Below are 71,315 nucleotides of genomic sequence, written 5' to 3'. Positions count from 1 at the left end.
GAAGTTCTAGAAGCCACCCAGGCTGCAGAATTTCAGCGGTGCATGGTCCCTCTGTTCCGCCAACTTGGTCGCTGTCTCAACAGCTCACATTTTCAGGTACTGCATTCGGACTGCTTTCCCCCCATCTTTGCTGGCTTTGTTACTTTTATCATGTTCTGGTGGGTACATACATCATCATTGTTAATAGTCATTGGTGTTCTTTTCTTTGTTTTGTTTTCTTTTGAAGTTCAACTTGGTTTTTTCAAACATCTTCTCTATCTAGAGTCCTTACTGGATATATTCTTTCTGGGGCATTTTATTAATTTTTTCCATTGGCATAATGAGTCTTGTATAGGGTATTGTTCCGGAGAATTGCGTTTCTAATGACCTCTTTCAATCTGCCACAAGGTTGGTTTTATAACTCAGATGCATAAATGCTCAAAATTTTGATAATAATGGTCTCAAGAATATTGTGGATGTGCGTATGTTGGTCTTTATAGCTGTATAGACATCTTGTTGGACTGGTGAGTCTTCCAATAAATAACTGTCATGGTCTTTCTTTTACTTATGTCATTCATAGTTCTTATCTTGTAGCCTGTGGCATGGATCATAATGATCATGTTATTTAGTGAAAGAAGACGTGGAATGTAAATCCATCAGTGAAATAGGCAAGCATCTTTGCTGATGTTTTTCTTTTTTCCTTTTTTCTTTTTTTTTTTCCATGTTTCTTTTTCAATCTTCAATTTTCATGTTCTTTGTCTTTGTAATTTCAAGTTGATAGGATGGATCATGGAGTCATCTTGCCTGCACAATTCATTAATTGTGAAGTGTGCTTGAGGGAGAGTCAAAGATGTATTAGTCATATAATATTGGTCATTTGACTTTATTAACTTGCTATTGTTACATCATTGCACAGATTTTTTGTTTTTTTTTGGTGATTTCTTGTCCTAATTTTAGAGTGATAAAGTTATAATCGGCTACATAGTCCACATGTCTGCGCTGTGAATTTTTGGGTGATTAACATGATACCATTTAGCTCATAATGCCATTATGTGCCTAGGAAATAACTTTACTAGAAAGTATTGACTCTAATTAATTTGTAGAAGGCCACAACCCAATGGTGGCCTAGTAAATTCCATTTTTTTCCCCCTTAAAATAAATAAAAATGATCACATTTGGGAGATGGCTAGAGTAGCACCAATTGGAGACAAAATGAGAGAAAATAGGTTAAGATGGTTTGGGCATGTGCAAAGAAGACCTTTAGCGTGCCAGTTAGGAAACATGACATAGTCCACATTGATGGTAATACTAGGGGTAGAGGAAGGCCAAAGTTAACGTGGGTAGAGTTAGAAAAGAAAGATATGATAGCATGTGGATTGATGAGGTTATGGCCTTAAATAGAGCAGAATAGAAACATGAGATTCATATAGCTGACCCCAATTGGGAAAAGGCTTGCTGGTGGTGGTTCATTTTTTCTTGGAGATGCTCACAGTCGTTTGTGCACTTGCATAATATTTGCACTTGAATTTACTAACCTAGGCACCATTTCTTGTTGTGATGGGAAAACTTTTGTGGCAAAATTCATGATGTCAAGTGTGAAAATGTAGGTTGGAGTACAAGAGCTTGTAAAGGTTTTCTGCGTATTTAGTTTATTACTCCTAGGGCTCCCTACATTAGGAAGACCATCTATTGGGTTTCTAGCTTCTAATTTGTTAGTCTCTTGCCATGATTTTACGTAAAAGAATATTATACCCTTGTGTTTAATGTCTTAGGATATTATGTCCTTGTGTCTTTAGAAGCATTCATCTATTAATATATTTCAAGTATAATCTGTCTCTTTTATTGGGGATTTAGGATTAGGATTATACTCCCACAGAGTGTGCTAGTCTTGGAATATATGTACCTATGGTTAAATTCTATCCTACTCAACTCAACTCAATAAAAAAAATCTCGAACTTTTTTGGGGATGGCTACTTGCTTATTGAAGGCCGTAACTCGGTTGTATCACATACCATTATATATTTCCTAAATGTTTCAACCATTTTAGTTTTGGTCTTCCTCTTCCCTAGCATCACTCTCAATAAATAATGCATCACATTTTTCATTTGGTACAGTTATTGACTGTTTTGCACATGGCCAAACTATCTTAATTGATTTTCTCTCACTTTATTTTGAATAAGTGCTGCTTCAACCATCTCACAAATCTGTATGCTGCTAGTTATATATATTTTTATTTGTCTTGCCACATATCCATCTCATCAGTCCCAATTCTGCCATCCTCAATGTGCAATATGTTGTTTATTGGCAACCCAATACTCTCTCACAAAGTATGACTTGTTTAATAAATAATTGTTTGATAAAAATTAACCTTTAAAAATTTGAGGTTTACACCGATAAAACTATGCCAGAAACACTCTTCCTTTTAACTGTCTTACTTCAATTCTATAATTAACATCATCTGCAATTTATCCCTCCTTGCGCATAATAATGCCGGTTACAAAAATATTTTCCTTTTGGTATTGCTCGAGTCTCGAGCTTCACCTCATCCCTACTTGTAATTCTATGATGAAATTGTTTCCAAGCTGTACAATTCATAGAAATCTCTGGTGCTTCCTGCTTCCATCTTTTCTTTTACTGATCCATTAAACTCGTGTTTGCAATATGAATAATGATGAGGATATGCAATGTAGACTCTCTGGGCTGACTTTTTGAAGGTTGTCAACTTTATATGTAGTTGATATATACAGTTATAGACATTTAAAAGGTTTTCTATGAATGTGGAAATGATTGGGACTTATTTGATTGATTATAACCTGATCCCTCTGAACACAAGAATTCTATAATGGAACCCATTTTTCTACTGCTCTTTCATGGTTGTTAGAATGGTGCTCTACTTTTCGGTCATTATTCTATTGACAATTTTTCTTTTAAACATGAGAGTGATGGTGTTATGTTTTCGAATTTCGTCCTGTCCTTGTATAGCTGCATGTGCTTGATGGTTTCAAGATGGAGAAGCGCATGCTTTTGGGTTTTTTCCTCAATCATGTTACGACCAAACTTCTGATAGGATAAATGGTTGGACTCGGCCCACGCTGCGTAGATTATGTCAACTTTGCACTCTCTGTGCTCATTGTTTTCAAAACGCGTCTACATAGGTAGGAGGTATCCCCCCTTAATCCCCCCCAAGGTGATGTGGGACATCACAGATCATCGGAGCCAGCATCCTCAGTGGCCTGAACCTCATGGGCTTGTGCACGTTCCTCTTATTTCCGGCTGGGGATTGGCTATACAAGAGCTCACGGTTTTCAAAATGCATCTACACAAGTAGGAGACATCCCTCCCTATAAGTGCCAACAACTTTCCCCCTTGGGTGATGTGGGATGTTTTTAGGCAAAAGTGCACTAAAGCCGCAACTATTGACTTGTTGCAAAACACACCCCTCAACTATCACTTGTTGCAATTATCCCCCTCCAACTTTCATGAGTGCTCACATTACATCCCTAAGATTGATTAAGTTAGATAAAATTACAAAACAGTCCTTCACAGTAAAAAAAAAAAAAAAATTGTCAAAATAAAATAGAATGCAATATTCATTTTTTAACGTAAAACATAAATAGCAATCTGAGCCTCGTTGTTCTGTTGAGGGTAGAGAGAGAGAGAGAAGAGGCGATGTTTGTGGACTGGTGTTGGGGTAGATGTGAAGACGAGAAAGAGGGTAGGTGGGTGTGGGTCTTGAGGTGGCGTGCAGAGGGACTGAGAGGCTTATTGCATACACAACACCTACCCCTACTCATCTTCTATATATCACCATTTCCTTACAAACCCATCTCCTATATATTATATACCACCATTTCAATTCAAACCTATTAATCAGTTTCATGTACATCAGGGTAGGAAATTACCCATAAATATACATAGTTTAATCAGTGCTTTATCAAAGTTTGAGGTGAAGTGTACCCACAGCGATAGTGTGTGTGTGTGTGAATATCAGGTTCTACGTATAAGTTAGATAACCAATCTTACCCTCGATCTCCTCTCTCTCTACCATCAAGAGATCAACCAACAGAAGAACCACTCCCTTTCCTCTTCCTTCTCCTCTTCTCTCTTTACTCTCTCCTTCCTTTCGTCCTCACCCCCCCCCCCCCCTTCCTCTTTCACCTGTTTGTTGAACTGGTGAAGTGTATAAAGTGTTGTAGATCTTTATTTATGTTTAATGTTAAAAATAGAATTTCGCATTCTATTTTATTTTGACATTTAAAAAAAAAAAAAATGTGAAGGACTTTTATGTAATTTTATCTCACTTAATCAATCTCGAGGGTGCAATGTGAGCGCTTTTGAAAGTTGGAGGGGGTTAATTGCAACAACTGATAGTTTAGGGGTGCATTTTGCAACAAGTCAATAGTTGAGGGGTGTTTAGTGCACCTTTGCCATGTTTTTACATCAATTTTTAACATATTATTATGAGAAATGCTTCCACACACACCCCCACCCACACCACACCACAATAAGAACAACACAACAACAACAACAACTGATTTGTTGGCTTATCAACGGGATATGATTATGGGTTAATTTTCATCAAGCAATCCCCATCATCCCTCATCCCCAACCCCCGAAATACATAAATAAAAATGATTTTGCTTGGGAATTTCATATTATTAGCTTTGGAATACTTTTCAGAAAATATATATTATTATCTTTGGAATTTATTCTTTTTGAATTATGGAGTACAACAGTATGCAGTGCATACCAAGGGGATGTTCTAACTAATTCTGAGTAAGACGTGGAGAAGAAAGGTTGTAGATTTCTGGGGGGGCAATATTCGTAATTACACTAAGCATACTTTTACATATGTTAAGAGGGGCGGATTTAAAATAGATGGTGTGAAGCCCTTATTTAATTCTTTTTAAGAGTAAAATAATGTTTAAGGCTGCTTTATTTAATAGTGTTAAGGACCAGTATAGCCGTGGATTTGGCCGCCCCTTCTAATATCTATTATGCATTTACAAAAAAGAAAAGAAAAGTTTTTAATTAACGAAGATGCCTCGTACCTTGGTAAGGCACGTTACTGGAATTACTGGAGTACCACATGTTTGGGCTCATGTCTTTTAAGGAGCTTGAATGAAATCTTCATACTGGAATTACTGGAGTACCACATGTTTGGGCTCATGTCTTTTAAGGAGCTTGAATGAAATCTTCATCCCTATCCCCGCAAACTATCCAAAAGAGGACGTGTGTGGTTCATTAATCTATATATTGATTTTTATTCTGCTAATGTTTTTTAAATCTTGATTTTTGCTGCATTCACATCTTTGTATCCTTATTCCTAGCCCACTTTCAGTTTTGGTCTACTGAAAATTTCTTATAAAGATGTTCGGCCTACTGAAAATTTCAAGTATTATTATTATTTTATTGGAGTGTTTCCCCACCCTCTTTAGAGCAGGATTAATCCCTTGAGATTCTCCCATACCATCTGTATCGGGTAAGCCTAAGGTAAGGTTAATTTTTTTATAGATTGAACATGAGACCTCTGAGATAAACCCAAATCTTTATGCCAACTTGACTACCCCAGGGAGATAGATTATGTTTTAGTTTTGGTGAAATTTTGATTTTTGTGAGAAAAGTTATATTTGAAGCATTATTTGTCAAATCATTTCAGCTATCTGGTTTGATTTTTTGTTATACAGGAAGGATTTTCCTAGGCATTTCCTGATCGTGTTTTATGGTTTATTCCTGGATCCTTAGTAATAGATTTTCATTGGTTTTCACTATGTTTGTTATCTGAAGTTCGAATATATGAGTTATTCAGATTCTACGTATATGGGGCATATGTTTATGTTCTGGCAAGTTGTGTGGCTTTTGCAAATTAAGTCAATCATCTATAATTCATAAACATAAGATAAAGAAATTTATACGGTTCTATACATATATATATATAGATATATATTATTCTATTGCCTTCCTTCTGATGTGAATGTATGAGTAATCAAGATTCAAAGCTATGAATAATCAAGATTTCCTTGAAGATTTGTTTACAATATGAATGGCTGAAGTCAGCAATTACTATAATACGAACAGGCGTTGACTATTGGGATGCTCTTGTGACTCATACATACACCTTCTTTAGCAAACACACATGATTGTTTATAAACAATATATAATTAGTTTATGTATCTAGATGCAGTAGACTCATGGTGTGCTAATCCATGAATTGAATCAAATGGACCCTTTTGGCTAAGATGTACCACACATGGCGTCTATTTCAAGTGGTTTTACTTGCATCTCCATTACGGGATGTGTGGAGATGAAATCTCAGTGGTGAGCTTAGGTTATGGATCACAGGACCAGGCCTGGATAACAAATTTTTGAAAAAAATAAATAAAAGGGAAAGGAAAAAAGGAAAAACGTTTTGGACTTTGGGGAGAAAAGATCATCTGTTTGGTATCTCTGGAACCTTGGAAATTCCTTGGGTGTTCAGTTGATAATAAATGAATGAATACGAAGATGTTGAAATGTATTATGTTAATTTATTCTGTGTGTGTACTGCAATCTAGTTTCATAATCAGCTTCATGAAGTGACATTTTTATATAACATTTGCTTTTACCATGTCAAGGTTAACAGCTTGTTGTCCTGTTTGTGCTCCTTTATTTGGGAAATTGCCAAGGGTTTGACAAGCTATTCAATTACTGTCTGTCTTTTTTTTTTTAGTTGGGTAGCCCTTTGAGGGGTAAAGATATGTTCAGGCAAGTTATTGAGATTTTTGATTTTTTGATTTTTTGGTGTAATAACAAATATATTTTGGATTCCCATTAATCTTCTTTTTCGAAGAACTGATTCCGTGTTCTCTTTCAGGTTTTAAGACCCTAGTTGTGTTTTACTTTCTTTAACATGTGCATGCTGATTTTTAGAAGGAATCACCTTTTGTGCATAAACCATTATCTGTGTAGATCAGAACAATCACATGATAGGGACACAAGTTTTACGTTATTTGACAAGCTGTACATGCATAGAGGAGAGGGAGTTCAAATCAATCATCAACAATGAAATAGGGTCATAAGAAAATCACACTTTACCTTTAAACTCTGACCATGAAACCCTAGTTCATAATAACGCTATCAAACTGCTCTATTTGATTACTGTAGACACTAAGTTGGGTTGAATATGAAAACAGACCCCCATTACAATTTGGGACGGAGCAGCCCAAAAATTACTGCAAAACCGACTTACAGAAACTGGGTACAACCGAACAATAGATCCCTGAAGCACACAGAATTCAAGCCATGTAACAGTTTCACCTGAAAATTCAAAAAGAAGTTTATTATTACTATCTGTACTTACAATCTATCAGCTCAGTGCTTACTTCTATGCTCCATTATTCTCTTAATAATTTACTATCTATATTTATTGGGTTCAAAAGTTTCAGTTTCTTGATGTGATGTCAAGGACTCAATGCTACTATTTCTGTCCATCAACATAGTGGCAGGTGTCCTTGCACAAGGCATGTCTAGATAATTTTCACTAGAGATTGAAGATTTTGTATTACTTTTTACCGTCTATGACCTCAGGAACCAATTGTCTAGTTGGAAAAAGGGAGTTACCTGCATGGTTTTGGAGGCTGGTAAATTAATTTATGCTTCCAGATTCTTCTCCCTTAAATTAACTGGTTTTTAGTCTTCGACTCAGCCTCAACTGGATTAGTTTTTTGTAGGACCTAACTCTGCTTGATATCATCCTCATATCTCACAAGTTTGTTATGACAAACATCCCTCCAGATATTTATCTTGTCGCTCGCCTTTTCTGCCCCTGCCCTCACGTGTCTTGTAAATTTTCTTAAGTCAATTGCGAGAGCCGGAATTATGAACACGTATTCAATCAGGTAAACAATTTGGTTGCACCTCAAGCACCATCAACATTGCTATCCATGCCATTAGCAAGATTCCTTTAGGAAAGGCCAAAAACGATATGGGTGGGAGGAGTTGTGATAAAGACATAGCAAACATATTAGGGCCAAAATAGAGGGGTTTGGGGTAATTGAATCATGGTTAGTTGTGGATAGAAGTTTCTACTATCTTTACATTAACTGGAAGAGTTGAGTAAACATTGTGTCAAATATATATCCAAATCAAAGCGTTGCAAATTTTGTATTCTACTATGTTTATCCTGAATAGGGTTTAAGGGTTCCTTGTTCTCCCTAATGTGTTTGGTTATGTCTGGCAGGTAGCTGAGCGTGCCTTGTTTCTGTGGAACAACGATCATATAAGGAATCTGATCACACAGAATTGTCAAGTGATACTGCCAATAATTTTTCCTGCTTTGGAGAGAAACACACGAAGTCACTGGAACCAAGCTGTTCAAAGCCTCACACTTAATGTGAGGAAGATATTTTCAGATGCTGACCAAGAACTCTTTGATGAGTGCCTAGTCAGATTCCAAGAAGATGAAATTAAAGAGAAGGAGACTCAGGAAAAGCGGGAATTAATATGGAAGCGTTTGGAAGATGTTGCCGCCTCCAAGGCTGTAAGCAATGAGGCTGTGCTTGTTTCTAGGTTTGGCTCTTCTGTTGCCATAGCTACCAACACAAACCAATGAATAACTGCAGGTAGTGGTGATCAGCAGGACATGCAAACTATAGAAATTACCATTGGCAGCTATGAACATATCCATAGGGAGTTCAGGGATTGGTTAGCCTCACTTTGCGAAGGTTTACTGCATATTAGTTCGCTAGCTGATTTTGACTAGTGAAGGTGGGGATTTGTGGATATCGAGGTGGCTTTTTTTTTTTTTTTCTCTCTCCCTTTTGCTGGGGTTGATGGCTCATTCGTTTTTAATCTTGTTAGCCATGGGGGCTAAATTGTGTGTATCATATGGAATCTGGTTTATAGAAGTAGTTTCTCTTTGGATTTCTTGCCTGATTATATTTATTTTGTGTAATGAAGCAAAGAAACTGTTTCCTTGTGCTTTAGTCCTGGCACTTGCTTTCTTTTCATTTTTCATCGCTTCTCGGAAGTTTATATGGCAAATTGTATTAGATCTCACTTGAACACCTTATTTGTAGCCAGTCATGTCTGGCGATACCTGAAGAAGTTTGTAAGGGCCGAAAGAAGAGCAAGGAGAAATTTGCTAGTGTCTTCCACTGCTAGTCTCACTAGTAAGAGTTTTTACCTGGAAACTTCTGCACTATAGGGAAGCCATTATTTTCTTGTGGATAACTTTTGTGGTGGTGGGCTGGGTATTGTTTTAGAAAGGCCTATCCTATTTCCAGATTACAATAGAACAAGGAAGCAGAAGAAACATTATTTGTGGCGATATGATATGATCCACCTTTCCACCATTTACTGCCAGGGCACCGTGTCCATGGTCGATACTGTAATTGTGAATCTTGATTATAATAAAAAATGCTATTTAAAGGGGCTTTATGTCTTTGATGCAGTGAATAAAGTTCAAATGTGGGTTTCATCCACTAGGTCGCAAATATAGAAATTCTTACTTGAAAGAAAGCGAAAATGTTAGTTTAATGACTTCTCATTCATTTTCTTAGGTGTCAAATGCTTTTGAATTTCATTAACTACTGTAAAGTATTGTTAACAAAATGTAGTGCTTGACATTGTCACGCGCATTAGACTCGGAGAATCATTGAATTGATCTTAAAATTAAGGAAGAGAAAATTACGGTCTGGCTTGGTTTAATCTTTTAAATATAATTGTTTTTTTTTTTGAGAATTGAAAATCAAATGAGATTTTCGGTTAAAAAAAAAAAAAAAAAAAAACACGTTTGCAAATAACTGTTTAAGTAGACTTGTTTTCTCGAATAATATGATTTGTTTAATTCACAACCCAGTGTCATATATATACATTAGAGGGATGATATATAATCAGTTATATCAATTGCTCAAAATAAATAAATAAATAGGAAGATAGACACAAATCTTAATTATAGTTTAAAATTTTAAATAAAAAGTAGTAAAAGTTTTGTTAGCAAATGATTCCAAAAGGAAGTGCTGGAAGGTGCTAGTGCTTACTCCAAGCCTTGATCATAGTGGGAACCTGGCAACGTTAAGGATGATTGGTGCAGAATATGATTAATAAGTGTATATTTTGACAGGTACTACTGTGCCAAAATGCTACATTTTAGTAATTCTACTCCAATAGTACATTTTACGCAAAATGCTATTTTTTAATACAACCACTATTCTTTTTCAACTACTATTCTCACCATTCATATTTGTATCAATAATATTAATATTAGGCACATTCCAAGTCAAATTGTAGACATTAGAAGGAAACTAAAATTAAACCTAATTAAAAAGAAGTACAAATCTAAAATATCTAGTCAAAAAAGGACCAAAGAAAACAAATTTTTTATAATTATTTTACCACTATTTGTGAATTAATTTTTTTATATAATTTTTTTTTTCGGAAATTTAAATATATTATATATAATATATATGTATATTATATATATATATATATACACATATAGAGATGCGAGTGGGTGATGACTGGTGAGAAACGGCACCATTTTGGGAAATGAAAGACTTGCCAAAAAAATTTGGCAGCTGCCATATATGAAAAAAAATTTGAGAATCTCAAATTTTGAGAGCTCAAATAAGAGTCCATTGGAGAAGTAACTCTCATATTTTGAGTTTGAGAGGGCCAAATGAGAGAGCATTGGAGTTGAGGAGGGTTATTTTGGTAAGTTGAATGGTTAGTTAATAAATTCTTTCAAATTCTTTTATTTTTTCCTGAATTTCTTTAATTATAATATTTCTTATCAAATCCCTTCAAATCCAATTCCTTTTTTAAATCACATTGTTCGAAATAAGTCAAATCCTTTTTGAAATCCAATTCATGGGATTCCAAACACAGTGTTAATTATTTATTTATTTATTTAGTTTTGTGTAAATCTCATTTTCATATGTTCCAAACACGGTCTAGTAGCCTCAAACCAGAGAGAGTTCTTATATTTAAATATTTAATGCCAAGCATTTCTTTTTATTTATTTGTTTATTTTATTTTTTATTTAATTTGTTTATTTTTGCTTTATTTTCCCCCTGCTCTCTCTCTACGCCCGCCGAGCACAGCTTTCTCTCTCTAAGCTTGATTAATTCAGGGTTTCGGATCAATTGGCAATCCAATTCCAGTGTTTCATTGTCCTTTGTAGCTTCTTCTCAGATCTTCAATCAAATCATCAGTGTAAGTCCTGTCTGTCTCTCTCTCTCTCTCGCAATTTTTTTCACGTCTCACTCTGTATATTCAGTTAAAGATCAAAAGCATTCGATTTTCAAAGTTCAGTTCTCGAAAACAGTTGCGATTAGAATTCGATGTAGACGGTCTCAAACAGCGACGATGTCATGTTGGTGCTAGGTATGAGCTTCTAGCTAGGTTTTTTCTTTTTGTATAATTAATTACATATGGTTTGCTTTGAGAACGTACGTATTTCAAGGTGGACACTTTGATTGTTGTTGTCCAAAGGGTTCGTATTTAGGGTTTCGTGATATGATTAAACAGATACTGGGTAAGCTTCCTCGGAAGCCATCGTCAAAGTCTTCGCACAATGGCAGTGCTCCTTCGTCTATGTATTCTTCAAATTCGAATTCCAATTCCGTAGGAGTTGGGCTAAACAACAGCTCGAAAAGTAATGCTGTTCCTGGGAAACCTTCGAATTCTGGTTCTGGTGTGTCTCGCTCTAGCAATGGGACTCATGCCCCAGTATCAAGTACGGTTAAGTCGGATCAAGGGAAGAAGTCAGGTCCCATGGCTGTACAAGTGGACTCGGTGATGAATTCTGTCACATTTGAAGCTTTGCCAAGTTTCCGGGATGTTCCCAGCTCCGAAAAGCACAGCCTTTTTATTAGAAAGTTGAATATGTGTTGGGCTGTTTTTGATTTTAGTGACCCCTCAAAGAATCTCAAAGAGAAGGAAATAAAGAGGCAGACATTGCTTGAACTTGTTGATTATGTTTCTTCTGCAACTTCTAAATTTAATGAGATCACAATGGAGGAAATTACGAAAATGATAGCTGCCAATTTATTCAGAACCTTACCATCCTCAAATCATAACAACAAATTACCAGATATATATGACCCAGAAGAGGAGGAACCAATGATGGAACCAGCATGGCCCCATCTTCAGATTGTGTATGAATTTCTTCTTAGATTTGTGGCCTCATCGGAGACAGATGCTAAGCTGGCTAAAAGATACATTGACCATTCTTTTTTATTGAGATTGCTTGACCTCTTTGATTCAGAGGACCAACGAGAGAGGGAGTACTTGAAGACAATTCTACACCGCATTTATGGAAAGTTCATGGTGCATCGGCCTTTTATCAGGAAAGCTATCAACAATATTTTCTATCATTTCATATACGAGACCGAGAAGCATAATGGGATAGCAGAGTTACTCGAGATCTTGGGCAGCATAATTAATGGGTTTGCCTTGCCTTTGAAGGAAGAACACAAGTTTTTCCTTGTCCGCGCCTTGATTCCTCTTCACAAGCCCAAGTGTGCGTCAGTGTACCATCAGCAACTTTCATATTGCATAACTCAATTTGTGGAAAAAGACTTCAAGCTGGCTGACACGGTAATCCGAGGTCTTCTGAAGTACTGGCCTATGACTAACAGTTCAAAGGAAGTTATGTTCCTTGGTGAGTTGGAGGAAGTTCTAGAAACCACCCAGGCTGCAGAATTTCAGCGCTGTATGGTCCCTCTGTTCCGCCAGATTGGACGCTGCCTCAACAGCTCACATTTTCAGGTACTGCTTTCTCCACATCTTTGCTGGTTTTGTTATTTTTATCATCTTGTGGTGGGTACTTAATACATCATAATTGTTAATGAGAACAAACATCCTTTTCTACCAACTGGTTCTAGAATTTTGAACTATTGCGGGATAACCTTGTCCTAGACTAGGTTAATGATAGTTTAGTTAGATGAATGGACCTTATATGCCATGTGATGTGGTCTATAAAGAAGGTTGAAGAGCAAGTAATGAAATTTGAAGTGGTGGGGAGTGGATGCATGGAGATTAAAGTGGGTATTCAGTTTTTCTTTTGTATTGACAACTGTTCAAGGTGTGGAGTTTGTGCTGAAGATAAACTGATGTGGAGATGATCATTTGAGGAGAGCAGGCAGGCAAAAGGGCCTCTCTTATCCTGTCAAAAAAACTTTTTTAGGTTATTTTTGTTTCCTTTTCTAATTTCCTCTGTGATTTCCATGAATTGGGCTTTTTGTTTTTGTTAGTTGTTTTTCACTATGTTCCAAATAGGTAATGAGTTTGACATATTTGGGATGAGAATTATAATTATTTATTTATTTTTTTGTTGTTGACATGAATGAGTTCTGTGAAACTCATAAGCATGATGATTGAAGAAGAGACTCTTAGATGGGAGCAATGATTCGTAAGCACGGCGAATGAGAAAAATAAACTATCTTAAGAGGGAGCACTGATACAAGATGAAGCTAATATGTTACTTTCATTAAGTTAAACATTATGATTGTTCAATAAATGGAGTAAAGCTTTGTTGAATTGCTTTAGATGTTAGTTGTTTGACAAAATTTGATGTCAATAAATGTTGAGTAGTGGAAGGAGAAAATATCCTTATGGCTTGTAGAAGTGTAGGCTATTAAGTAAGAAATTTCTTTTGAGCACATGATGATGCATAATTTCGGATGCAAGAGATGATAATAGAAAAATGAGAAATGGCAGCATATTGCTAGAAACAGAGCGTTTCAACTTCCAAATTGGACTCTGAAGAAGTCATTCTTGGACTTGATCCAGGTATACCCAATATAAGATGGTTAAGGATGTATCGGTCATATGCTTCGGTTAGATGATAATCTATTGCATCAATTTGGATATTCTATATCAAAATTGTTATAGACCCCCAAAGTTTATCATGTTTAAATAGATATGGATTTCTCTTTAGAATTTAAACGGAGTTTTTTTTGTTATTTTAGTAGAAGATTATTGGAAAGGAGCTAAACCGGATTGTATCAAAACATGCCCAAATTTAATATTGTTGACATATGTTGGCCGGTCTTTTTTTATCCTCTCTTTTTACTTTTTAAAATTCTTACCAGATGAACATGGTTGCATTGAATATGAACAATGTTCTGCTAGCTCTTGGCCTCATTCATAGAACTATCCAGAAACCAACCATCTTTTTTACTCTTTAGGCTCTGTCAAATATATTTCAGGGGGCTTTGTTTTTTTGGATACGGGAATAGAACAAAGCAGATTTGGCCTGGCCGCCAGAATTTGACGTGCGATTTTAGCAGATATGAACAGCATTTTTCCTTTTCTATATAGTCTTTCCACTTAACATTTTTTTGATCAATGCTACAGCTGTTTGGTTCTGATATGTCAAAGAACTAGCCCTACCTTCAAAAATTTAAAGTTACTAAATGACTACAGAGTACATGATGCGGAAGTTTTGTCTCTATTGGTTTAAAACTAACTTACCCTTCAGTTGCACTGCAGGTTCAAGAGACTTTCGGTTGGAGCTGCAAAATGTATTTTATTGAAAGATTAAGTTACCACTCATACACAACAAAAAGAAAATGAAAATTAGTAAAAAATTATATCTATTTAGAAGCACTTTTTGTTTATTTATTATAAATCAAGCGTACAGAATTCCATTGGTCTAATTCGGGATCTTTTGATAGATTTTGACTCTATCTATCCTACAAACATATCAAGATAAATAATATCGAATGGGTCTTTAGTTTTATTTGTGACCCTCAAGGAGCCGTATGAGGTGAAAATCTCATGTCCTGTTCTGTAATAATTGATGGGAACAGTGATGTCATCACTGACTATGAGTATCAAACAGTTCAAGTACAGTTGATATAGTTGAAGCGTAGTCAAAGTATGGTTTTTGGGGATGGAATTTGTGGCATCAACCTACAGGGTTTGTCACTTTTCTAATTCTTCCCTAGAAGAGTGAAAGATTACCTTTCGATTTACCAGAAGCAGAAGAATTAGTAGCAGGTTATCGAACTGAAGTCAAGAGAATGGTATGGCCTTAGGAGAAAGTAATGTAATTATTGCAGTGTGCTGCATATGCTTTACGAGAACTTGGATGTAATTTTACTTGCAGAGAAGACAAGAAGCTGCGATGGAAGTTATATACATGCAAGAATGTTATTTCACCATCATATGTTATTGGCTTTTGGTGACAATCTAGAATACAATTATTGAATATATCCACTATAGGTCTTGTTTGATAATTATCTTCCTATATTTTTTGTTATAAAGACAACTAAAGAAGTTTATGGCTACTGGCTGCTCATAAGCTGGAAAAGCCATGCAAATTTCCTTAAAATCCACCTGCAAATACACTTTGACTTTACTAATTCCAAATTCTTTTGAGGTTTAAATTGTTTAATCACTGCCATCATAATCTATTATTTTCTATGAACAATTCCCTATCAGGACCTCTTTTTTCCATGAAGTATTTGATACTTGACTCGCATGTATATATGCAAAAATTGAATTTCCTGCTAAATGTTTCAAAATAGGGCTCCGTTTGTTTCGAAGTAAAATATTTTTTTCAAAGAAGATGTTTGGGAAGGTGTAAGTAGAGGTTGAGGCCAAGTCCACCGGGTGGGGCGTGTTAAATAACTTGCTGAAAATTGATGGGTAAGTTATTTTTGTTAAGTTTTAATTTTTTTTTTCTTCGTAAATATTTTACGACAACAAAACACCAGAAAATAAAAAAATATTTTTTGAAAAATATTTTACATCTAAACAAAAAGAGCCTAGATTTTGATTGCTGCTTGTACGTGTGATCTATTCATGCTTGCTTCTCTGCTCCGTTATTCTCTTAATAGTTGACTGTCTACATTCATTGGGGTCAGATAGTTTCTTGACATAATGCCGAGTCTATCGTTTCATTCTATTAATGTAATATTCTATTATCATTTTTCAATAGAGATTGAAGATTTTGTTATTACTTTTTTACCATCCAAGACCATAGGCACCAATTTTCAAGTTGGGAAACGAGAGTTATTTGCATAGTTTTGGAGGATATTACATTAATTTTTAATTCCAGATTCTTTTCCCTTAAATTAAGTGGATTTTTTAGTCTTCACTTAGCATCAAATGAATTATTACCCGGAAGGACTTTGCTCTGCTTGATATCGTACTCATATCTCACGAGTTTGTTATGACAATCCTTTCTTTGCATTTCTCCAGAAATTCATCCCGATGTTCACATTTTTTTGCTCACTTGTGTCTTGGAATTCTCACAAGTCAACTATGAGAGCTGGAACTGTGATGTACATATTCAATCAAGCATACAATTAGCAGCACCTCAAACAACCTTAACACTGTTATCCGTTCCTTTAGCAAGATTCCTTTCAGGGTGGATGTGTTGCAAGGAGAAAAGGCCAAAAATAGCATGGATGGGAGTTGTGATAAGGACATAACAAACATTTAAGGGCCCAAATAGAGGGGTTTGGATGTAATTGGATCATAGTTAGCTGTACCTATCCAAAAAAAAAATTGGATCAAAGTTAGCTGTGAATCAATATTTCTACTCTCTTTGCCTTGATTCATTGGAAGATTTGAGTAAACACCGTGTCATATAAATAAAAATCAACGCATTGTAAATTTTGTATATTACTACGTTTATCCTGAATAGGAATTATGTGTTCCTTGTTCTCCCTAATGTATCTGGTGTTATCTGGCAGGTAGCTGAGCGTGCCTTGTTTCTGTGGAACAATGATCACATAAGGAATCTGATCACACAGAATTGTCAAGTGATACTGCCAATAATTTTTCCTGCTTTGGAGAGAAACTCGCAGAGTCACTGGAACCAAGCTGTTCGGAGCCTGACACTTAATGTGAGAAAGATATTTTCGGATGCTGACCAAGCACTCTTTGATGATTGCCTAGTCCGATTCCAAGAGGATGAAATTAAAGAGAAGGAGACTCAGGAAAAGCGGGAATCATTCTGGAAGCGCTTGGAAGATGTGGCAGCCTCCAAGGTTGTAAGCAGTGAGGATGTGCTTGTTTCTAGGTTCGGCTCTTCAGTTGCTATTGCTACCAACACAAATCCGTGAACAACTGTAGGTAGTTGATATCAGCAGACCTTGCAAACCGTAAAAACAAATTTACCCTTTTCAGCAATCAACAGATCCAAAGGGTGCAGTTTAGCTATTGGCCAGCCCCAACTTCACTAGCATATACTGCATATAAGTTGTCTAGGTGGTTGTGACAAGTGAAGGTGGAGATTTTGTGGATACTGAGGTGGATACTTTCTTCCCCCGGTCCCTTCCTTTTTCCCCTTTGCTGGGGTTGATGGCTCATTCCTTTTTAATCTTGTAAGATGTTAGCCATGGAGGCCTAGTTGTGTGTATCATAAAGAATCTGATTTAAAGTAGTGCCTATTCGGATTATTTTTTTTTCCCAGAAAGCGTCTGTTCGGATTTCCCACCTGATGATATTTGTTGTGTAATGAAGCAAAATAATCTGTTTCCTTAGTGTTTTGATCCTGATATTTGCTGTCTTTATCATTTTTATTTGTTTTTGTTTCTGTCCGGTATGCAAACTAAAGAATCTTTACCAGAAAACTTCTGCAGTTTGATGTCAAACTCCATTTAGCTTCTATACAATCCGTCACATAGAGTTCACTTTCTTCACTATAAGGAGGCCTAAATGTTCTTCTGTGTCTATTCTTTTGAGGGTGGGCATTAATGTAAGAAAGTGCAGACTTGTTTGCTGATTACAATAGAAAAAGGGAGTGTAAGAAACTTCTATTTTGGGGTTGTGCAATTAGCAGAGGCAGCTCCCATAACTGGTCTGCAATCGCCTGCTCTGAACCAACTATTGCTTGGTGGCTGTGCAATTAGCAGAGAGTAGCAATAGCATCACATTTAGAAAGCAATTTTTTATTATTATTTTAAATTTTAAAAGCAAAAGGAATCATAGTTATCCCAAAAAGAAAATTAAAAAATAATTACTCCTTAAATTTTCTGCGGGGTAAAAAAAAAAAAAAAAAAAAATTTGCTCTTTCGAATAACCAATTACTAGCATTTAGCATAATACTACCAGGATATCACTGCCACAAAACCACATGCAGCATTGTCACCACCATCTCCGTCACCATCCCTACCAACAATACATTAGGATTTCTGCCAGTATGCAGGCATATCTGTGAAAGTTGTTACCAACAAATATCTGAAATTATTCCCCCACAGTAAAAGAAAAGAAAGTTTCTATTCTTGGTTACCAACCGTTCTTTCTGTAGTATTCGTTAGCTCATCATGGATTATATATGCAATTGACTATTTCTGGCAGAGGAGATTGGAATTAACCCATCAATACAATCTCCCTACAGGAATTAGAACAAGACGGATTTACTTGAGACATGAATTGCAGGAATTCTGATGAATCATGAATGTTAAAGACCATTTCTTTTTAGTTCCATAATATACGTCACTCATCAATTAGATTTTTGAAGTACAAAAAGTTTATAGTATTAAAATAAGGAAAGAAGACGAAAGATCAATATCTTATCAGAGGAGCCAAGTCAAGATATGTAATGGACAGCTACCAGTCATCACCAAAAGCTCGGAAGCTGTAACGTTCTTGGTAGAAACCATTGAAGAAGAGGTCAGCCTCGAACCACTTAGGGTAACGAACAAGGTCACCAGCCACAAACTGCATGAAGCGCTCACTCCCTTCAGGCACAACCCTTACCTCCCCATCCTCAATGTAAACCAACTGATCTACTTGCCAGTCCCAGGGCAATTTGCACTTGCCAGTCTTCCATATTGACCATCGAGAAACCCCAAGCTCCGCAAGCCGTTCTGGAGGTACTTTTCTTTCCACCCTCACATTGTACAGTTCCTCCAGAGGTTTCTCTATCTCCATTGCCTTTATACCATGACACTGCCCAAGACTACTACGTGGCTTTCTACAATCTCTGCTGCTTCTTTTGGCGGAGAACGAGCTAAAGGTTGGAGATGTAATCACACTTGCCATAGCTAAGACAAAATTCCTGTGCCTTTATAACATATAGCACCTGGTCAAAATAACCAAAGTTACCTCCAAAGTTTCAATGTATATACAATCGTGATCACATAGTGAAAAGTATATTATCTAGTAAGCTACAATTTCAAAGAAGCATGTGCGCAGTCCTATGTGTGACATTAGAGTAAATGAATCATCTAGGCTATACTATTTAAGCGAGCCGAGAGTAAATGAATCATCTAGGAATACCATTTAAGCATGCAGAGATAGTATGAGTTGTGAGTTGCAACGTTCATATGTTTTTCAAACATAGCACAGCTTAAGCCCTGGATGAAACCTTTAAAATAAAACTTTGCTAAATTAATACTCAAACCAACAATTCCTTCCTCCAAGTACTTAGGGTAGGCAAAGTAATTTCTCCATATTTTCACTAAATCAATCACACAGGTAAAAGCATTTATTAACTGCACATCTGATGCTCCACCCACGCCGTATTGCTTTCGTTAATTATTTTTCTAAAAATTCAGCTTTTGTTATCTGTTTTGTTTTGTTTTACCTTTTTGGCTATTTCAGAAAAAACATTTGCATGATTTACAGAGGCCACGGCCTTAGATAGAGCAGAATGGAAATATAGGATTCTCGTAGCCAGACCAAAATAATTGGGAAAAGGCTTTGATGGTGGTTGTAGAAAAAACATTTGAATGATTTACTGTTAAAAAGGAGAAGTTTAAGCTAGAGCTTGAATTTAACTGAAGGAATGTCCAACTGGATAGAAATACAGTTGCGACCATCATCGAAACAATTTTCTACAACCAATTGAACCTTCAGTTTTCATTCATTGTTTTTAAAAAATCGTATGATTTGATTTCTCGACATCAAACTTCACTGGTATGCTGTTTAGGAGTTGGCAACACTCATACATTTTCATTACTACCAAACATTTTTGTTAAAGATGACTAATTTAACACCCATTACTTTTCAACAACAACAAAACACACACACACAAAACCCTAGAAAAAAGGGGTTCTTAAAATCAGTTGATCCAGTTATACCAAGACACAGAGAGAATTTAATAAACACAAATGCTCATATGTGTTAGGTACTAAACCACAAATAATATCCAAGAACCCAAAAGACAGAACTACGAATTTTGATGTGTAAGTAGACAAAAAAATGCTAACCTTTATGCTTCTAATTGGGTCGATTGGGATCGGCTTCGCTGATTCCAACCAAGAGAGCAAGATTGGGAAAATGGTTCTAAAACCCTAGAAGAGGGAGGTTTATCTTCTTCACTTTATCCAAATTGTCACTGCCCAATGTCCTGATACAGTCACCTGCTGTTGAAGACCTAGGAGTACAACTGCCCACGTGTCAATAATGTAGCATTAGTCTGATTTGGGCAGGACTTATCTTTGTTTCGTCTTATGGTTGATTCTATTACCCAAGGCCCAAGATTAGTCTGATTTGGGCTCTTATTGTTTCGTTTGATTCTTTAAGTTAGACCCAAGACTAGTCTGATTTGGGCCCGTTCTGCTATTACTCAGCGTCACTACTCCTATATCTCCTACATATATATATATATATACACATATATGTATATAGATATATGTGTATACATATAGTAAGTTTGCTTTACTGTGACCTGAAAGTTATGGAGCCGTACATCTAATACTTCGAGACCCTGTAATCCTAGTGTTGTTCAACTAACAAGGAGTATACATAAATATTTTATCTGCTCCAACAGGTACAAAAAACAGTTTTGAGGCAGAATGGGTTGCTTTAACGCATTGCAAGAAAATTTTTGATAACATGAATTCGATTTTTCTCCACAGTTGAATAACCCAAGAAGGTCACACGTTCTTTTGGTTTTTTTAGCCATTCTGACCTGATTATAAAAGTAAATACATTTATTGGTTTGTAGAGGTGCTTTCATAATCTTCATTGCCACAATATGTTTCTTGCACTCTCAACTGGTTTGGACTTACAGGACAGAAAAGATAGAAACATTAAGCTATATTACATTGAAATTGTGAAATGTTGTGCGTGTGTTTCAATTGAGATAAATTTACACCTAATGAAGGTCCAAACAGTAAATGTCATCACGTACCATATAAGCCAACTATTAATACAACAGACAGACTCTTATTTTCTTCAATACATGATACACCTTAAAGCAAACTATTAATACAACAACAGACGCTTATAAAATGCGTTATGGCTGCAGCCATTAGCACAATCATCAAACTCTATTTTACCAAGCATTGTGAGAAATAATTTAACGAATAAATCAGTTGGTCGTCTTCGCACCCATTTTTCTCGAAAGCTCTTTAATTAGAGTTCTCTCTTTCGTATTTTCTTCCCTTTCGAAATGCCATTTCTTTGACATGTCTTCGGCCTGATATCAGAAAGACTGAATTAGTTTGTATGCAAGGTAAGCAACTATCATGCAAGTATGAAACTTGGAATTATCTCACTCAGTTTCCTGATTTGACATACCCAAGTTCTTAAGGGGATTAGTTGCTCCTTAACCACGTCAAATCTTGGCTGAACCAGGTCTCTTCCTTTAGTTCGGATGTCATCACTCTGTCAAGTATAGCACAACTTCATGTAATTATATCACAAATTCCGACACATTGATAAAGACAATAAAGAAACTGTCACCAGAATTCTTAACAAAGTTGAGCTCCATTATTCCATTTTTATCATTGATCTTAGGATCACATACCGTTCATCCCTTGGTCCATTATTCCAGAAAAAATAAAAAATAAATAAAAATAATAAATAAAAATAGTTTACTGTATATACACAATGCAATTCCCTCAGTCACCCAGATGCAATTGAAAGATTGAACAAAGTGCTATTAGTTGAGGCTTTTCGGGACTTTAATTTCTCTGACCTAGTAACCAAAATTTCCTATATATATGTCTCCAGTAAGAGTAATATATACTCAATGACATGGAACAATCAAAAGTAAGAAACACTGGACAAGACTAAAGGTTCTCAGTGATTTTCAGAACATAATCATTTGAATTCTACCTTGAAATCATTTCAAAGCAATGAATGAATGATTTTCCACTATTAGTAATTGCAACAATCAGACTGTAATTAGCCAACTAAGATTCATGTCTCTTTTCCCCTTCAATTGTTTTTAATCTATATCCATTTTTAGTCAGTTACAAGAATTCATTGAAATAATCTGAACAATTTGTTCCACACATTGTATCAGCCTTGATGTATCTGAATCTTATATTGGATACAAATCTTTGCACAAACAATCGCAACATGAAAAACCAAATAATTCAATAACCAAATTAATTTAACGTTTAAACAAATTAGAGCACAAGTGTGTTAGTGACTGCATCCACACAATAAAAGGACTTGGATACCCTCCTTTTAATCATCATTACTAATTTTTGACATGTAGAAGTCCATGTTGTGGAAAAAGTTCAGGAATCAAGGTATGAATGCATGATTAATCATTTACTTACATTGCGCAACTCTAGCTTGGAGACTGCCAGTCCGAACATCAAGGTGGAACCACCAAAAACAATAGCAGTAGCAACAGCAAATGCCTTTGCAACTATGTCAAAGCGAAGAAAAATACCCGTCATTATGAGGCTTCAAGCAGAATTTCACTAGGTAAATTAATTATTGGGATTGTGCTTTTCTCTTAAATTTTACTACATGGACTTGAACACATAAGAACTGGTGCACAAAGAAAATGCAGAATGGACAAGATAATAATATCAATAAAACAAGAAAGTTATTGCTCACGGATAGAGTTGCTGGTATCACAACTCACAAGTAATTGCCAATTATATTGACTAATTAGCATTATGTTTTTCCACTTATACATAAAAAAATGTAATTTATATATAGCCCGTAAGTATTCTATTTTCATTTCATGTGTAACGAAAAAAACAAAAAATAAATAAATTGCTCTAAATTTTTTATTGAACAGCATCATGCATCTAAGATTCAAATGCAAAGCACAATATAGAAATTAACGTATGCTATGCTTTCCAGTAAAATATATATCAGTATAGGATCAAATAAAAATATGCTGATAGATCATAGAACACAGAGGATAGCTAGATCTATGCGAAATCCCCTCTTCCACGGGCAGACTCGGGAAGTTCAATTCAGGGCAGCCAAATTAATTGTATGAAAGAAAAAAAAAAAAACATTAATACAATATAAGACTCAATATAAATTCATAATACCAAATAAAATTTATGATAAGTTTCACTCATCAATGAAGAACATTGCATAACCCATTAAGTGCATACAAACGGTATGGATATGTAAAAATAATTACAAAACAAAGGTAAAAAAGGATAAAATAAGTATACTTTTAAATTGTGGTATTAGGTAATGTAACAAAAATCTAATGGAATCAGAAATATCAGCCAAAGTATGCTTCAAATCAGTTACTATAGCCGTGAAGTTTTTTAATCAATAGTAAATCAATCAAACTTAAACAATGATGTATTAGATAGATTATGAATAAATTTTAATCAATTTGAACATCTTGGTTATAACTGTATGCGGCTACCTGCCTGATTCATAAATTGGAGTTTGGGTTTATTAAAGAGAGAAGAGTGATGTAGATAACTTGGGTAACACAAAAAAGTCCCTAATAAAGGTCTCAACAACTCCCTATTGAGATTCTTCTTGGGTTTTGGGGGATCATAGAACAGAAAGGTGAGAACTATAGATGTGAAACAGGTTCAGGGGTGGTAATGGGGAGGATTAGTCAATTTTGGGTCAGATCGTAATTGGATCGAGTTGAACTTAGCATGAGAAGCTAATATTGTCAACTCAAGACTCATCTAGCCATCAAGTTTGTTGAGTTCTGAACAGGTTCGAGTTTATACAGAAATATAAATAGTTAAAAATGGTTTATTATTATCATTATTATTATTAACAGTGATCAAATATCCTTGAAGAAAAGAAATTTAGATCTACCAAATGAGAAGCATCGAAAGAGAAGACTGAAACTTACTTTGAGATAGCCCTATAGCTGCGGTCTTCAACTTCCCAGAATCAATGGGGGTGTACTTATCACGGCGCATGTCATTCGCAGTCGAGGCTAAAACTGAGTTTTCTGAATTGGGCAACATCCATCTGCATGTTATATGTGTTAATTGATCAAAAGCAATGTAACAAACAACTACTGAGGGAAAAGTTCAGTTTCCAATGAATTCTTCCATACAGTATCACTTATTTGTCAATAAATTTTATTTTTTAATCTAAAAGCAGTTTCAATAAGTCCAGAATTTACATGACAAATTGGTTTTTAGGAAAAACACATTTTCAAATTTCAATCGCAAGTATGTTTCTTCACTGAAATAAATAAATAAATATATATATAAAAGCCAAAATCCTAATTTTCACATGTGAGCCAAAATCAGCATTGAAACCAACATTTCTAATCCAAAAATACAAGTACATCTTCCAATAATTTCATGAAAACCTCAAATTCCACAGACAAGTTAGCTGTTTCTACATTATTTATTTGAATAAAACTAGGAAATTCTGAGAACCCCGAGTCTGATTAAACTAACCAAACTTGTAATCCCAAATAATCCAATATATCAGATAATACAAAAATATTGCAAGACTATGCACGCAAATATCCAAAGACTTGAATTCCACCATTTGTTTCTTTGAACCGTATGATAAATATAAGCAGAATATTATGCCATATACTTGAATTATAAGACATGCACTTGAATTATACCCCATATATTAAAACCCAAAATCTCAACTTTCACTCTCAATTCCCACATTTCCTGACCAACCAAGCAGATTGCTCAGAATTACCAAGCCAAACAATTTCTACGCGAACTTGGTTTTTTTGCACATTTTATCGGTTATCAACAAAATTTCTCACTTCAACAGAGCTAAATACCAACCTGAATTATGCCTAGAACATAAAAACCCAAAATCTGAATTTTATTTTCCTACCATTTCTGAGCAACCAAACAAAAGAGAATAATATAATAGGAAGCAAAAGAAAGAAGAGAAAGGACCTCTTTGGGCCAAAGGTGACCTGCGGAAGAGAAACGTAACCCCGAAGGGGGTTCAAGGCATCGCGCGACACAGAAGAGAAACCATTGTTGTGATCAGGGTGAAGAACCCATTTGGATGCAGTGGAGAGAGACGAATCAGACAGTGGTTGGAAGATCTTGGAAGGCAGATAGTGCCTCATAACCTCTGGAAGAATATCGGCTTGGGCTTCATTTTCAATTGACGAAGAAGAAGAAGGGTTCGAATTAGGCGACGAAGATGAAGATGAAGATGAAGAAGGAAGCTTTGTCTTGGTCTTCTGCACAAGACGGCCTACGGCGTGTTTGGATTCTTGCAAGAAATAGGCTCCCTCCGTCCCTGCTAATCTCCCCGCAAGGAAACTCATTCTCTCTCTTTCCCTTCCCAATTTCTGAATTGTTGATTCTATTTGTAACGTTGTAGTTTATATATATATATAGTTGTAATTGTTAGTCTATTCTCCTTGAGTTTTATGTAGCCCCATTTTTTTTTTTCTTTTTTTCTTTTTTTTTTTCGTAAGTGAGGTTTATTTAATTAAAAAGAAGAAAAAACAAGTTTATTTGTAGTCCTTCATAGAGGTGTGCCTTTCTTTTCTTTTTATTTATTTAGAAATTTTTTTTTCTTTAGTTTCTTTTGATTCTTCCTATTCAAAAACAAGACAAAATGTAAATAATTTTTTTATTTTATTTTATTTAGAAAAACTCATTATCCCTAGCATCACGGGGACTGATACGGATTAAAATCATCATATCACTCATTTAAGGAAATGTCATTTTATATTTTGATTTTTTTTCACTTCCAATAGTTTTGATAAAATTTTAAAATAAATATGGTGATAGAGTGAACCACCATAAACGAAAAAGTATGTGACTTTAAGTCCTATTTATTTATTTTTTATTATTATTATTTTAGACTATGTGTTTTGATCCCATAATATACGTATCATTTAAGTCGAGAATGTGATTTGAAAACGAGACCTCAAGAACTTATTTTTCGGTCCCTGTCAACGCAATTATACTCCTCGGTGGCACTGAATTTTTTCTAATTTACATTATTACCTATAATTTTAATTAAAATTTAAAAATGCCTCCAACAAGGGTGTTCTAGTGCGTTGTAGATTGTTTTAAAATGCCCCCTTCACATTTTTTGCTTCACTAATTTCTTTACTGTATTTTTTAAAAATTTATATTATTACCTAAAATTTTAGTTAAAATTTCAAAAATACCCCTTTTTAAAATGGCTCACTTCATAATTTTTTTTTTCAAATTTGCCTACAATTTTTATTTTTATTTTTATTTTTTCGATGATCCCCCCTCAAAATAATCCCTGGGTCCGTCATTGCCTTGGCCGACTTTAAGTCCTAATTGATACACCGTAAAATTGTAATAATAATAATAATAATAATATGATCAAATTTCAAGAGTAGTCAATATTTCTTTTGGTACAAGAAATCTGCTAGGAGTTTATTTTTCTTTTGGTACAAGAAATGTGCAATAAAATAAATTTTGTGAGCATTGAATTGTTGGCTTACGATAAGCATATGAATAATTAAAAACTGGAGGGAAATGAGAGTGTCAAACAGAGGAGATAAGACGATGTGCCCAAGTAGTGAAGCAAGTTGAATAAAATTATTTTGCCATGTAGAATAATATTATATAAGTTTAATTTCACCTACACTCCCTGATCTTTGACTACATTTTACTTACACTATCTTTAGGTTTCAATATTGCACCTACCTCCCTTCACTGTGACGGAGTTTACTTTATTAAACGGAATTATGTAATTTTACAATTTTGCCCATCAACTATATATTACTAATATTTATGAAAATTTAGAATTGAATCGAAAAGACAAAAACACCCTTCTTGTCTAACACTGAGCCTGGTACATAAACCACCATCTACTATCAAAACCTCCATTGCCACCATCCACAATCACCCTTGGCAAACAACACACTAGCAAACCCAAGATCTAATTGCCGAAAAAAACACACATACACACAACACAACCCCATCGCATCTATAGTTCCCGATTCGTGCAATCAGAAATAGAAGCAACTTGTAAGCAAAAGGTTTATATAGCATATATTATAAATAAATAGATATATATTTATATATCATTATCAGTATGCTCTCCACAATTCCCTTTTAGACAAGCACGAAGAGAAAAAAGAATCATCCAAAATATATATTCCAAAAGGTCTAGTCGAGAAGCAAGAGTTTAGTGTTCTACCATATATATTCAAAGCACTTGGTACCTTTTTCCAGTAGAAATTTAGAAACTTGGAATTACCACTGAAACATAGCAGACACCAAACGAAATTTCCCTAAGAGGACTGGAAGTACCAAAAAGCTTATTCTTGAAGTTAAAAAAAAAAAAAAAAAAAAAAAAAATGAAATGAAAGGGATAAACAATAGGACTCGTAAAGGAATACAATTTGCTCAGAAAACAGATACCTTTAAAGACCACCAGACTCATATCTATCACCTGACAATATTTTTCACCTCATCCAGAAAAGAGATCCACCCAACCCCATTAAACCCCCAAAAGGAAACCTTGACTTTATCACCAATAGAATCAAATCGATGGAAACGGGTCTGGATTTTCACGATGAGCAAGGATTGGTGTTGCAATGGTAAATGTGTTGTTTCGATTTGGTGGCTGTTGGTGACGATGAAGGAGGTGCCAGAATGTGCAGAGATCGCCAGACCAATTCTCGGACGAGTCAGCCTGGCCACATCACCACCAAAAGTGTCCATCATGATTTCAAGTACATCAGCACTTACCGTCGATTTTTTTGGAGGGTAATTTTGTAATTCTTTATTAGTCAATGAGGTTAAAGATGTCATTTTAAGTATTGACAGCATAAAATTGACCTTCTATCGAATTTTTTCTACTGACATCAGTACTTACTGTCAGTTTGTTAACTGCAGGGGTAGCTTGCTACATAAATCAAAAGGCTGGGGGTGTAGGTGAAATATTGAAACCTAAAAGAAGTGCAAGTGGAATATGATCAAAGGTTAGGGGTGTAAGTAAAATTAATCCTATTATATACCACTACTTACTTAAACATACATATATATTAGCAATGCAGTACGGACATTGCAAATATGTGGAGTGGTAATCTGAGGCATCAAGTATAGGAGTCAATATTAATTTTGAGGAAATATATATATATATATTAATTTTGAACAATTAATATTTTCGGTTTCTTACTCTATCTATTTTCTACTCTCTGCCATTTTAATTGTCTCTTTTTAGGAGTCTTAACTTTTTAAGATGATGATTTTTATTGTTTTTATTGTATTAGTAGTTAATTTTTATTATTTTATTGTATTTTTTTTTAGTTAAAAGGTAAGCATATTTTTATTGTATTAGTAGTTAATGAATTACAAATTTTACTTGGGTTGATAGTTTACTTTTTATAAATTTAATGTAAGAAGGTTAAATTAATAATATTACAAAATAAAATTAAAAATAAATTTATATATTGACTTTTTAAATGAGAAAATCATTTACGGATAAAAATAAAAAAGTGGACACTTATTTTGAAACGAATGAAGTATTTTATTTTATTTTTATTTTTATTTTTATTTTTTATAGGAAGATATAAATGAAGTATTTTATATATATATAATGGTGATAATGATCACCATCTCTGGTCCTCTACATAATATTTTGATGGGTCAGAGATATTCTCTTAAGCCAACATCAACGAAAGAGAGGGTTGAGATTTTTTTAGAAAGCTGAGATTTGTACAATGTTTGGTTAATAACTCTTTATTGACACAAATCATTAGAAGCTAATAAAGTATAAATTAAGGGATTGAAAAAAAAAAACGAAAAAGAGTAAAGTATAAATTAAGGAAAATGCTTGCTGGGCCGAATCAGTCTAAGCTAACAAGGCACAACAGACTAGTGGGCCTCACAATTCAGCCCAAGCGGCATGGCCATAAATCAATTGCAAGACATATGTAGTTCATGGGGAATTGAATCATTTGATACATATTTTAACTGTTTGTGTTGACACAAATTTTGAAGGGGCATTGTTCCGTAACTCAAATTGATAGAATATCCAGCTCTTTGAACAGGAGTATTTTGATTTTCCCTTATTAAATAAATAAATAAATGTTTTATAAATTGTGGACTAGTAACTTAAGTCTTTACTCTTTAACAAAAGATATAGGAATCAGTGATGGAACCAACATGGGCCTAGAGAGCGCTTGACCCTTGGCCTTCTTAAACGTTACTATTTTTTTTTTTTGCTTTTTATACCTCTAGCTCATTAAGTTTATACAAAATGCCTGGCCTTAATTACCCCCCTCCCCCTTTTTTTATATCACAATATATGAGTGGAGTTTTAGGTCTAGTTTGTTCGGCTTGAATGAAATGGAATGGGCCATTCCAACCATTTTCTTATTTAGTATGACATTTAGAGTACGAATGACAATTCCCTTAAATTGATGGAATGAAAATGAAATTTATGACCATCACAACCACCACCTTCCGCCGCCGCCTTCCACCACCACCACAACCATCGTCTTCCGCCGCTGCTCTCCACTATCGTTTTTGTTGCTACCGCCTCCACCACCTTTCACCGCCACTGCCACCTTCCATTACCATCTACCGTTTTCCACCACTTTTATCATCGTCGCCTTCCACCCCATCAATTAAATAAGTGATTATCATTTCATTTCTACATCATTTCATAATTGCAACCAAATAACAGAATAAGAATAATCATTTCATTTAATTTCCATTTTCATTTAATTCCCAACATCATTTCATTCCATTCCATTCTCTTCCTCTATACCAAACTAGGCCGTAAATAATTTGCGCACAATATACATACCCTTTTTCTTTTTCTTTTTTCTTTTTTCACGTGATCGAGTTAGCTCATACGGAGCATTTTATGAAGAAGTTTGAATTGAAAAAAATATTAAAAGTGTCCATCGAGTTTTAAAACCACTTTATTGTCAAACATCAATTGAAATAATATATAAGGGCATAAAGAGTTTATCTTATTGATAATTGTATAACAATTCTTTTTGAACAGTACTTATTAAAAAGCCAAAAAAAAAAAAAAAAAACGAATTGTGAATCATATCATTTTTTCAAAAAAAAAAAATCATATATCATTACTCCTTTGAATTTTATATTATGGGAGAAATTTGTCTATGTGGAGCGGGATTCAATAAAATGTAGTTGACTAAAAATTACAATATGATACCTTTTTTAAAAAAAGGATGGAGTACTTTTAGAAAAAATGGATCACCAAGAACTGTTCTCTCTCTCTCTCTCTCTCTCTCTATATATATATATATTTCCACCTGTTCTCTCTATATCATTAATATAAATAGGGAACCTCAAAAGGCAGTTGTGGCTCTGGGCAGGTTTGCTAATGGTGCGTGGGGCTGGTATTTCTCATTGACTTGATAACAACAATGGAAGGAATTTCTTCAACCATATAATAATTTTGTACACTTAATTACTTCTGAATATTATTGTACGCCCATTGTTTTTTGTGCGCGCACACACTGTTGACCACACCAACTACAATCATAACCATAACCCCTCTCCCTCTCCCTCTCTCTCTCCTCTCCTCTCCATCCATAGCCAAACAATCTGGAAAGACAATTTCATGGTTGTACCTTCGATCTCAACATCATTGCCCATTTATTTCATATCAAAGTCAAAAGATTTTTACTTAAAAAAAAAAAAAAATACAAGTCAAAAGAATTGTCATGAGTGCAACCATGAGAAACACTAGTAACTCCCTTCATCTTTGCTAGTTGAGGAAGAAAGTATGAATCAAATCGAATTCTCACCGTTAAAACAACATTGTCCATGTGTCCCACCACACAATACTCTAGGGTTTGAAATTAAACACACCATACAAATAATATAAAAATTTAGCACGGTGGTAAAATTTACGTTTATGGTAAAAATTCGGCGAAAGTCTTCAGTATGCGAAAAATAGAAAATTACAAGTTTCAACCTTTCACTATAACACTTCAAATCCTAAGCGCCCTTATGTATAAGATACAAGAAAGTAATGATAGATATTCGGCATAAGTTTGCACTATGCGAAAAATAAGATATTACAAGTTTCAAACTCCCACTGTAAAACTTCAAATCCTAAGCGCCCTTATACTTATATATAGGATATAAGAAAGTACTAATTACAGTCAACGACCCACAATAAAAAACGGGTCAAGGTCGTCTGTTCGTAACGGATCGCACGCAACCCAACACCGAATTTAGGCCACAACATCAAATTATGTGGTGTGCATAGTACAAAAAATTTATGATCTATGAACAGGGGTAGCAAAAGTTGACACGACTCGTCAACACGACTCGAACACGACACGAGATAAATGGGTTTAGGTTGACTTTAAATGAGTTCGAGTCATAAATGGGTCGACACGATTAACCCGTTTAATTAATCGTGTCGTATTTGGGTTGAGTGGTTCAACCCGTGTATCTCGTTTATACACGTTTAACTATATATGACGAAAATAAATTTCTATTTAAGTTCTAAAATTACTATATAAACTTGTGTCTTATAATTTAATCTTTATAAATTATAAATTATTTAGTAATTTGGTTGATTAAAATTTATATTTTATTGAATATTTATTATTTTATTGAGTATTATTAATAATTAAAATAATATAATTTTTTTTTTTTTTTGATAAATAGGTCATAAAAGGGTTACACGGGTAACCCGTTTAATAAACAGGTCGGATTAGTGTTGAGAGTTCTTGACATAATTATTAAATAAATCGTGTTCGGATTAAACTGTTTAATATAATATTCTTAAGTTGACACGATACGATTATGACTTGCGAATACGAATTGTCACCCCATCAATGAAAATGTTTTAATGGACTCGAGCTCGTGTTGACAAAAGATCGCCACATGACACGTATATCCAGCTGAAATTTATCATGATAGAAATGTTTGGATGTCAATGGGATCCTTGTGCCCACAGCCAAAAGGCCCACACACATTCTCCTCCTCATTGTAGAGGGTTTATTAAGTGCAAGGTGGTTGCATGAAATGATGGGCATTTAATTTTAGAAAACCTATTTATGTTTGCGTCCTTCACTCACTGATTTGGATTGCTAACTCGGCTTGTATGACTCGGGATAACTCATCTCTAAGTAATTACCATAATTGGTTGATAAAGTTGCAATTAATCTATATTCTTGGTTTTCTAGTCGCTTTTTGATGGTAACCTCCCAATTGTCTCTAAGTAATTATGGAAATGATTCATCGTTTCACAGAGTTTCCTTCTCATTTTCTTACTCAAAACACCATGGAAAAGAAAGAAAAACATTATTGGATTCACACACACACATAACAGTAGTCATGGCAGCTGCAAATTGTCAACAATCAGAAACTTTCTCGCCATCCAAACAGTGGACAAGTAAGACCCATCACCCAAGTTCTTAATTTCATGTACCCAATACAAAAAGTACTTATGAATCAAACTTTATAACAAAAACATAACTATAAACATCACTTAAAATTTCTACAATCTACGTATCATATATCTAGCTAACATAAATTAAACACAAAGTAATCTAATATATCTACTACAATTAATCTTTATTACAACCTTCTGTACAATAATCTCAATTGGAGATTCAACATTTATTAATTTGTGAAATTAATAAATGTTGAATCACCAATTTTCTTAATCAAAAGACTAATTATAACTTGGTGTGTGTATAGATATCTAGCTAACACATGAAGTGTAACGTCCACACATATATAAATATTATATATATATAAGCAAGGAAATTAAGAAAATTGACGACAAACTCTTCCAGTAATTGCGAAGTCATCGCTTGTTGTGTAATGGATTGGATCCTGTGGGTACTCTTCGCTTCTGTGACTCGAAATCTCTAGCCACCGGAGCACTCACTGAAGGATTAAAAACTTGTTGTTTTCCGGCGGAGAGACTCCGGCCGGCGTGGACCATCATCGGGGTAAAGAAGAGGAGAGAGAAAATGAAAAGGGTGAGGTGAAAGCGATTCATGTCAGAAAGAGAATGAGAATATACTCGAGGAAGATGGAGATAGAAAGGCAAAGTGGTGTCAAAACTGGTTATTTATATATATACATATACACTATATAGATATAGATGGTTGGTCCATTTGATTTGAAGTTGTGGTGGACACACATAAGTTTAGTTTGTGTCTTCGTAATTTTTATTACCGTTTGATCTTTACCCACTACAAATCGGACGGAGGAGGGTGTTGTGACGTGGAAATTTGGACCCATTGGGTCCAGCATGGGATCATTAGATGAGAGTGGCGGTTGGGGGTGGTGGTGGAGGTCACAATTCAATTGGACGGTGACGCAAGGGTTTGAAAAATGAAATATATATGAGCTTTATGTGTGAAAACTTGGAATGCAAGTGAAGGCTGTATAACTTTGAATTCTAAGAATCAAAAATACCCTTAATCTTTCATACTTAATTAATAATATATGACAGACTATTGGTGATAATTATATATATATATACAAGTCCAAAGATGTAGAACAGAAGCAAACTAAATCGACCATTTACGGTACGGTTCAGCAATATTTATTTTAAAGGTTGAGTTGAATTTGATTTCACTGATTTTAGCAATTTAGTTCAGTTCATTTTTATTATTTTTAGAATTATTAAAATCGATTTAATTTAGTTATGATCAGGGTGAAACCAGTGTGTGTTCAGGAGCACATGCCACCCTATGTATATATATGATTTTTATTTTAGTATTATATATATATATATATATATATATATATGTATGTATATTATATTATATATATATATATATGTATGTATATTATATTTCCTAAAATTGTTAGTTTTCAAAATTTTTTTAAACCTTTTCTGTTTTTTCTGGTTTACTTTTTAAATTTTTTAATTACTTTTTAAAAAAGGTTAAATTCCCTTTATTAAACATCTTCTAATTTGCTTCCTTTAAAATTCATTTTTCTTTCTCTTTTCTTCTTCTTATTTTTATTTTTTTTTTTAAAAAAATCCCCCTACGTTTCTTGAACTCCAATCCGGACTCCGCCTGACTATTAAGCATCCCAAATTCAGATCAAACTAAACTGTATGCACTTTTAATAATATTTATTTGCATTATCTTGTGTACGCCTGACATTTTTTAGATGTTGGGGAGATTGATTGTATAAAAACTTAAATTTTATACAAAATAATTGTTCTAAACTCTTGCATTTTGTCCCTATAAATTTTTACCATTACGGCAAGACTCGTTTTGATGATGACGACATTCAAAAGTAGGGGTATTTTGGTCATTGAAAAGTCAAAATCAGATGCCGACGCTCTCAATTAGTCTTGTTGAAACAAGAAAATAATTCATGCCGGCATAGTTAAATTAATGTTTAAACTTGTGTATACTTTGATGGTTGTCTTAATTCACCAAATAGTCAAGTGCTAATAAATATATATATATAAATTAATGTTTAAACATGTGTATACTTTGATGGTTGTCTTAATTCACCAAATAGTCAAGTGCTAATAAATATATATATATATATATATATTTATATATACACAATACAGACTTTGTTGCCTGGTCAATGATAACATCTCGCAATTATAAAATAATGTAGCCGGAAACCAATAAAGATACATTCTAGGAAATTGGAATCTTTCTTGGCAACGTTGAAAATGACTTTTTGCAGATCATGTTCATATCAAAATAAGAAATTTACTTACCCAAAAACGAAAAGAAAAGAAATTTGAACAAAAAAGAAATCAAACAATTATAATATTTACATGGATATAAACAACTATACACATATTCATATAGAGAATGTACTACGAAGGATTTTGGATTGCCTCCGGAACTATTTAATGATTACATCAAATCAATTTTAATGTTAAACATTACTTAATAAATTAGTTGGTAAAACGCTTAATTTCTTGAAAACGGTATGCCCTATTCAAATCCCTCTTCCCTTGCTTGACAAAAAAAAAAAAATCAATTTCAACGCTTAGTTATTTTTCTCTAGTTTCATTAGAATTAAAAGGTGCATGTATCTTGTATTTGTAATCAAGTAATATATAGGAATGATCACAATAATAATTACTACCTCATTTTCTCATACCTAACACAAGAATTGAGTTCTGAATTTTTTTAGTCTGCATATTGAAGTATGCTAAAATTTTCAAATCTATTAACTAAAATAGTAAGATTCTTTTGGCCTAGTTTTATAATTACTACCTCAGTTGAAGTCATAATAATTGGTTCAGTTTTTTGAGATTTTTTTATTTTTATTTTTTTTTCTGAGAATTAAAATTTTAAAAATTATATAAAAATCTGTTTGACTTTTCTAAAAATCGTTTTTGAAAACTTAATTAAGAAAAATAACTTGAAAACTATCTTTTCAAACTCTCTAAAATATAACTTTACCAAGCATAATTCTCATTAATGGAAAAATATGTGTGTATCTCTATCTATGGGTGAGAAAGATCTTCTTTCATTATTTTAGTCTAATATGTACAGATAATTCAAAGATGGTATTGAACCCAAATCACATCCTTTTGACAAATGAACCACCCCAAAACCATCATCAAACAAAAGACACCATCATTTATGAAAATGGAAAAGACACCCTCATTCTGACTGAAAATTGAATATTAACTCGTATATAGACAAGGAGGGGAAAGTGACATCTTCATCATATATATATATATATATATATATATATATATATATATATATGCCAAGTATCTTAATACACCTTAATCTAGAAACATGGATAACGTGGGATAAATATATACATTATGCTACTCATTTTAAAATAAAAAAAATAAAAAATGAAAGGTCAAGGGTTACCACTTTCCTGGTAGTACGGAATGGTGTTGTGATAATTATTCTCTCTTCCAATCACAACAAAAATTCATTGATGTTGCCCACATATATGCACAAATTGTGCACCCATGTTTATTTACTTTCAAGGTTGTGCTTATTTATCTCTCTCTCTCTCTCTCTCTCTCCACACACACATATAGAGATTAAATAGGCAGTTTATATATATAATGGTGAGATTTCACTTTTAAGCCAGTGAATTTAAGATCATCCAGCACTAAATTGTGATATATACTATGATTACCTTGGGGTTTGCCGTGGCCTAATATGTTTAAAATCAATTGATCATTAATTATATCTAAATTCTGCACAATTAATCATCCACAAATAAAGACTACTGTCACTAACTAGTATTATTTTCTTTAATAAGTAATTAAAATTTTTTTTTGGGTAATAATAAGTAACTGATTGTTCAAATTTTAATTATAAAAAATCAAATAAAAGCATAAAAATAGATGGTTCTTTAATATAATGGTCTCTAAATTGACTGAAATTAGATGGGTACTGTTAAAATATGAAATCCTCAAATTTCCAAATATGACATCAAAGTTTGACATTACTACTTCCACTTAGTGTAACCCACCGCACCAAAAAAAAAAAAAAAAAAAAATTTCCCTGCACTTTCTTCTACCTTTATGTCACTTGAATACATAGATAGCATTAGACATTTTCTAGTGTTACATTAATGGATGCCACAATGTCTAAATGTTAATTAGTCATGCTTCTTGATGATGGTCTCGACCACTCGAGATAGATATAGCCATGTTACTGATCTCTCTAGAGATAGATATATAGTCCTGATCTCCAATACTTGTAGCCCTAAGACACACACACACACACACACACACACACAGAGCTATCTATAATATATCATTACTAATATAATGTTAATGCATGGTGGTACCACCGGGAAAGTGGCCATGCTGTTTTGAACGCTAGAGAGAGAAAGAGAGAGAGAGAGAGAGAGAATTGAAAAGATTAGTGGTGGTCAAATTTGGTGTTAAGGTCCCTTGGTTAGATTGGGTGTGGCATCAAATTCTATATATCCTGTTAGATCTCATTAAAGGCATCTTTTACTTTGTGTGGTGTTTGTCTATGAGTTCACTTGAGTGTAATGCTGAACTAATTTTATATTTGTCCCCTTGATTTAACGATTAACGACCAAATATCACATTATTGGAGTTGCATTATTGAGGCTTCAACGGGACAGCCGCTCAATCCATCGTGCAAGGACACGGAGTGAAACAAATTTACATTTTATGTATTTATGTTGCGTTTTAAGTATTGAATCGGCACTTTAAATTTGAATTTGAAAAAAATTTAATTAAAATTTTAAATTAAATTTGTTTCGATTCTAAATTCAAATCATTAATTCAGTGTTCCCAAACATAAGTATTATTAAAATATGAAAATAAAATAAACATTTATTGCAATAAACCCAAGTCACTAGAAATGTTTCAAGCGTATTCTGTTCAAAAGCTAAATGAGATATAGCATAAGTATGGGTTTGGATTTAGTATATGTACAGCTTATTTATCTCTGGATAATTGACTTAAAAGAAGAGGTAAGTACCATGGCAAGAGGAACACCAACACCAAACGAAATTGGTATTATCCTCGTATTAATAATATGCAAATGAAATTCACTATACGTGAAATTGGTTTCACGGTTCATAATTTGATTATGATTCGATGACATAGTATGCCCAACTCGTTGAAAAAAATAATTCTATTACACAGTCTTAGACTTAATAATTGCCACTTGAGACAGATATAAGGTAATGATTGATCCTTGTAATACTTTATAGGGATAGCAGTTTAAGCCGAAATCCATTAAATCGTTCAAACTTGTCCACTAAAATTAAATCATTTAGACACCCAAATTTAAGTGAGTAAATAACAATAAGTAAAAAATGATTTGGACATCCAAATTTAAGTGAGTAAATACCAATAAATAAAAAATGAGTAGGCATACAATTCAATGGTCAATAATGGGTTAAGAATGAATACCCATCTTAACCCACTCAAATAAAATCCTATTTTCTTTCTCCTCCATTTCCTCCATATCCTGTCTATCTACTTCTCTTTTATCCTTTTCATTATTTTCACTTTTTTTTCTCTCTTCCCTGCATTTTTTATTTATTTATTTTTTCTGCGTTCTCTCACCTCACTGCTTCTGTTTTTGTTTTTTGCATTCTCTCTCCTTGTTGGTTCGGTGTTTTTTTTTTTTCTTCGCGTGATAGCTCTCTCTCTCTCTCTCTCTCTCTCTTTCTCTCTCTCCACTTTTCTTTCAAATTTTGTTTTATTCCTTAAATAAAAACCAACAATTAATTAAAACTCTTATTCAAAATTCCTTTTTTTAAATATATGTAGTTAATATTGTTGAGTAAGTTCTATAGTAACTTTTCCCAAAGTAAATTTTTTTTAAAAAATTATAATGCTTGAAATCAAAAAATAAATGTAAGAACAAATTATTAATTTTTTTTTTTTTTGCCATGGATAGTAGGAAGGTAAAAAATTTGCAAAAGTAAAAAATAAAAAATAAAAAAAAAATTGAATGGATTAACCCGTTTTGACCTGTCCATTTGAGCCATTATCCATTCATAACTCACTATTAGTAAGTTGAGAATGAGTTACTGACCCATTTCAAACTCGCCCAAAGCCCATCCAAATCCACCCAATCGTCACCCCTAATTAAATAGTATACTATTTAGTTTGTTTCGTTTCTCCTTATTAAGAACATGGATAGAGTGGGTTGATGTCAATTCTTGTTCCAAAGAACTGTAAAGAACATTTTCCTTTTATACTTCATACACCATTTGAGTAATTCGTTGGTGAGAAATGTAATCCTTAAAATATGGTTGGGCAGTATGAAAAAACAAAAAAAAAAAAAATGTGGGCTGGATTGTTTTGTTTTTCTTTGTTCGGCTTTGGGCCTTGTTGGGCTGAGCCCAGTTGTCTCCTTTGTTGTTTGTTTGTCGATAGTATTACTATTCATTTACCGAGGAAAAAAATAATAATAAAAGGAAGAACCCTAATTGTCTCCACATATGTCATATACCATAGCTACATGATAGGCCACATCACCCAATTAAGAATTGGGAATCCCCTCGCAACTACGAAATCACAACAGTCCTAATCTTCTTCACCATTAAACCTTCCTCTCTACTCAAATTCAGACATCCAATTGATTTCGGTTCGCACCCAAAACCTTAAAAAACATAAGTAAAATAAAATTGAAGGAATTAATTAATTTTTGGAGTCTGTGGTTATGCAATGAGCAGGATTATTCTCATATTTTAATTTTAATTTTTTTTTTTTTAATGATATTTGATGGTAAGTGCAAAACTAAATAAGTTTCCAAAAATAATGAAAATAAATATTAGTATAGTAAGAGCAAAACTTAGTAAGTTTTTTATTTTTATTTTTATTTTTATTTTTATTTTTTCATTATTTCTGGAAACTTACTAAATTTTGATCTTACCATCAAATATCATTAAAATAAAATTAAGAAAGTAAAATAGCGCTATTCTCATATTTTAATTTTATTTTTATAATATTTGATGGTAAGACTTAAAATAATTAAGTTTCCAAAAATAATGAAAATAAAAATTAGTACTAATCTTTATTTTCATTATTTCTAGAAACTTACTAAATTTTGCTCTTACCACAAATATCATTAAAATAAAATTTAAAAAGTAAAATATGAGAATAATGTTACTCATTACACCACCAGTGACACCATCGCACTAAGTTTCAAAATTTTTTTTTTAATTATTATTATTTTTTGGGAAAATTACATATAAATGGAGTCAAAGTTCCATATTTACTTAGAGGCTGAGTCAAAGTTCCATATTTCTCTAAAATGGATTGCTGAGGTGGCACATGGTTTTTTACTGTTTAGAAATTGTGATGCCTAAAATACCCTTCCGCGAAGGTACTACTTTTTCTTCGAAGGTACTACTTTTTTGAACTGAAGGTACTACTTTTTGGCGTCCAGGTACCATATTTTTTAAACACCCGCGAAGGTACTACTTTTTCTCCAAAGGTACTACTTTTTTGAACTGAAGGTACTACTTTTTTGCACTGAAGGTACTACTTTTTTGTTAGGGAAGGGCATTTTAGGCACCACAATTTTCTAAACAGTAAAAAACCATGTGCCACCTCAGCAATCCATTTTAGAGAAATATGAAACTTTGACTCAGTCTCTAAGTAAATATGGAACTTTGACTCCATTTATATGTAATTTTCCCTTATTTTTTTAATGTATTGTTACGTTACTTTTAAGGGTAATTTTGACAATTTGCTTTTTGCCTTTTTATTTATTTATTTTTGTCTATATATGTACAGAGAGAGAAAGAGAGAGAGGGAAAGAAAGTGTATTCTCTTATAGTGGGAGGAGAGGAGCTAGGGTTTGGATTCAGCAGTAATGGAGAACAAGCCGAAGAGACACAGCAAGGGTCGACAAAAGATGGAGATGAAGAAAATAGAGTGCAAAAGCAACCTACACGTGTCCTTCTCGAAACGCCGGACAGGTCTCATCAATAAGGCCAGTGAATTGAGCGTCGTGTGTGGTGCGGAGGTAGCCGTTGTAGTCATGTCACCTGCCGGAAAGATCTACACCTTCGGCAGCCCGTCCCCGGACACAGTCGTCAATCGCTTCCTCGCCCAATACCCTAATCCTAACCTTAATTATTCCACACATGATCATGACGATAATAAGCTCGCAGTGCAATTACAAGTTAGCAAGAACAATTATTTCAAGGCTTTGGGTGAGTTAGAAGCCAGGACGGGGAAAGGAAGACCGAGTGAAACAGGGTATTGGTGGGAAGATCCGATTGATGAATTAGGGTTGCAGGAGCTTGAGCATTATATTGCTTCGTTGGAAGTTTTGAAGAAGAATGTGATGAATCAAGCTGATAAAATGGCAATGGCCATGAATCAAGCGGCGGATCATATGGCAATGGTCAAGAATGAAGCGGCGGATCAGATGGCAATGGCGAGGGCTTCTTCGTCCACTACTCTTGAGGCTTTTGATTCTTTTGATCAGAATCTTCCGATGGAAGGCACTGGTTTTGGTAATGATTTTGGTATTGATTTTGGTAACTTTGATTTGGGTTATTAGGATTTGTATGTAAATCTTAACTTTGAGAAGGGTATGCTAGGGTTGACTTTGTTTTTATTAAATTTGGGTTATGCAAGAATGTAACTTTATATGGAGAGCTTGACTAAAACTAATTAATATCAGTGATATTAAATTGAAGCTTTTTGGATGATATTAATACCCATTGATATGTGTATTAGAGGAAGTTAGCTTTTAGTTTTTTCATGTATGTCATATGTAATAATATTAATCAAATTAAAAAGAAATTTTCTGTGCTTATTGATTGTAGCGGGGTGCAAAATTTTTGTGATTTCAGATTCTGTGCTTGCAGATCGATTCCATGCTACATTTCTGGGTCACGAATTGTTACGATGCGTAGGGTGCACAGTGCTTCTAGGCTTCCTCCAAGTCATCAACCGTGTCCTTTAATGGAAACAAAAATAAAATTTATTTCGAAAAAAAATCATTTTAAAAATATTTTGATTCTGTTTAGTTAATTTATTTGAAATTAATTGTCAAAACATTTTAAAGATACAATATAGGTTTCAAAATATATTTTAATAATCAATAATATATTTTAATAATCACTTTGCTTATTTATCAAGAAAGAGAAAACGTCTACAAGTGGTTGTTTGGGCCACAGGTGCCCAGCCCACAAATCGATTTCTTAGACCACGGGCTAATGAATAGGGCCCAAAAATTATTACGGGCCTTTCAATTTTGTATGTTATAGAAGTGGCCGGCCTCCACTCATCATGGATTGAAAATTAAAGTGTTAAATCCTTTAAAAAAAATAATTCCTCTACTTTTAAAATTGTTCATAAAATTTCCACTAATATCAAATACGTCACTAAACTAAACTAAACCCGTTAAATGGTTGTGAAATGTTAAATTTAACATTTCTAATTAATGTTAAATTAAAATTTTTAAATTTTAAAATTACAATATCTATTGCACTACTGAAAACCAATTTTTGAGCAATTGCACTTGACTGGATTTATATTGAAAATTTTCAAGTACTGCATCTTAATTCAAACTTATCCAAACAAAATCTGTAGGACTAATATGAATTAAAAAACTAAACTTGACTATCATCGATTCAAGCCCATTCCTATCAAGTGAACTTATTACATATTTATAAAAATAAAAAAATAAAAAGGCTAAATTTGACATTTCACGGGCCCATTCACGATTTTGAAAGTAAAAAAAAAAAAAAAAATTATAATTTTAACTCAAAAATATATTCACACTACTCTGTGTGAATGCAATTGTATGTGTCTTGAAGGCACCGAAATTAGACTGAAATAATCTGGGGAGGAAAAGTATATGTCCTTTTTCCAAAGAACCGATCGTTAACATTGGTGCTAGAGGTTTATACATGAATGAATGAAATGAAAAACTCTGTATCTTTCTTTGGAATCATCGTACACATTGCTGTACTTTATTTACATTTTTGTCTGCTTATTTGATTCATGTTTATTGATTTTGACAAGTCTACGCTGACTTGTCGCAAGTTCGCAACCGGCCATTACGGTCTAAAGTATTGCATTCTTTTTTTCTTTTCTTTTTTCGTAATTCTTAATCTCCCGCTAAACCTATGTTTGGTAGGGTAGAAAGGCAGAGAGAAAAAAGCAAGAATGGGAGTCTTGCTATTTAACCTGACAAATAAAAATTTATTATTATACAGTTTATGTGTCAAATATAATAAGAATAATTTTAAAATATAAGTTAATTAACTATTTAAAAATTACCTATATTTCTATTTTTTTTACAAATAAAAATAAAAAATCCTATCAATGCTCTAGGATTTCATCTTAATATTTTTTTTAGAGTAACGATAATCTGAACAAATTGGTTTACTCCTAGTCAGAATCTTGTGTAAATGTCACGTAATTACCTAAATTGTTGATATTTTATTTGGGTGCTAAAGATACAAAAAATAAATATGGGAAGAAGTTGAAGAAGTTTTGACGACCCCGACTATCTCTCTGGTTTCTTCATTCCTCTTAGTCATTCTGCTTCCTTGATTATTTCTTTTGCATTCACTTTGTAATGAATTTTTGAAGTTTTTTTTTTTTTTTTTTTTAAGCAAACATATACATTTATATGTATTTTCCTTTTTGATTTTATGAATCAATAGAGACTTCTCAATACTTTGTTTTCCCTTTAATTTTGCAAAGCGGAAAAGAGAGAACCGTGAGTCAAGAAGAGAAATGGAGAAATCAGAGAGATAGAGGGGGGTTGTCAAAACCTCTTTAGCTTCTTTCCATATTTATTTTTGTTATCTTAGTCGCAAATAAAATATCAACGTGACATTTACACGTAGGATTCGAATTAAGAGTAGGCAATTTGATCGAACAGAATATCATTACTCTCTTTTTTTCTTTTTCTTTTTTTTTTTTTTTTTTTTTTCCCCTGCGTTATAACTTTATAAGTATGTCTAATCCCATTGCCACATCATCACCCCCATTTTAGTTTTGGTTTTGCTGTTAGCTTTGATTTGTTTCTTTATGTTGTTTATAGTTCTCGTGCCAAGCTTTTGCTTGTTTGCTTTGTTTCTTCTATATATTGCAGCTTGGTGTCGGAGACTTTGGAGTTCATTTGTACATTCTAGCTTGGTGTCGGAGACTTTGGAGTTCATTTGTACATTCTTTTCATTATATAAAAACTAACCTTTAACTAAAAAAAAAAAAAAAAAAAAATTCATTATCCCCGCCTACTAAAACAATGACAATCATTCCCTAATCATATAGAAACAGAGCTCAATAATTAAGCGAAGAATTCTACAGTAAATTTGAATTTTATTAAATAAGAAGAAATCAATTATCTTTTCTACTTTTTTTCTATTAAAAAATTAAAGTCAAACCCTAACCACCTCTTATGTACAACTCCAGACAACTGTCCCTTTTTTTTAATTTTATATCATCTCTGTTTTCCTTTCCTTTCCTTTCCTTTATAAGAAAAACTTGGGCGTGACTCAAAGGATTTTGGGTTCTAGATTCCTCTTGTTGTCAGCCTATTAATTTTCTAACTAATCACAAGTTCATCTTTATCTCCTCTCTTGTTTTTGCTTAATTATTTTGCATTGCTTGAGGCTCATGGAGGACAACGAAGGACAAGTTCTGAAATGAGCAGCATTATTCTCATATTTTAATTTTTAATTTTTAAATTTTATTTTTATGATATTTGATGGTAATAACAAAACGAAGTAAGTTTTCAGAAATAATGAAAATAAGGAACAAATATGGTAAGAGCAAAACTTAGCAAGTTTTTTATTTTAATTATTTCTGCAAACTTAGTAAATTTTGCTCTTATCATCAAATATCATTAAAATAGAAAGTAAAATATGAGTGAGAGTTTATTGCGCGGCATTCTCAAGGTTTAATTTTTTTATTTTATTTTTATGATATTTGATGGTAAGAGCAAAGCTAAGTAATTTTTCAAAAATAATGAAAATAAAGATTAGTATGGTAAAAACAAAACTTAGTAAGTTCTTTATTTTCATTATTTTGGAAAACTTACTAAATTTTGCTCTTATCATCAAATATCACTAAAATAAAATTCAGAAAGTAATATATGAGAATAATGCTACTCATTGCACCACCCGTGACACCGTCACACAAAGTTTCAATTTTATTTTACTTATTTATTTTATTTTTTTATTTTTATATATAATTATATAAAGAATTGTTCTGTTATGACTCTTAAGAGTAATTTTGACAATTTACTTTTTGCATTTTTAATTTATTTTATTTGTTTGTCTATATATATAGAGAGAGATGGAGAGAGAAAGAAAGAGAGTGTATTCTATTATAGTGGGAGGAGAGGAGCTAGGGTTGGATTCAGCAGTAATGGAGAACAAGCCGAAGAGACACAGCAAGGGTCGACAAAAGATCCCGATGAAGAAAATAGAGGGCAAAAGCAACCTACACGTGTCCTTCTCGAAGCGCCGGACAGGTCTCATCAATAAGGCCGGTGAACTGAGCATCGTGTGCGGTGCGGAGGTTGCCGTTGTAGTCATGTCACCTGCCGGAAAGATCTACACCTTCGGCAGCCCGTCCGCCGACACAGTCGTCAATCGCTTCCTCGCCCAATACCCTAATCCTAACCTGGATTCTTCCACAATGTCAGCACATGATCATGACGATAATAAGCTCAGAGTGCAATTACAAGTTAGCAAGAACAATTATTTAAAGGCTTTGGGTGAGTTAGAAGCCAGGACGGAGCAAGGAAAACCGAGTGAAACCAGGTGTTGGTGGGAGGATCCGATTGATGAATTAGGGTTACAGGAGCTTGAGCATTATATTGCTTCGTTGGAAGTTTTGAAGAAGAATGTGATGAATCGAGTGGATAAGATGGCAATGGTCACGAATCCAGCGGATCAGATGGCAATGGTCATGAATCAAACGGCGAATCAGATGGCAATGGTCAAGAATGAAGCGGCGGATCAAATGGCAATGGCGAGGGCGAGGGCTTCTCCGTCCACTACTTTTGAGCCTTTTGATTCTTTTGATCAGAATCTGCCGATGGAAGGCACTAGTTTTGGTAATGATTTTGGTATTGATTTTGGTAATTGTGATTTTGGTAACTTTGATTTGGGTTATTACTAGTTTAGTTTATTGGATTTGTATGTAAATCCTAACTTTTGAGAAGGGTATGCAAGCTAGAGTTAACTTTAAATTTGGGTTATGCAAGAATGTGACTTTACACGGAGAGCTTGACAGATGTGTTTGAAAGAATATGGTATAAAATTAATTAATAGCAGTGATATTAAATTGAAGCTTTTTGGATGATATTAACACCCATTGATATGTGTATTACACGGAGAGCTTGACAGATGTGTTTGAAAGAATATGGTATAAAATTAATTAATAGAAGTGATATTATATTGAAGCTTTTTGGATGATATTAATACCCATTGATATGTGTATTAGGTTTTTTCTTATTACAACATTAATGAACATTACTCGAGGAAGCAAACTTATAATTTTTCCGTGTATGTCATATGTAATAATATTAATCTAAAGAGTCCTGAGGAAAAATAATTCACACTTTCTATATAGACTAATCTAACGGTCATTTTACAAACCCACCTATGACCTTTCCTTTTAACACAAAACACCCTATTTTTAGTTTGTATAATTAATTTTACCATTACCACCTACTGTAACAATAAAAGGTAATTATCAAAATAAAAATAGGCTTGATAGTGTCTGGTTGATAGTGTTTGGGGTGTCTGGTTTTTCTTCAGTTTTTATTTTAAACCAACTTTGAATGAGAAATCAAGGAGTAAGATCACTTGGGAGAGTAATGGGCATGGTGGGTATGCTAAATTAGACTTGAAGCTTGATGTTTTCATGGTTCAGCATGATATGGAGAATATGTATATGTGGGTTTTCAAGGGGAGGTCTGAAAATGTATTGGAAAAGATGCAACTGAGATGTTAAGTGGTGTGCACGATTTCGGGATTAGAGGTGTTTCATGTTGTTTCAGAACCAAAGCTCTCATGGAAAGAAGTATTATTGTTATAGTTATTTGTGCGTATATGCGTGTGAATAACAATATTATACAACTGAATAATGGAATCATGTGACATTGACTTTATTCAAAATTGTTAAAGCTTAAACTAAATTTCAATGAAAACAAAAAATTTAATTTCTTCGTAAAGGAATGAAACTTAACAAAATTTAAAAACATTTAATTCTCAAAGCCTTAAAGTAAACTCTTCCGCAACAAATAAAAGTAAAGCTACTGGTATTAATTTCTTTTCAAAGGTTTCTATTTTTACCTTTTATAATTACCTTTTATTGTTATAGTAGATGGTAATGGTAAAATTAATTATAGAAACTAAAAATAGGGTAGGTAATGGTAAAATTAATTATAGAAACTAAAAATAGGGTGAGAGTGGTTTTGTGTTAAAAGGAAAGATCATGGGTAGGTTTGTAAAATGACCGTTAAATTAACGGTGCATATAAAAAGTGTGGATTATTTTTCTTACTTCATAAGGAGCAAGAGATCAGGACTCTAATCCAATTAACTTAATATATTAGCTTTTGATTGTTGCTGGGTGCAAAATTTTTGTGGTTTCAGATTCTGTGCTTGCAGATCAATTTCTGGGGCTCGAGTCTAGACTTCCTTCGAGTCACCAACCGTGTCCTTCAAGGGAAACAAAAATAAAATTTCTTTCCACTTTATCAAAGTATTGACTTTCAAAAAAATCATTTTAAAAATATTTTGGTTCTGTTTAGTTAAATTATTTGAAATTAATTGTCAAACATTTTAAAGATAAAATATAGGTTTCAAAATATATTTTAATAATCAAACTAACACTTCGCTTATTGTTAACATTTTGCTTATTCATCAAGAAAGAGAGAACGTCTAGAAGTGCCTAAAAATTATGACCACATATGCAGTCGTCGGTCTAGCCATGCAACCAAGAAATGGGACGGTCCAAATCCAGTTGTACACGCCGGACCTGTCAATTTTTTCCAGACAATTGTGGGTGTGTTAACCCTTTTCTCTCTCTAAAACTCTTCACTTTTCTCTCTCTAAAACATACCACGAGTAAAGCAATGAAAACCAAATTTTGAGCAATTGCACTTGACTGAATTTATATTGAAAATTTTCAGCTGCATATTCAAACTGATCGAAACCAAATTTATACGACTAATATGAATTAAAAAACTAAACTTAGAGTATCATAAATCCAAGCCTATTCCTATCAAGTGAACTTATTACATTTTCTTTTTTTTGAAAAAAAGGGGTTAAATTTTATATTTAACGACCACCCATGGGTGGTCACACGTTTGAAGTAATTTAATCAATTTTGTTAGTTCAGTGACTTATGTAATTCTAATTAGAATTTTATATACGATTTTTAAAAGTGAAGGAAAATTTTATGATTTTAATCAAAATAATATTCATACAATAACTGTATCTTTCTTTGCAATCCTCGTACACATTGTTATACTTTCTTTACACTTATATATATATATATATATATATTGATTTTGACAAGTCTACGTTGACTTGTCGCAACCGGCCATTACGGTCATTCTTTTTTCATACATTCTAGATCTCTCGCTAAACCTATGTTTGGTATGGGGAAAGGCCTATGTTTTGATGGTGGAAAGAAAAAGAAAAAAAACAAAGAGTCTTGCTGTTTAGCTTGACAAATAAAAATTTATTACTTCATTGAGTTTATGTGACTGTTTATGTGTCAAATACAATATGAATAATTTTAAAATATAAGTTAATTAAATATTTGAAAAATTACCTATCTTTCTATTTTTTTTTACAAATAAAAGTAAAAAATTATATCAATGCCTCAAGATCTTAATATTCTTTGTTGGCAATTAAAGTTTGAATCACCATTAATTTTAATATATATATATATATATATACACGAATATGATTGTTATGCAAATGATTTATCTAATTCTCCTAAACAAAAACAAGGAGATAAATTTAAAGAAGAAAGATTGAAAAGCATTACAGCCTTTGGCAGTGAAAATTACAATTTTGTATAAATAAAATTTTTATATTTCAGTACCATGAAAACAAAGAAAAGGATGAGAAAAAATGTAGGGCGGCACCTATAAATCGAAAAGAGAAGGAAAGGAATTAACTAAGAAGTCAATTTTCTTGGATCTCTACTTTTTTTTTTTTTTTTTTTTTTTTCTATTAAAAAATAAAAAGTCAAACCCTAACCGCGTCTAATGTACAACTCCGGATAACTGTCTCTTTTTTATATCCTCTCTCCTTTCCTTTATAAGAAAAACTTGGGCGTGACTCATAGGATTTTGGGTTCTAGATTCCTCTTGTTGCCAGCCTATTAATTTTCTAACTACTCACAAGTTTACATCAATATCAACGACCGCATATATATATATACACACACACCCATATAACTAGCTATAGGACTACATCGATCAAAGTTCATTTTTATCTTCTCTATTGTTTTTGCTTAATTTTCACTGTTTGGGGCTCATGGAAGATAAGGAAGAACAAGTGCTCACTTCATTACAAGATTTGTATATACAAGAAGAAGAAGATGAACAAGAAGCAAAGGAGCCGACTCCGATTATAGAAACAGAGTCAATTCCGAATCTGGCGGGAGTTGAGGAGATAATAGGGTACAGTTTCAATGACAAAACTTTGTTACAACAAGCTTTCACGCATCATTCATATGACCACCAAGAAAGTTGTTCATCCTATGAACGACTCGAGTTTGTCGGCGACGCCATGCTGAATCTCCTTATCGCGAGAGAGCACTATTTCTTCTACCCTGATCTGCCGCCGGGAATGTTGACTCGCCTCCGTTCTGCTAATGTCAATACGGAGAAACTCGCACGCACGGCGGTCAACCATCAATTGCACTTTTATTTACGGCACAGGAAACCCCTACTTGATGGGCAAGTAAGTCCAGATTTTTTTTTTATTTTTTTATTTTTTTAATACGACACGGATATACTTATCCTTTTACATTTATTTCTTTAGGATTAATTAAAAATTAAAAAAAATCTATTTCAATTTTTTTTTTTTTTTTTTTTTTAATGATATTTGGTTTGTGAAATTAATACAATAAATTGTTCAGATTCGCGAATTCACGAATGCAATTTCGGATTATCCTCTGCATTCCAGTGGGTTGATTAAAGCACCAAAGGTCCTTGCTGATATAGTTGAATCCGTAATAGGGGCCGTTTTCGTTGACAGCAATTCCTCTTTGGATACTACATGGAAGGTTTTTTCCTTGCACAATCTCTATTGATTTAAATTTTTATATTTTATCCCACAATTTTTTTTTTTTTTTTTGGCATGTACATTATAAATACTAAATGATATGATATTGTTGTTAAAAATTGATCGACGTAGTTTTATATATTTCTAATATTGTAGGTAGCCAAGAGTTTGTTGGAACCTTTGATCACACCAGATGAATTGCAATTACATCCTGTTACAAAGCTGTACGAGCTATGCCAAAAGAATAGATCTGAATTGCAATTTGTAGATCTATGGAAGGAGACGGGAGCTATTGAAGTTTTCGTAGACAATAAATTTGTAGAAAAAGGCGTATACAGGCCAAAGAGACTAATTGCGATAAATCGAGCAGCAAACAATGCTTATAACGAAATTGTGAAAAATTGAAGGACTATAGTCTGTAGTTTTTGTTGGATTGAGTTGATTAGTATTGTTATATTCTCACTGTATATGGCTTGGGTTGAGTCAGGTTAATTTTCAAGCTTTTGGTTGTGGCTTTTCCTCTAACTATGGCTTGCATTAAACTGGGGATCTATATAATATATATATGTACTTTTTGAACTTAAATGTTTTCATACTTCTTGTGATTTGCATTGGATTGAGCTTAATTTTGCTATTTCCATTAATTGCTTGCCTAAATATTTTTATTTGTTGTAACACTGTGGTGAATTAGTTTCACAAAGTCAGATCAGGAATTTGGTTCAATTTAAAATAGAATTTTTCATAAAGTTTTCAGCTTTAATAGGTGTTGAGACTTAAGAGTAATGATACATTACAGGGTCTGAGAGTGTCAGATTCATCAGATTAAATTTATCACACGTCTTCTCTTAATCACATAACTAAAACAAAGCTGAAAATCAGGATAAACTCCACTATCTTTGATAAGGATAAAAATGCGTCCTCCCTTTCGTGTTGGAAAAGTATGAGGAATACTACTCCTTCTTCAATACAACTTGACACCCCTATAAAGAGGGCTTTCGGGTTAATATAAATGGTACAACACAAATCCCTAAGAAATCTTTTAACCTTTTTCCTCCCTTTTGATCTAGCACTGACTTGATCGTCGGAGGCTCTTAGGCCGGTACCACACCGGTATCCGATCACCTTTTTCTTCTTTTTTCAGGTACGACGTTGCTTTAGGTCGCCGCGGAATCCCACATCATCAGTTGGCGCCGTCTGTGGGAAGAGATACTAGTTTCCTAGAATAACAATGATGTTGCGATCCGGAGTCAATCTTGGAGAAGGAAGTCAACACCCCTCGCGTCTTGATGGAGGAGGCCACCACAACCAATCACATGATGATAGCAGCCACCATTAACTTGATGGCGAAAATCAGTCGCACGGTAATGACAGTCACCATCATGAGTGTGGTAACAATGATCGTCAATTACACCATGACGACAACCAACCCCACCTAGGGGATGACAGCCTCGCCTGAGGGGAGAACATTCTGAGCACACATCCCATCATGAGAGCGTGTCAAGGCGCACTCCGGAAGAAGGGGAGCATGTTGCAGCATTAGAACAACATGTTCAGAACCTTAGTCAAGGTATGAACCAGTTGGTCCAACAAAATGGAGTAATCATGTGGCATTTAACTATCCCTACAGCACCCGTCGTGGAGGGTAACGATGATGATGACAGAGTTAGGCACAACCATGCGGGAGGTCGATGAAGAAACCGTCATGCTTCCACGGCTCGTTCTCAACGACAGAATATTTTCGGTGCACGGACACCTCGTCACCGAAATGATGTATTTAATGCCGGAGAACGCACCGAAGCTACCCACGTTGATCAGCAGATCCAGGATCTCAGGTTGCAAGTTGATGGGATGGCTTAAACCTTGAAAGGGAAAGGTCCCGCCACAGTTGATGACCTTGTTCAAAAGACGAATCTACCTTTCAATCCTCGAGTGATGGCTCTCCCATTGCCAAGGAAGTTCAAGATGCCCCATCTTGAGAGTTTCGACGGAACCCGTGACCCCATCGATCACCTGAAAACTTTTAAGTCACTGATGAACTTACAAGCGGTCCCAGATAAGATCATGTCTAGGGCGTTCCCTACCACCCTCAAAGGATTAGCCCGTGTTTGGTTTAATAGATTGAAGTCGGGATCTATTAGCAATTTTGAAGAACTTAGTAAGCAGTTCATAGGGCATTTCATTGCAGGGAGACGACACCGAAAATTGGCTACTTATTTGCTGAATGTTAAGCAAGACAAATGGGAGGTGTTACGTGACTATATTGGTTGATTTAATACAGAGATGTTGCAAGTCGATGAGGTGGATGATAAGGTTGCTTTTACAGCCTTCATGGGAGGACTACAATCCTCCAAGTTCCTTTTTTCTTTATCTAAGGACCCACCAAACAGTATGGCAGAATTATTTATTAAGGCCCAAAAACATATGAATGCCAAAGATGCTATGAATTCTAGGAAGGGCAAAGAAGTCGACGACAAGAAAGGAGATAAGAAGAGGTCAGCCCCTTTCTCTAAAGACGAAAAAGATTCCAAGTTCAAAAGGCCTGATAGGTCCCGTAGAGTCCCTAGAGGGCGAGATAGCTACACTAACTTCACTCCCTTGAACGCTCCTATTATTCAAATCTTAATGCAGCTCCAAGACGACCATACCTTGAAGTGGCCCCCTAGGTTAAAGTCAGATCCGACAAAAAGGTCTAAGGACAAGTATTGCTGGTTACATAGAGACCATGGGCATAATACCGATGATTGCTTCGACTTGAAAAGCCAAATTGAGAGCCTAATTCGTCTGGAGAAGTTACATGGGTACACAGCAGATCGTGAGAAGGGTACTGGTCAACCTATTCGCGAGAATAGAGAGAATAATCCCCTTACCCACCCATTGGGTGAAATAAGGGTGATTTCCGGTGGACTCGCGGGAGGGGGAGAGTCAAGCTCGGCACGAAAGGCCCACGTTAAGAGAGCTAGGAGCTCCATAGGAGTCAACAAGGTGGGGATATCCAAACCCCAAACGAAGTTCCCGAAACGAGAAGGTGAGGTCATCACTTTTTCGGAAGAAGATGCCAAGGGAGTTCAGCAGCCGCATGACGATCCATTAGTGGTGACAGAAGTCGTGGCCAACTACACAATCCATCGAGTACTAATCGACAATGGTAGTTCAGCTGACTTGTTATTTATTGATGCTTTCGACAAATTGTGTATTGGCAGGGGAAGGTTAAGGCCAACAAAATCCCCTTTCGTTGGTTTTTCTGGAGAAAAAGTCTTTCCCTTGGGAATAGTTACACTTCCTTTGACAGCCGGGACCGGACCAAAACAAATATTAGTAATGGTGGATTTTTTTGTGGTAGACTATCCGTCTACTTACAATATAATATTAGGGAGAACGGCTCTAAATACTATGATGGCCGTTACTTCCACATACCATTTATTGATGCGTTTTCCTACAGAGCAGGGTATTGGTGAATTAAGAGGTGACCAAGCAACAGCGAGGGAATGCTACGCCACCACTTTAAAAAGAAAATAGTTGGAGGAAGCATTGGCCATTGAGACACCAGAAGGTTTAATGGACAAGGAGCCTACTGATAAGCGCCGAATATTGTATATTCAAGCGCCCTAAATTGCATTAGTTAAGTTCTTTATTTGTGTATTTTATATAGATTATCTCCAATTGTATGTTTTTGCACATTTTTAGGTCCATTGGCCAAAAAGAAGCAAGAAGGATGCTTTGTGGAGTTTTGAACATCAAAGGTGCCAATTCTGAAATTCTGGCAGCAGTGAAGCCTGAACTTTGTTCACCATTTTGACCTACCAAACTCAAGAACTGGACTTCTATCATAACATGAAAGATTTAGAGCTCTGAATCAGTTTTCCAAATCTTCAAGCGGTTTGTCATTCGGAGTTCGGATCAGAGAGTTATGATCTTGTTACCAGAGGTGCGCAGAACTGCCTGGCAGCAATGAAATTCTGCCTTGATCTTCCTTTTCGACCAACTATCCTTGAGAATTGGATCTCCACCAAAACATGAAGTTTTTAGAGCTCTGAATTAGCTTTCCAAAACTTCAAACGGTTCATCATTTGGAGTTCAGAGCGCAAAGTTATAGCCGTTTTACCAAAGTAGGTCCGGGCGGAGCAAACCAAGCATAGGGCATTCTGGCCAATTTTCGAGTGCTCGAGGCCTTATTTCGAGTGCTCGAAATTAGGGCAGATTGCTTCACGAGATCAGCAGTGGAGTCAGGACTTTGCTCGCCATTTTGACCCAGAAAGCTCGAGAACTGGACTTCCATCATAACATGAAAGATTTAGAGCTCTGAATTAGCTTTCTAAATCTTCAAACGGTTCATCATTCGGAGCTCGGAGCAGAGAGTTATGGCCTTGTTACCAGAGGTGCGCAGAACTACCTGGCAGCACTGAAGTACTGCCTTTCTCCTCATTTTCGACCAACCAGACTTGAGATTTGGGTCTTTATCAAAACATGAAGTTTTTAAAGCTCTGAATCAGCTCTCCAAATCTTTAAACGGTTTGTCATTTGGAGTTTGGAGTGCAATGTTATGGCCATTTCATCAAAGTAGGTCTGGGCGGAGCAAGTGAAGCATGGAGCTTTTTACACTAAATTCGAGTGCTCGAGCCCTATTTCGAGCACTCGAAATTTGGGCAGTTTGCTCCACGAGATAGCCCACTTGTGCTCTGAAATTTCCAATTTTGGATGGCCCTCTTTATGAGGTGGTTGGGGATGTTTTTTGGAGGAGAGAGAGGGTTTTGTTGGAGGACAAAAGGCTACCAAAGGCCACACATTTCATATCATATATTCTAGCAAGATTAGAGGAGAGAGAAGAGAGCAAAGGGAGAGAGTTCTTCAAGCTTGAAGAAGGGAGCACGAAAATGGAGGAGGTCTTCAAGCTTCTTCCTTCTTCCATTGCTCCTATGGGTAACTAAATCTTCTCTAGGGAGGTGATGAAGCCTCCCCTTTTGATCATGTTCTAGATTAGGCTATACTTTTGGGGACTATAATGTATAATGTATGGTAGTTTCATAGTCTAAGAGCATATTCCTTCTTGTAATGAATTTTAATGTGTAAATGGTTGATGTAAGTTCATTGTCATATCTTTGATGATTCTTGAATCAATCTTATTGCTTTTATTTTCATAGTGACAATGAAAATATATAGACTATGAATGTTTTTCAAGGCATGTTGATTTTGAAACTTGATATTCCATTGCTTAGGTACCTCCTTTGATGGTTTATACTTGATTCGTACCTTCATGTGCTTCACCATTTGATTGAAAGCTTGATGGTCTTTTGCTTGAGATAGTGTATTTGATTCTACACCTTAGTTTAAGTAGTTCAACTATGGTAGCTTTTGATGGATCATTCTTGTTTTGATTAAGTGAACTTCTTGATAATTATTAAGCAACGGAGTTGCTTCATATTTCTTGACCATTGCATATATGCTATTTATCCCCAAATTTAGACCTAATCTAGCATGTACTAAGGGTGTAGTGTGGATTCATCTCCCTAGTCTTTTCTACTTGTATCTCACTTCTTCAATTTCATTGCAATCTATTGTTTTATGCATTTTAATTTCTTAGTTTAGTGACAAACACACAAACCCTTTATGAACACCCCTTATCACTCTAAAATGACTCTAGACACTTAAATTGCCATAGATTAGCGCAGTCCCAGTGGTTCGACTTACCCGACCAATAGCCCTATTTTACAATGATTCGTGCTATTGCGAAGGTTGATGTTTAATTGACCAACCGATCACCTACTCAAAGGGAGGAGCCCACTCAAAGGGCAAAACCAATAGAAGACCTTGTGGAGATAGATTTGGATGAAGAGGGAACTGGGAAAAAGGTGAGTATAGGGTCACTACTTGACCCACTCATCCGGGATTCACTCGTTCAACTTCTCAGAGGTAATAAAAACGTGTTTGCATGCAGGCGTGACGACATGCCGGGCATCGACCCCTCTGTTATGCAGCATCGGTTTAATGAGGATCCATCATTCAAGCCAATCAGATAGAAAAGGCGAGTGTTTGCCCCAGAGAGGAACCGTGCTATATCCTAAGAGGTCGAGAAGCTCCTGAAGGCTGATTTTATTCCAGAGGTACAATACCCCCACTGGCTCTCAAACGTGGTCCTGGTCAAAAAGGCAAATGAAAAATGGAGGCTTTGTGTGGATTTCACAGATCTAAATAAAGCCTGCCCAAAGGATAGTTTTCTTTTACTGAGGATTGACATGTTAGTTGAAGCGACGACAGGACATGAGTTACTGAGTTTCATGGACGCTTACTCTGGATACAATCAGATCCCCATGTATACTCCTGATAATGAAAAAACTTCTTTTATCACTGATAGAGGTCTGTATTGCTACAAGGTAAAGCCGTTCGGATTGAAGAATGCTGGTGCCACCTATCAAAGACTAGTTAACATAATGTTTAAGCAATAAATAGGCAGAAACATGGAAGTATATGTGGTTGACATGTTGGTAAAGAGCTTCAAGGCTAAGGACCATTTAGTTGATTTACAGGAATCTTTAGATGTGCTTAGGGCACATAAGATGCGGTTGAATCCAAACAAATGTGCCTTTGGGGTATCCTCGGGAAAGTTTATAGGGTATATGGTAAGTCAACGAGGAATCGAGACAAACCCTGAGAAGATTCGAGCAATACTAGATATGAGATCGCCTACCTCAACCAAGGAGGTCTAGAGGCTGGCAGGAAGAGGGGCAGTATTGAATAGGTTAATCTCCCAAGCCATTGACAAGTGCCTTCCTTTCTTTAAGATATTAAAGAAAGCCTTCGAGTGGACCCCCCAATGCGAGCAGGCATTTATAGGGCTCAAAAACTATCTTAGTTCACCACCGTTGTTGTCCCGAGCAATTCCTGGAGAAGAATTGTACCTTTACCTAGCAGTTTCCCCTGTGGCGGTAAGCTCAACATTGATAAAGGAAGAAAGTGGTATTCAAAAGCCAGTGTATTATTGTAATACCCCTAATTTCAAAAGGATATTCTTGGTATTTAATTTATTGTTTAAATTGCATTTTTAATTGTTTAATTGTTTATTGGCGTGTTTATTTGCATTAATTGACGACTTGTTTTATTTAAGTGAATTGTTTTATTTAATGGTGGTTATGAGAATTAATTCATTATTAAATTGTATTTATTTTTCTGTAATTACATTAATTGGATTATTGGTATTTTCTTTCATTGGCGTAATTGTGTGAGTAAGTTAAATGCGTTAATTGAAATTTTGGGTTTTGTTTTATTTTTTCTTTACGTTGTAGCCGACTTAGTTCTCCGTCTCATATTACACTTAGGCTTAGGTTTAAGGGTGTCCTATAAATATATGTATTAAGTTCTGCCTAGGGTTTTAAAACCCTATTCATGACAGTGGAGATAGAGAGAGAATAGAGGAAGGTTTATAGTACTCGTAGTTCGCCGGAGAATTTAGGAAGACAACGGTGCAAGGTTTCGGATTGAGACCTAAAGGCAAGTTCTAATCCTAACTCTCTCCCTTTGGCTCATGTTCTTTACACGACTAATACAACTCCAGGAACAAATAAAGATTAAAATTAAACTGGATTGCATGTTTGAGATGCTTAAAACTGGACGTGTTTACAAGTTGTTTATTGTTTGTTTTAAATTCTTCCTTGCGTAACTTCTGTTTTAATTCATGTAAATTGATGTATAAAGAGATTAATTAGTTTGTAACACAATGGGGAAAAACTAAAATTAATCTGTTTGGATGGTTGAGTTGCTTTAAACAGTAGGTGATCATGAATAGTAAACTGCTCAGTTTAAATTCTTTATGCACAATGCATGTTTAAGTTGATGTCGATAATTGTATAAAGAATTTAATTGCCTGTTGAACATACTGGAACCTAGTTCAGACACCTAGAAACCCTAGGAATAGAGGACAGATGTTTGGAAAGTCGCCGAACTTGAAGACGAAGAGGGAACAGGAAGAGAGCCTGCTCCCGTTGGAAGGGAGCAAGCTCCTCTAAGCAAAGAGCAGGCTCCCTCAAGGAGGGAGCCGGCTCCATGCACTAGGGAGGCGGCTCCTTTGAATTTTTTTTTATTTTTCAGTTTTTCGGCGACTGTTTTGGCTACGGTGCTTGGATTTTGGGGTTTTCAGATTCGGGTAGAAGTTGTATTGGAGTGTTTAGAGATGTTCTAAGGCTTATTAAAAATTTAGAGAGTAGGCTAATGCAAAACAAACCAACTGAGTTTTATACTTGAATAGTAGGTAATTTTAAATAAATTACTTTACGATTTTCGGATGTAAAGGGTTTTAAATTGCTAAATCTTAGGATAGCAATTCTCAATGATGTGAATACAGTTATCATGTTTCAATAATCTCATATAAGCCTACGAATTTACAGATCTCTAGTTTGCTTGTTGTGGATAAATTGATAGTTACATATACTGGATATACTGTCAATTGTTGGAGTTTGTTGGAGTAGGTTTAAATCTACATCTTAATATATATATATATATATATATATATATATATATATATATATATATATCTGTTCTCTATCATGCCTAGTAGGGATTAAATGATGTTTACATGTACGAAATGAATCATCAATTATTAGACCTGGGGAAGTAATATCAATAAGTCTGTTAATTTATAAAACTTTATCATGCTTAGTATGGAACAATTGATGTTTATATTTAATATTTCTGTTATCAATTATGAGATTTATGGATTAGTTGATATTTACATTTATAGTCTGTACTATCAACTGCTGGATGTTTGGATTGTATGCACCGGTATGGGATAGTGGCATACTAGGGATGGATTATCTCAAATTTAAGTCCTACCTATTTTGGAATAAGGGTACGGATTATAAAAATAGAATCCTCCTTATATGCTAGTCTGTGTGGCTGAATAAGCTGAACGACTAACTGAATTTCTTATGGATGGATAGGATAGGATTTTTAAATATATTTTTATGGTACTGCAATATGTGCTTGAGCCTCAGAGTCGACGTTTAGGGAGCGTATATGCAGTAGGATGTGTAGCTGGCTATGTTGGTTGAGGTATACCCTGTTAGGCTTAGGTAGTCATGCCCACTCAGGTGCGTTTTGCATGTTGCCTTTTACACAGGTTGAGACCCTTATCATAGTCCAATGAGAGTCCCATAGTGTGGATATATAAATATGTACGGACTACATAGCTATTATTGAGTTGGTTAGGATGTACATGCGTATCGAGTCTCTGTTGGATTGTAATAGGATGGAACTTGTTCGTGGGCATGACGCACTTCTATTTTTCAGGTATTCGCCAGTTCCAGACTTAGACCTGATCGTGCTGAGCAGAGACTATCACTCACTCTTCCGATGACGTAGGACTTTTCTCCGTGGTTTAATTTTAGATGTTCTTTTAGTTATTTGCATTTCGGTTTGAATTTTCATATTAGGGGTCCAATGGATGGATTCCCGAGTTGTTATTATAATGGAGGTTTTGGATTATTGGATTTTAAGTATTAAATTTTTTAGGATTATAATTTAGAATTCTTTCAGCCTTTAATTATTTATTTCTCATTTTATATTTGTATTCTACGTTCATTTAAATACCAATTGTTTGATATTTCCCTCGGGTTTGGGCTTGGGTCTGATCAACTCATATCTCGAATTCGATGGGTATCATAATTACACTAGCCGAGTACTTCATGGAGCAGAAGAAAGGTATCCGGCAATAGAAAAACTAGCGTTTGCGTTGGTTATGGCAGCAAAGAAACTCAGACCATACTTCCAGGCACACACCATGATAGTACTGATAGACCAACCACTGAGGCAGGTCCTATACAAGCCAGAGACATCAGGACACCTTACGAAGTGGTCAGTGGAACTTGGTAAGTTTGGCATCAAGTACAAGCCAAGGGTAGCAATAAAAGGTCAGGCACTCACTGATTTTATGGCAGAGCTTTCTTTCCCTCAAAAGGAAGATGAACTCACAACCTCTAAAATGAATCCTGAGAATCAGACCAGTTAGGTGATGCTTAGTCACTTTATGTTGATGGGTTATTGACCGCCTGAGCTTGTGGGGTAGGTTTAGTGATTATATCGCCAGAAGGAGAGAATCTGAAGTATGTATGCACTTCAATTTGGATTCAAGCCTACCAATAATGAAGCAGAGTATGAAGCTTGATAGCAGGATTGAAGTTGGAAAAAGCTCTCAGAGTGCAACACTTGAATGTGTTTACTGATTCTCAATTAGTTGCAGGGCAAGTTCGTGAAGAGTACGAAGCCAAAGATGACAAAATGAAATTGTATCTACAAAAGGTAAGAGGCCTAATTGGTTACTTCAAGAAGTTCATGATCCAGCAAATACCCAGAATGGAGAATGAGAATACAGATGCATTAGCTCGACTAGCAACTGCAATCGAGCTTGAGAATACTAAGGCTATACCACTTGAGTACTTGGAAAAACCTAGTATATATGAAGAATGCAAGGAAATAAACCAGCTAAAACCAGGGTTGGAGTGGGCAAACTCAATAATAAAGTACATCATGGACGGGGAACTACCACAGGACCCTGTGGAAGCTCGAAAGGTCAGGGTCCGAGCACCCAAGTATACGTTCGTGAATGGAATTCTCTACAAAAGAGGCTTTTCTTTGTCTTTTCTACATTGTGTGTCAATTGAAGAAGTTCATTATATTATGAAGGAGATACACGAAGGTGTTTGTGGGAACCATGCAGGGGGCAGATCCTTGGCTAACAAGGCAATCCGCCAGGGCTATTATTGGCCTACTATGCAGAGGGATGCATTAAAATACTTGTAAAAGTGTGATAAATGTCAAAGGTTTGCCAATATTCCTAGACAACCCCCAGAGCAGTTAGTACCGATGTCCAGCCCATGGCCTTTTTCCCAATGGGGAATGGATTTGATTAGCCCCTTAGCCACTGGCAAAGGGTAAACCAAGCATGCTGTCGTGGCAATCGACTATTTCACCAAATGGGTGGAAGTCCAACCACTGGCCACAATCACAACAAACAATGTCAAGGATTTCAAGTGGAAATCAATAATATGTAGGTTTGGTGTTCCCCATGTTATTGTTTCGGACAACGGGAAGCAATTTGGTAGTGCTATTTTCAAGGATTTCTGTTATGAGCTAAGAATAAGAAATCACTATTCTTCTCCTGGCCGTCCGCAGGCCAACAGGCAGGCCGAAGTCGCCAATAGGACAATACTCAGCTTAATAAAAAAGCGACTGCCCAAAGGGGTTGTGGCTAAAGGTACTTCCAAACGTGTTGTGGGCTTATAAAACCACCTCAAAAACCCCAACAGAAGAAATTCCTTTCCTCCTAACTTTCGGAAGTGAGGCCGTAATTCCAGTAGAAACTGGTTTGGCAAGTTTCAGGACCACCAACTACGACCCCCTCCAGAATGAAAAAAATCTGTTAGTCAACTTAGATCTAGTTGAAGAAAGAAAAGAGCAAGCCCAAGTTAGGGTGGCAACATACCAACAAACGATGTCTCGATATTACAATTCTCGGGTGAAAGAAAGGAGGTTCGAGCCCCGGGATCTTGTCTTATGTAGGGTCACCCAAGCCACCAAGGAACTGAACGAGGGTAAGTTTGCTACCAACTGGGAAGGCCCTTATAGGGTCGTTCAAACAAAGAGACAAGGCACCTACTGGCTAGAAACACTAGGAGGGAAGCAACTTGGCCATCCTTGGAATGCTGAACACCTCAGAAAGTACTATCAGTAGAATTAGACATTAGTACGTACCTTTAGTTTCATATTGTCTAGTGCTACTTCTAGTTAGTGCTACTCTTAGTTTCATTTTAGTATCGTGTAGTTTAGATTATTTGTGACCGTAAGTGAATCTTCGGTTCGACTCTCAATAAAATCCATTTTTATCGCATTAACTGTGCAAATTTATATTTTCATATATCCTATAGATATAAGGTTGTCCCTGTATTATAAGGGATTAACATTAATGTGCCCTGTATTATAAGGGTTCGGGCTGAATGAATCTCGTAAACCTCGTCCCCGTATTAGAAGGGACTAATATTAAACGCCTTGTATTATAAGGGCTCAGGCTGAATGAATCCCGTGATTAATGTCCCTATATTACATGGGATCGTCACAAAAAGAACAAAATGTTCTGCGCTTCAGGATTCGAGCTGAATGAATCTTGTAGCCCTTATCCCTGTACTATAAAGGTTATAATCAAATAAGCTGCATTAAAAGGGTTAATAAGAGGAAACGAGCTATAGAGTTCAAAAAAGAACAAATAAATAGCAGCGCCCAACCCAAGTTGGTGAAATTACAAAGTCGTATTCAGAGCAATAATAAACATTGTTCTTAAGGAAATGAAATAAAGACAATTACACATTCAAGATGTAAAATGCCCACTGCTGTGGGCCTCCAGGGCTGGATTCTACTGATCTCATTCTTAATGGCTCGGTCCTCATTCTTTTGATTCTCCCTGGCACGGTCCACTCTGAAGACAACTGCTTGGACTCTGGTCTCTAGAAGCAAATGGCTGAAAATGTTGGAAATCCAGGTCTTCATAGGTGGCCCTGGCTTGCTGTCTAAACTCCTCAAAACCATCAAAAAAATAATTTGCGTTGACCCGATCAAATTCAGCTGAGGCCTTGTACTCCTCCACGGCAGAAGATTTTTCAATCACTAGCCTAGCTTGGAAATGTTTTTCGATTTTTTCTTTCTCTCTAGTGTAGCCGATCACAACCTCTTTTTGAATTAGCCTTTCAGCTGTCAGTTCCGCATCCAGTGCTAGTATAGACTCTTCGAAGAGCTTCGTACGTCGAGATAACTCTTTAGCAAATGCTCCCATCTACGTGCACAAGTAAAATTATTAGTTATCGACAAGGAATATACATTACTCAAGAGTAAAAGGAGGTAAGACTACCTTACCTTGCAAACATTCTGGGCGTGAAAGGCTAAGAGTTGCTCGGAGGGAAGCCCCTTGAGCCTTTTAGAGTCATATGAAGGCATGAGCATGTTCTCAACTATGTCATTCACATAGTTTACGTCATTCAAAATAGATGCACCAACTTGATGAGTAAAGGCATTTTTAGGGAGGTGCATTCCTGTATTAAAAATCTATTCATGAGCAGTTGCAAGGGAAGTGTCATCAACAGGAGTAGGATTTCCTTGATTTTGAAGTGGTTGAGTTGTCTTAGGATAGCGGGGAGGTGTAGCCTTCTCCTTAGAACGCTCTTCCCGAACCTGAGAAAGAACGTCACTCCCAAATCTCCTCGTCGACAGGGACGAGGAGCCCTGTGGCGAGGTTTTGCTTTTAGCACGCTCCTTCTACACCTGGGCTAGAATATCTTTCCCAAACTTTCACCCCGACGACATGCTGGGTGAATCTAAGTCACAAAAGGGAGGTTAGTGTTTCAAAAGAGAAACAACGGGAGTCATACAGAGCATACCTTCTGTAGACGCTTGACACAAAGAAGACACTACACCCCGACAAAGTCCAGCAGTGAAGAGTGACCGTGGGGTCACTAAAGAGGAAAAGGACCTTGATGAATATTGAATGGCTCTATTTATATTTTCCTCTGCTTCAGCTGGCGCACCCAAAGTATGAAAACCTAGAAAAAAGAAATAGTACGTGTCATCTGCCATGTAAGAAAATATGCATGCATAAGTAACTCACCATTGAGGTCTACTTGACCCCAAGTACGGGGAACGGTAAATCTAGTTTAGCACAGGTATCTTCGTTAGAAAATTCCCAGTTCCTTCCTGAAATGAAGAAGAACCGGCTTCTTCACTCCGAATTTGATTTGGATGGTCCCTCAATTAAGGGACACTTACATCGGCTGGTTAGGTTCCACCATGATCGATCTACCTTCTTTGGAGTATAACATAGCAAGACTTTGCTAATAGTTAAAGGAGGGTTACCACACGCCTTCCATAAGATAACACACCCTATTAAGGCCTTCTAGGCATTTGGGGTCAGTTGTCCTGGGGTAATTCCAAGGAAGGAGAAAAATTCCCTAATAAAGGGGGGAAAGGGTAAGCGTAACCCAGCAAGAAAGGCACATTCAAAGAGACAAATTTCACCATTTGGAGCCTCGAAGGCTCTTTCAAGGAGAAGGGGAGCCCGGATGTGGATACAAGAAGGAATAACGTACAGAAATCAAAAAAATTTCAGATCAGACTTCGAAATTGAAGACTGAACGTTGTCTCCTATGTCTACATTAACACTATCCATCACATAGAAAAAACAGTGAGAGAAAAAGACATTTACCTTGAAAGATTACGAAAGTAGCATCTTACTTTTCTATACTCCTTAAATAAGGCGAATAGGTGAAGAAGGAGTATCGTGAGAATAGTTGATTTTCAAAAAAACAAACACGTAATAATGAAGGCATGCCTAATTTCTCAGACTTTATTTGATGTCTCTGGTGATTCTTCTGCGCGCACTTTATTTGATTCCTTTACTCGTGATTTTTCTGAAGCTGCCTACTCCTACTTTACTTTTCTAACTTGCTTTTTTGTGTAAATATATTTTGATATGATGCCTACTGCTATACAACATACAAGTGTTACAAGCCACGTGGCAGCCTCTCCAAAGTGTACCACGTGGCAACCTCTTCTACAGCTCCTGCCACGTGGCAGATTCTCTAAAGTGTGCCACGTGCCTCTTTTAATTAAAAAGAGTATTTTGGAGCTTGAAGGGAGTTTTGAACCCAAGAACCCTTGAATCATTGGGAAAGTCTCTAACCACTTGGGCTACATTAGCCCATGTGCATTCCTCTAGCAAGTAAAGTATATATGTGTTATCTTCACTTGTTGGACAAAAATAAAAATATATAATAATATATATGTAAATATATATATGGCATGGTGAAGAATAAGTTAAAGGGATAAATCTTTACATTCTGTACGTTCGACATGCAAACCCGAGAATAGGGGCAATTGATGAGGAATCTTTAGCCAAGAAGTTTGACCGTCACACAAAGCTGTAAATCAGGATAAACTCCACTATCGTTGATAAGGATAAAAATACGTCCTCCCTTTCATGTTGGAAAAGTGTGAGGAATACTATTCCTTCTTCAATACAACTTGACATCCATATAAAGAGGGCTTTCGGGTTAACATAAAAGGTATAACACAAATCCTTAAGAAAGCTCTTAACCTTTTCCTCCTTTCTGATCTAGCACTGACTTGATCGTCGGAGGCTCTTAGGCCAGTACCACACCGGTATCTGATCACCTTTCTCTTCCTTTTTGAGGTACAACGTCGCTTCAGGTCGCCACATAATCTTGCATCATCAGTTTTCAACTTTAATAGGTGTTGAGACTTAAGAGTAATGATACATTACAGGGTCTGAGAGTGTCAGATTCATCAGATTAAATTTATCATACGTCTTCTTTTAATCACATAAAAAAGAAAAAAATATCAATGTGTGATACCCCCTAACTTCGGAACACGGGTTAATCAGGTCCGCGCACAAAATCAGGGAATATCAACCAATCAATAATAAACAAGCACAGAATACAAGAGGAATAAAAATTAAATAAATAAATAACGCTGAAAGGGAAATCTAAATTAATAATTAAATAATAAATCCTCTAATACATTAATCTCTAATAAATTCTCATTATAAGAATAAAACCTCCAGAGTACAACTTGGGAATCTATACAATGTGGTCCCCTAATAAAAATCCCAACTAAAGAAGAAACAAATAAATGTCTAACTCAGAAATAATAAATGATAGCGAAAACATAGTGGAGGTCCTACGTCTATGACACCGAAAGAGTGATGAAGTCTGGCCTCTGCTCTGCACGAACTGACTCTACGTCTAGAACTGTCGAGGACCTGAAAAGATAACAACAAGCCCTTTCTACTACATCCTAAACAGAGCCCTGATAAACGATCCATCCTAGTTCGACTCATGCAATAACTACATAAGTCAATATACATAAGTATACACACTATAGATTTTCACTATTAGACAACCTCAACCGGATAGTAGGTATCATGCAAGCACACACAAGGTGGTCATAAGTACCTCTTCTACCAAGGCACACACATCCCTATATCCAGCTACTTATCTCACATGGCAATATACGCCAACCCTAACCATCGATCCCGAGATCTCAAGCTCGTATATGGTACCCAATTAAAATATATTTATGTAAGTAACTATAGCCATATTCTGACAATGACACAATATAAAGTCATAACCATATCTTGACAATGGTATGACTACACGTATAGGTTTAGACTTAATAGACAGCCCATATATGTATCAGCAAGCCATATCTTAACAATGGTGCTTCTGAGACCATATCCTGACAATGGTCCTGCTATGTGAACTTATATCAAAGTATGCATAAGTTCATATACATATATAATCACATGTATAATTATAATCATTCCATAATCTATAACAATTGATATAGCAAAATAAGAAATTATAAATATCGTACAAGAAACTTGCAATTCAAATAACTTCTTAACTACAAACCTATAAACATGATAATTAAACCTTACCTTCATCCGAAATGATTAACATAGCTTATTAAACCCATTTTAACAAATAAACCTACTTAAACAAAGTAATTTTTTTTTATAAAAATATTAAAAATTTCATGCAACCAATAATGCAGCCTTGATTACTATTACTATTATTATTATATTTATTTATTTATTTGTTTTTTTATACCTTACCATGCAACTTACAGCTTAAAACAAATAACCCACTCTTACAGTAATTTAATCAAATGCAATTAATGATTTAAATTGCAAAATCAATAAACCCAGTCCTACAGTAATTTAATCAAATGCAATTAATGATTTAAATTGCAAAACCAATAAACCCAATCCTACAGTAATTAACCAAATACAATTAATGATTTAAATTGCAAACCAAACAAACTCACTTGCACCATCAATTGCAAGACAAATAGACATGCAAAATAAATTTCAAAGATTAAATCAATTGCAAAGAATGAATCAATAAATCCATAGTAAAGGAAGATGATGAAAAGCTGCTGATGGTCCGTACAAATTGGGTAGTTATTTTACGCAATTACAATAATTTTGTATGAAATAAAAAAAAACCAGAAACTACAAAACTAAATTCATGTGTATATATATATATATATATATATATATATATAGTTATATATATACACACATATTCCTCTGTTAAGGTCCATCCTTAGCATAAATATAATCAAATTAATTTACAAATAATTCTCTAAAGTTGTTCTACAGATGAATCGAAACACAAAAGACAAAGGGAACAAGTAAAACAAAGACTTGCCTTAAAATTTTGGGTCAAAATCCTTAGCCTTTCCTCTCTGATTTCCCTTCTCTCTATTTCTTCCTCTCTTATTGCCGCCCTCTGTTTCGTGTCTTTTTTTTTTTTTTCATTTGCTATGTTTCTAGTACCCAGATAATGAACTATATAAATAATAAAATAACCTAAAGTGATTCTACATTACCCACCTACATCCAACCACACCATACCACACCCATATATGTTACAACTTTCAGCCAACCCACTTTTACCTTGTACAGCCACTAATTGTTACAACATTATAGATAATAAGAATAAATAAAAACACAATTTAACTTCCAATTCAACAAACTGTGCACTTATATTTTATCTAAACCACACACCAATGACTCGTCCCACATTGAAATCTAATGATATAATATTTTATAATTTAATTGTACAATTACACATGCAAACTTATAATAATAAATTAACATCATAATTTCCTTAAACTACCGTGCGCATATACTTTATCTATATACACGCCTACATCCATATATATATATTTATATATTTGTATATATATATATATATATATATATATACCTACCCATCCACACAAATAAAAATAACCTTAATGAAAATTTACAATTAACTACAGAATTACTACAAAATAATTACATTTAAATAACACATAAATAAACACACCAACAACTCCAATTAGCCAAGTAAATAAAAATAAAATAAATAAAATAAACACTAAATAATTAATATTGAAATGACAACCAAATAACAACCAAATAAAATCCTAAAACAATTGCACAAACAACTCAAATAGCCACGTAACCAAATATAAATGAAATAAAATAAATAAATAAAAACCTTGAAATTTAGGGGTATTACACAATGTATCCCACTTTCAGATTACTTACCATTATTCTTTTTTAAAACTTAAATCATTAATTTTAAATGAATTCATTTAATTCAAATTTATTATTAGACTTGAAAATTATGAATGTTAAATATTAAAGGTTTTTTTTTAATTATTATTAAGGTGATTAAATTTCAAAGTTGACAGATCTTGGTGAAGTGTAGTTCACCTTAACGGCAAAAGGCTCTGGCAAGTTAAAGACAAACTATTTATATGTGAACCCTTATTGCGATTATTTTGAATATGGGAGTTCTAGTTCTAGTTATATGACTATTTCAATCTTTTTATTTTAAAAATGACCAAAACACCTCATTCTGTGAATAAAATTATTTTTTGTCCACCATCTACCTAGTGATATGCATGATTGAAGAAACTATATGATGTGAACTTTGATATAACATAATTTCAAAACATAAGAGGTACTGTTTTGTTTGGTTGTATAAAATTAGAGTTTTAAAATTGAAATTGTAATTTTGAAAAAATATTAAAATTGTAACTTTGAAAAAATATTCTTCAATTTTTTCAATTTCAATTGTAAGACTTTAATTCTATGACACCGAATATATCATATAAGAATTAAAAAGGATAGACGTTGTTTAATGTACTTATGGTAAAAATTAATTATTTTCCTAATGTTGTTATCCAGCAAAATGAAATCCGTAAGTGGCTAGCTTACAAGTTCATGGGTTGCCAAAAAAAATTTAACATATCAAAATGTGTTGAGGAATATTTTAATAAAAAAATAATTATTATGATGACTTAATATAAATATTATTGTGGTAATTAAATAATATTTATGGAGTATAATATTTCAATAATAATTAAGGTTGAAGATTAGCCTGCAACAATCCGAAACGACAGCGTTTTTCTCTTGACACCGGTGTGATGCTTGCCAAAACAGTTCCGATGGCTAAGTCAGTTTACAGAATAAAAATAAGCAATTCATGAATTGAAGTTCAATATTGCCCGTACCTCATTGGTTGATAAGAGTTTGCTTTAATAGTCAACCAAGCTGGAAGTTTATTGCAATTTTTAAGGAGAGCCTTTGTCGATAATTTGAATTTCGTATTTATCCGATCAGAACTACCTTTTGAATTTATGTTGTTAACGGCATCTATCACCTCACCACCTTATCCATCCGTTTAACTTCATTTAGAGTTTTTCCCCCCCGTCCCAAATTCTGGCTTGCCGATAGTCGGGATCGTGTAATAAATTCTCACCACTTTCTAATATGTAAATGTCATGAGGAAAAAAGAAAAATTATTTCTTTATGTTAGTTTCTAAAGAAAAATTATTTCTTTATGCTAGTTTCATGACCAGGTTGCTTTACTTTAAATAACTCCCTAATAAATAATGATAAACAAATGAATTTATTCAAAGCAACAACACAAAACTAACTGAGTAGTTGAGTTCATTACAACTAAATTTTTAAAATAGAGACACAGCCACCATTAACGTGGCCAAACAACTGCCTTTCATGATGTGAACCCATTTGCAGTAGATCCCTTTGTTCTCAAAGGAGTTATAACTTATGAATACTGATATTTGGGTGAGTGATGAGTGATGAAGGGGCAGAGCAAATCAAGGTTAATAATCGAGCCTAGCCCTCGCTGCATCAGTTTGGTTTCGGTGGCGCTCGGATGAAAGAGAAAGGTGAGTTCTAATCCAATTGCAAGTGAATTGGTTATGCTAGAAATAACAGTTCCCAATTCCTACCTGTGGAGGGAAAAAAACTCCCTCCAATAAAAAGCGCACACGTCACCACTACCCATATCTACATTCTAAGAACATATAAGGCCCATCATGCTCAAGCCCAAATTGAGGGTATTTACAGCCCAAGACCATTGTTATTTGTCCTCCAACTTCCATCAAGGCCGAATCAAGAAGTCATCAGCCCAGCTTATGAATATTTAACATCCGTCCTGTTACTCAAATCCAGCCGGATCAAAATATATTCAGCCCAGTTATTCAAGAATGCACAAGTCCTACCAGTTGAAGGATTTACTGTAGAAGGAAAACTCTGAGATAGGAAGTTCTGTACAAGGCAAGTTCTATGTATGGAAAATTCGACAATGGAAAGAACTCTATTAGAAAAGAATGTTTATATAGAAAGAATTGGAGGGCAAGCAACGCGAGTCCTACCATAATTTTGCAATCTTTTGTATATAAATAGAGGCTAAGACCTCCAATAAAGCGATCAAGCAATTCTACGCTTCTCGATATACTGTTCTTGTTTATTTTCATTATTTGTTAAGTGACTTGTTTTATTTTTCTCAATCATTATTGGTTGAACGAAATTCTGCACCTACACTTTGGCGCCGTCTGTGGGAAACGTATAAAAATATACTCCCACTTGTTCTTCAAATCAAATCCTTAGTCGTGTCTGGAATGTCAAACGGAGAGTCAGCAATGAATCAACAGATAGAATTGATGCAAAAGATGCGAGAAGAGTTCTTACACCAATTTGAGACACTCCGGCAAGCAAACGATACGAGTGTCGCCCAGATAGCTGCGCTTCAGCAGCAGACTCATACGCTGCACACGACCATGGCCAGGCTAACACCACAACCACCACCAGGTGATGCTGCAGCACCACCCCCCACCCGGAATTTACCTCCGGTTCACAAGCCTTCAGCCAACGAGACACCACCCAACGGGGCTCGACCTAATGAGGTTCAGCAAAAGCAAGGGACGAGGTCCGAGGCGGTTGCTTCGGATAATCTCCCGCATCGCACACAGGACGAACAGGCCGAGTCCAGCCATAGGCTTACGGTATGGTCCAATGGCGTTCCAGATGGCGCACGCGTACAAGATGCCTTCGACGAAAAGAAGCTCTTAAGAGTTCAGACACCAGCCGAGATGGCTAGAGAGCACAAAAACTCCTTGGTCAAGACCCCTTTTAATGATGAGGTGTACCTTGTGGAGAGACCAAAGAAGTTCACTATGCCATCCTTCACCTAGTTCGATGGGGCAGGAGACCCCTCTCGGCATCTCGATCATTATGCGCAAAAGATGGCACTGGATGATCATAACAATCCGTGGATGTGTAAGGTTTTTCCTACCAGTTTAACCGGAGCAGCGTTAGAATGGTTCAGGAATAGGCCACACAAGTCTATCCCTGATTATGAGACCTTGTGCACTATGTTCTTTGCCCAGTATTGCGAAAATAAGAAGCAGAAGAAAAGTATCGCCAGCCTTTTCACCATAAGGCAAAGAAAGGGAGAAACTCTGCAAGATTTTTTATCCAGGTTTAACATGGAGGCCTCGGAGATAGCAGATTGCCACCCTACCACGGCAATCGAAACATTTAAGTTGGTAATGATCCAGGGAACCAAGTTTCACACATCCTTGGTCAAATATTCCCCCCCGGATATGCAGACCTTGAACGCTAGGGCACAAATCTACATTCGGTTGGAGGAAA

The 71,315-nt window shown here is 34.9% G+C and overlaps 9 protein-coding genes across 11 annotated transcripts in view; 6 read left to right on the top strand and 3 right to left on the bottom strand.

Annotated features, from left to right (window-relative positions):
* LOC132307393 (serine/threonine protein phosphatase 2A 59 kDa regulatory subunit B' gamma isoform-like) overlaps window positions 1-8,942 on the top strand; it is a 13,356-nt gene extending 4,414 nt beyond the window's left edge. The window contains exons 2-4 of one of the 2 annotated variants that reach the window (XM_059805128.1): window positions 1-96; window positions 335-387; window positions 8,198-8,337. The exon at window positions 1-96 is cut by the window's left edge and continues 3,971 nt beyond it. In XM_059805128.1, the coding sequence (XP_059661111.1) occupies window positions 1-96; window positions 335-387; window positions 8,198-8,201 (153 nt within the window). In that variant the 3' untranslated portion in view covers window positions 8,202-8,337. Of the gene's footprint in view, window positions 97-334; window positions 388-8,197 lie in introns of both variants that reach the window. The other variant, XM_059805127.1, reaches the window with a different exon arrangement.
* A 1,983-nt stretch (window positions 8,943-10,925) lies between these two features.
* Window positions 10,926-17,459, top strand: LOC132307391 (serine/threonine protein phosphatase 2A 59 kDa regulatory subunit B' gamma isoform-like). 2 transcript variants are annotated; one of them, XM_059805125.1, is made up of 3 exons: window positions 10,926-11,343; window positions 11,488-12,729; window positions 16,668-17,459. In XM_059805125.1, the coding sequence occupies exons 2-3, from the start codon at window positions 11,554-11,556 to the stop codon at window positions 17,037-17,039; spliced, it is 1,548 nt and encodes a 515-aa protein (XP_059661108.1). In that variant the 5' UTR covers window positions 10,926-11,343; window positions 11,488-11,553; the 3' UTR covers window positions 17,040-17,459. The 2 variants fall into 2 exon arrangements, with proteins under 2 accessions (XP_059661108.1, XP_059661107.1); XM_059805124.1 differs by having other exon boundaries at window positions 10,926-12,729.
* A 930-nt stretch (window positions 17,460-18,389) lies between these two features.
* LOC132307392 (uncharacterized) lies at window positions 18,390-20,279 on the bottom strand. The gene is made up of 2 exons (XM_059805126.1): window positions 20,133-20,279; window positions 18,390-19,003 (listed from the first exon to the last, which is right to left on the bottom strand). Exon 2 carries the CDS (start codon window positions 18,961-18,963, stop codon window positions 18,529-18,531), a length of 435 nt encoding a protein of 144 aa, XP_059661109.1. The 5' UTR covers window positions 18,964-19,003; window positions 20,133-20,279; the 3' UTR covers window positions 18,390-18,528.
* Window positions 20,280-20,939: 660 nt separating this feature from the next.
* LOC132307390 (uncharacterized) lies at window positions 20,940-25,424 on the bottom strand. The gene is made up of 5 exons (XM_059805123.1): window positions 24,987-25,424; window positions 23,957-24,078; window positions 22,440-22,531; window positions 21,448-21,534; window positions 20,940-21,346 (listed from the first exon to the last, which is right to left on the bottom strand). Exons 1-5 carry the CDS (start codon window positions 25,367-25,369, stop codon window positions 21,239-21,241), a joined length of 792 nt encoding a protein of 263 aa, XP_059661106.1. The 5' UTR covers window positions 25,370-25,424; the 3' UTR covers window positions 20,940-21,238.
* A 14,909-nt stretch (window positions 25,425-40,333) lies between these two features.
* On the top strand, window positions 40,334-41,029 carry LOC132309630 (agamous-like MADS-box protein AGL62). The gene has a single exon (XM_059807921.1). It carries the CDS (start codon window positions 40,334-40,336, stop codon window positions 41,027-41,029), a length of 696 nt encoding a protein of 231 aa, XP_059663904.1.
* Window positions 41,030-44,859: 3,830 nt separating this feature from the next.
* Window positions 44,860-45,618, top strand: LOC132309629 (agamous-like MADS-box protein AGL62). Its single transcript, XM_059807920.1, has one exon. It carries the CDS (start codon window positions 44,860-44,862, stop codon window positions 45,616-45,618), a length of 759 nt encoding a protein of 252 aa, XP_059663903.1.
* A 2,821-nt stretch (window positions 45,619-48,439) lies between these two features.
* On the top strand, window positions 48,440-50,366 carry LOC132310318 (ribonuclease 3-like protein 3). Its single transcript, XM_059808503.1, has 3 exons — window positions 48,440-49,426; window positions 49,605-49,751; window positions 49,907-50,366. Exons 1-3 carry the CDS (start codon window positions 48,998-49,000, stop codon window positions 50,153-50,155), a joined length of 825 nt encoding a protein of 274 aa, XP_059664486.1. The 5' UTR covers window positions 48,440-48,997; the 3' UTR covers window positions 50,156-50,366.
* Window positions 50,367-52,030: 1,664 nt separating this feature from the next.
* LOC132309628 (uncharacterized) lies at window positions 52,031-55,764 on the top strand. The gene is made up of 2 exons (XM_059807919.1): window positions 52,031-52,956; window positions 55,683-55,764. Exons 1-2 carry the CDS (start codon window positions 52,031-52,033, stop codon window positions 55,762-55,764), a joined length of 1,008 nt encoding a protein of 335 aa, XP_059663902.1.
* A 6,212-nt stretch (window positions 55,765-61,976) lies between these two features.
* Window positions 61,977-63,317, bottom strand: LOC132307389 (uncharacterized). The gene is made up of 3 exons (XM_059805121.1): window positions 63,160-63,317; window positions 62,639-63,096; window positions 61,977-62,558 (listed from the first exon to the last, which is right to left on the bottom strand). Exons 2-3 carry the CDS (start codon window positions 62,810-62,812, stop codon window positions 62,172-62,174), a joined length of 561 nt encoding a protein of 186 aa, XP_059661104.1. The 5' UTR covers window positions 62,813-63,096; window positions 63,160-63,317; the 3' UTR covers window positions 61,977-62,171.
* Window positions 63,318-71,315: the final 7,998 nt, after the last annotated feature.

Source organism: Cornus florida, unplaced genomic scaffold (assembly GCF_030987335.1).
Source record: "Cornus florida cultivar Cherokee Brave unplaced genomic scaffold, ASM3098733v1 CherokeeBrave_3.0.0_Hap2_Chr05, whole genome shotgun sequence".
In the NCBI taxonomy this organism is placed as follows: domain Eukaryota; kingdom Viridiplantae; phylum Streptophyta; class Magnoliopsida; order Cornales; family Cornaceae; genus Cornus; species Cornus florida.
This window is presented reverse-complemented; position numbering and strand designations above follow the sequence as displayed.

Coding starts and splice junctions, on each gene's coding strand:
- LOC132307389 (XM_059805121.1), bottom strand. CDS start 62,812: ATGCACCTCCCTAAAAATGCCTTTACTCATCAAGTTGGTGCATCTATT. Junction 62,559..62,638: donor ACGCCCAGAATGTTTGCAAG/GTAAGGTAGTCT, acceptor TTGTGCACGTAG/ATGGGAGCATTTGCTAAAGA.
- LOC132309630 (XM_059807921.1), top strand. CDS start 40,334: ATGGAGAACAAGCCGAAGAGACACAGCAAGGGTCGACAAAAGATGGAG.
- LOC132307392 (XM_059805126.1), bottom strand. CDS start 18,963: ATGGCAAGTGTGATTACATCTCCAACCTTTAGCTCGTTCTCCGCCAAA.
- LOC132307391 (XM_059805124.1), top strand. CDS start 11,476: ATGATTAAACAGATACTGGGTAAGCTTCCTCGGAAGCCATCGTCAAAG. Junction 12,730..16,667: donor TCAACAGCTCACATTTTCAG/GTACTGCTTTCT, acceptor GTTATCTGGCAG/GTAGCTGAGCGTGCCTTGTT.
- LOC132309628 (XM_059807919.1), top strand. CDS start 52,031: ATGTTGCAAGTCGATGAGGTGGATGATAAGGTTGCTTTTACAGCCTTC. Junction 52,957..55,682: donor TTGTGTATTGGCAGGGGAAG/GTTAAGGCCAAC, acceptor GTTTGCATGCAG/GCGTGACGACATGCCGGGCA.
- LOC132309629 (XM_059807920.1), top strand. CDS start 44,860: ATGGAGAACAAGCCGAAGAGACACAGCAAGGGTCGACAAAAGATCCCG.
- LOC132307390 (XM_059805123.1), bottom strand. CDS start 25,369: ATGAGTTTCCTTGCGGGGAGATTAGCAGGGACGGAGGGAGCCTATTTC. Junction 22,532..23,956: donor AGCTATAGGGCTATCTCAAA/GTAAGTTTCAGT, acceptor GCTTTGACATAG/TTGCAAAGGCATTTGCTGTT. Junction 21,347..21,447: donor TAATCCCCTTAAGAACTTGG/GTATGTCAAATC, acceptor TTCTGATATCAG/GCCGAAGACATGTCAAAGAA.
- LOC132310318 (XM_059808503.1), top strand. CDS start 48,998: ATGGAAGATAAGGAAGAACAAGTGCTCACTTCATTACAAGATTTGTAT. Junction 49,427..49,604: donor AACCCCTACTTGATGGGCAA/GTAAGTCCAGAT, acceptor TAAATTGTTCAG/ATTCGCGAATTCACGAATGC. Junction 49,752..49,906: donor CTTTGGATACTACATGGAAG/GTTTTTTCCTTG, acceptor CTAATATTGTAG/GTAGCCAAGAGTTTGTTGGA.